This window comes from Pinus tabuliformis, chromosome 3_2 (assembly GCF_031772625.1).
Source record: "Pinus tabuliformis cultivar Carrire ecotype Pingquan chromosome 3_2, CPIR1, whole genome shotgun sequence".
NCBI classification, from domain to species: domain Eukaryota; kingdom Viridiplantae; phylum Streptophyta; class Pinopsida; order Pinales; family Pinaceae; genus Pinus; species Pinus tabuliformis.
The window spans coordinates 714,656,612-714,728,700 of NC_142302.1; the positions used below are offsets into that span (position 1 = coordinate 714,656,612).

The following is a 72,089-nucleotide window of genomic DNA, read 5'->3' on the forward strand; positions in this document are numbered from 1 at the left end:
AGGCAAATTATGGCGCAAGTTCTATTTTTTATCAAAGTGTGGGTGACCACAGTGTGGGTGACCACAGTGTGGGTGACCACAGTGTGAGTGATCACAGTATGAGTGATCAAAGTCTATTTTTAGACTGGCTGTCAAAAATAGAAAAGTCAAATATTATTAGCTCATAATAATATTTAGACTATAAACTTTGTCTTATTCTCTTGGAGCACTTCAAGATGAGTTACGGATGTGGTACATGCAGATCCCAGAAGGAAATACGTGGTTACCTATGGGATGACTAATATTTGCATGCAAGACTTCAGTTAGAACTCAAGTGACTTGAGTTTAGTGGACTAGAGGTCCAGTTGATAGAGTTGTGTTAAGTTTAGCTTTGTTAAACTAGTTGTATTTAGTCTAACTGATCAATAGACTAGAGATGAGTTGGGTGAATTAGTTATTAATTAATTCACAAGTTATTAACTCATAATGCAACTATAGAATACATCAGTTAACTCAGTTGCATGTCAGTGCATGTTCAGTTCAGAAGGGACAGGTGTTAGAGGATCAGATTGCTATCAGTTGTGACTATAGCTGTGCATGATGATTTGCACAATCAGAGGGATTGAGTATGCCAATGAATTGGCCAATATCAAGAATTGTAGCTTGTGCTCACGTCCAACAGAGTGTGAGTGATTATTTGCAAGTCAAATACTAGTTTTGTAAGCCATTCTCATCAATTCTTGAGCAGGTATTGAGCTGGAGAGGCAGGCAAGCAGTGGAATAGATTTGGAGATCAGATCTGAGCTGTATTGTGTGTAACAAGTGGAGATACTTGTGAGAAGTATTATGCTGTGTATTGTGACATGATTCAATCAATATAATATGCAAACAGTGTGGGGTTTTTAGCGAGATGCTTTCCCCAGGATACATACTGTGTTAATGAGTTTGATTGATGCTTCTATGTGTACCTGTGAATGTTTCTGCTTCTATAAATTGATGATCAACATAGAGGAGATTATGTATTGTACATGTTCCGCTTATAATTGTATGATCAGGATAATCTCTGTGAATATGTGTTAAATTATTCAAAATTTCTACAAAGACAACATATGGATAGAGATAAATGAAGCCATCACTGAGATATGGCCTTCAATTGAGATCATCTTTGAACAAGATGAATTAGTGCAGAGAGCCAAAGGAGTAATAGTATATGTAAAGAAGGAATTGGGTTTAAAACCAGGAAAAGAAAATACATTGATAAGGGTTTTGAATTCCAAAACCAGAGATGAGCTAGAAGAATTTAACATAGAGGACAAGACAAAGACTATATTGGAAGTGAGAAAGATTCTCACTAAGAAAAACTTGATGCTGCAATTGGAAAACAAGTGCCATAACCTCGAATCCAGTATCCAGAGGTTTCACAAAAAATTCTTTGTACTACATTAGAAAGGACTACCTGGATTACAGGGAATGGGAGACACATTGATTGATCTAGAACAATATCAAAGAAAATTATATTCAATTACCAAAGATAAATCCATATTTTCTAAGATTAAAGGTACAATCATAGGCAAGGCTTTTATGGAAGGCCTAAGTTATGATTTATTCATCAAACATGAGATAAATCATTTATTTTTGGTTAAACCAACTTTCCAAAAATATACTGATGTAGATGAAACATTCAGAAAATTGGTTAAATGCACAATTCCAGATGAAGAAAGGTGGGAAGAGTTGTGTAAGTTATTGGGGTAAATGAGTCATGGGTCATCAACAATTATCAGCAGCAAAGTAGCAGGTTAATCAGTTCACATCAGCACCAGAATCCTTGAAAATAGTGACAGCAACAAGAAATAGTTTTATTTCTCTATCTTTTTGCACTATTATTGTAAAAACAGTTTTTAGATATTTTGGAACAAATTTGTATAAATACTTCCAAAATCGAATTATGAAGGGTTGAACCCTTGGGATTTTCTTTACTAGAATTGCATGTATCTGAAGTTTTTTTATATAATAAAAGGATTTTGGATTTGCTTCAACAAATTGTCATCTTTGTGAGTTCTTCTTAAGTTATTCATTACATATTGTTGTTTTTGCGTGTATTTATTTTCACTTAAGAAATTTGGGTAAGATAGGACTGAGTTTCAACCTATCTTAAATCCCTATTAAGTTATAATATATTATAGAGATTAATTTATTTGACTAATTCTCCAAATTAAACTCCTCTACATTAATTAATTGTCACTTATTCATAAACTTAAATACATTTTGTTGGGCAGTGAACATGGTTTACTAACATCTTTCTTTATGATAACTTTGAAATATTCAGTTTGAATGATTCAAGTTCATAACTTCTTATCATTATTCCTTCTAAATTTATTGAAATGTAAATAACTGTTTACAGTTAAAGAATCAACCCTTTTATTGTATTCAAATAATTTAGGATGCAGTACATGTTTACATAAGCTTAAAACATTGGTCATCCATAAATTCAAAACAACAAAATATTTTAGATGCTTTGGCATAATTACCTAACCTAGAATTATTTCAGAGGACAATATGTCCTATGAGATCCCATATTCATGCTTGGAATATGGCACGAGGGTGAATGGATGAAGAGATATTTGGCTCATCCATTCTATGATCAGGTGGAACGTGGTAGTCCCATCTCCAGTTGGTTCATTGCATTCATTAATGAGAAATCCATTCCCTTTATTTTCCTGTGTAAAGGTACTAATGTGTTTATGGATTTGATGTCTGATATGCTTATTATATTTCTATTCCTATTATGTTGGTTATATTAACATTTTATGACAACAGATATGTATGTCTCTTAGCATGTCTTTACTTGTATGTGAATGGATAATGTGCCTATAACCTAATAGATGATAATGTAGAAAATGGCATGAGGAAACAATGGTTCATAGAGATTCTCAGATAAGTATGATATCCCTATGCTTAACTATGTTATTTACACATGTATATTACATGTCGATGATATGTTTGACGAAATTCATGTCATGGCTAGTAGATATCCAGTCAAGGTCTTGAACAAGTATTTGCTTTAGTACTTTAATTTCCATGTTACTTTACTGATTTGAAGAGATAGATCAGTTTTGGGCAGTGACCTAGGCTCTGGGCCTAAAAAAGCAGCTCAAATCTCGGAGTCCATGGCACAACATTGAAAATTTTGGTCCACAACCACTGGCAGGTACACCTATGAGAGCTACTTTAGGTTGTTGTTCACTCCCTTGCCCATAACATGAGAGAGACTATGGCCCAAGAGACCTAAAACAACAATGGGACTTAGGGACAAGTTGTCTGAGTGGCTAACTTGTCTTCTAAGGGTTCTGTTAATGATGTCGGATGTATGTATGGTGTGTTTTCGTTGGTTCTACTTCCTTAAGGTGACCTAGGAGGTTGAATCATATCATAGTGGCCTCTCATCACATGTTTACCCTGGCTGGCCAGTTGCTTGGGTAGATGTGGGAGGAGGGTGTTACAGAGTGGTATCAGAGCATGGTTCACCACTTGGACTGGATGGGCTATGTGTTGGTCATGCATGCATGTCAATTTCATGTGTGTCTCTTACACTTATATACTTATTGCAATTGATTGATGTCAGATTAGGTTTGTAATATGGTTGTCATAGAGAATTTGTTATCAATTTCATGAAATGTATTTGAAATGAGTATGTGATTGATTATGTATGGATTATATGTCACTTACATGTTGATGTCATGGTACCTAGTTACATCCTTGTATGTTAGGTTTCTTTTTTTAATATCTTGATTACATGCATCAGCCTTTTAGGTTGATTACAAGAATTGATTGATTATGTTCGACTACATGCAGTTATGTGTATTTGTAGTTAGTTTGGCATTTCTTATGCATTTTGTTGGTTGCATGTGGAAATGTGTACAATGGAGTGATGGTTGTTGTCATGCATGAGGTCATAACATGAATTACTGATATGGCCTTGCATTAATGACTGGATCCTAGTTAGAGTAATGTTTATGAGTTAATACATTTACTTGCGTATGTCTATATGTTGTTATGATTATGTTATACATGTATCACGCCAATTTGGTGGTCTTGTAGACAAGGTATCCTCCCCGACCTATACTAAGGTACATTGGTTTATTGTGATTTGGTTAATCTGACATTATGCAGTGCATGAAGAAATATCAAATGGCTAGCAAGATGGTTGACTATAAAGACTGTCCCTATGAATCCGAAGAGGAGTATGGTGTTGGGAACCTCTCTGACTGGGTAGTTACAATGAGAAGTTTAATGGAGGAGATAAGGAGTTGTAAGGAAAATAATGACAGAATCATGCAGTCACAAGAAATGTTAGCAGAGGTGAATGCAGTAATACTTTAAAGCTTGTCGGATTTGCAGCAACAAGGACCACTATAGACCAGTCATGAGAAAGAAGATAAAAATAATGGAGCATACGGTAGTAGATCGTATGGTGGTCGTTGAGATAGAGATGATACAATGAGAGATGGCATATTGCTCGACACTCTGGAGAGGAGAAGGGACAGACACGGGTATGATTCTAGTTTTGATTTAGGTATGCACTATGATCGTCATCGGTATCATCCTTATAGGAGGAATGATAGGGGATACTTTACGGATGAATTTAAGAATGAAAACACACCTACTTTTGATGCAGAGATAAAGAGATCATAGGATGTAGAAGCATGGCTGCTTGGTATGAAGAAATTCTTCAAGTTGCATGAGTACTCGAAGAACATGAAAGCTGTAGTGGCTACTTTTAGTATTAAAGGTAAAGAAGACATCTGGTGGGAAGACGTGAAGACTGTTAGGGACATAAATGAAGAAAATCTGACTTGGAGTGAATTTGAGCGGTTATTCAAGAAGAAGTATATGTCGGAGATATACTTTGATGACAAGGAAAAATATTTTTATGAACTAAAGATGGGATCCATGACAGATGATGAGTACACCAGTAAGTTCTTGGAACTTTTGAGTTATGTGCCTTACCTCAAGGAGGAGAAGGCTAAGATTCAGAGATTTTTTAGTGGGTTACAAGTTGCATTCAAAGATAGGATTGAGTTTGATGAGCTTAGATCATTGGAGGAGGCTATTAGAAAACTAAAGCATTGTTATGAACAATTGAAGCGTTGAACTAAGACGAAGCTAGATTGGAGGGGTAAAAAAAAGAACAAAGGAAAATGGGACAAGAAGCGAGTAAGACCACAAGATTCGACTAACAAGGAGAATGTTGCATCATATATAGGATAGGGATATAGATCTAAGGATCAAAATAAGGAGCATGTGCAATGTTGGACTTGTGGAGGAGATCATCGCAGGAATGATTGTCCACAGTACATGAATGGTAGACCTCAGATATACAGTGTGCAAGAGGCACGGACTATTGGAGATGTTGGTCAGAGTATTCCATGTATCTATGTAGCCTTGGATAAAAAACAAGTAGAGCTTCAAGCATATATCATTGAGATGGAAGGTAAGATTTGTGATCAAATTATTTCTATTTTGATTGACCCTAGATCTAATTATAGCTATGTTAGTCCTGACTTAATGGATAAGTGTGTTTTAATTAAGGAATTGCATGCAAAATCTTGGTTAGTTCAGTTAGCTACAGGTACAAAGAAGCGAGTGCATCATTGGGTAAGAGCTTTCACATTTGACTTAAATGGTATGCCTACAGTAGCACATCTAAATGTACTACCGTTGGGTTCATACAATATGCTATTGGGAATGGATTGGTTATATTTACATAGAACTAAGGTTGACTGCTATGACAAAGCTATTGAATGTATTGATGACAATAGAGACTTGCAAGGTAAGAAGAAATCCACATCAATTAGGATGTTGAGAACAATGCAAGCAAAGCGTAGCTATGGGAAAGGGTGCAAGCTATTTGCAGTACATATTTATAGTGATAAGGGTAAGGAGGTTGAGGATGTAGATGTGTTGAATAAGTACCCGGTTTTACAATAGTTCAGGGATGTATTTCTTGAGGAAATTACAAAGTTTCCACCTCATAGGGAGGTATACATTTCTACTGAGTTAGTGCCAGGGGAAACTCCAACATCGAAATCACCTTATAGGATGAGCATACCTGAGTTGGTAAAATTACAGTTGAAGGAGATGTTGGACAAGGGATACATTAGGCCAAGTGTATCACCTTGGCTGGTCTTGTTTGTGAGGAAGAAATATGGCACCCTCATATTATGCATTGATTACATGCAATTGAACAAAGCGACTATCAAGAACAGGTACCCTTTGCTAAGGATTGATGACTTGTTTGATCAGTTGAAGGGAGAAGAAGTGTTCTTGAAGATTGACTTGAGATCCAGATACCATCAGGTATGCATCAAAGAGTACGACATATACAAGACTGTGTTCAAGATCAGTTATGGTCATTATGAGTTTGTTGTGGTTCCATTTGGCTTAACTAATGCTCCATCTACGTTCATTTGTTTGATGAATAGTGTGTTGCATCCATATTTGGATAAGTTTGCTATTGTGTTCATTGATTATATACTGGTATATTCTAAGAAAGAGGAAGAGCATGCTGAACATTTAGCAGCAGCATTGAGGTTGTTGAGAGAGCATCAATTGTATGCTAAGCTTAGTAAGTGTAGTTTCTTTCAGACTAAGGTGCACTACTTGGGACGTGTTGTCTCCAAGGAAATAATTGCAGTAGATCTAGAGAAGATAAGGATCATCATGGAGTGGGTAGCTCCTAAGAGTATGGATGAGGTGAGATCTTTCATGGGTCTAGAAAGCTACTATAGGATGTTCATCAGGAACTTCTCGCAGATTGGTCATCCTATCACATCATTGCAGAGGAAAGGTAAGAAGTTTGAATGGACTGAGGAGTGTGAGGCTAGCTTTAGCTTAAGTAGTTGTTGACACATGCACCAGTACTATAGATTGTAGATCCAGACAAAGAGTTTGTAGTATGTATAGATGCTTGCAAGAGAGGGCTTGGTGGAGTCCTTATGCAGGATGGACAGGTGGTATGTTATGGGTCCCAGAAACTAAACAAGCGCAAGAAGAAACATCCCATGCATGATCTCGAGTTGGCAGTGATTATACATGCATCGAAGATGTGGAGACACTATCTTCTTGGCAGGTGGTTTTTTCTTATGAGTGATCACATTGGATTGAAGTATTTGTTTGACCAGCTGAATCTAAAAGTTAGGCAAGCTCGATTGTTGGCTATGATCAATGAGTTTGACTTCAAGATCAGATACATCATAGGCAAGGAGAACTGAGTGGTATATGCTCTTAGCATCCAGGTACAGTTGAATCACTTGGCAGCTATGAGCTCTTATGGGCAAGACAACACAATGTTACATATATGGAGATTGTGCACAAGTTGCAACAGAGTATAGGTATAGGTGCAGGTGATGGTACAGGTATAGGTGATGGTATAGGTACAAGTACATGTACATGTATAGGTAGTGGTACAGGTACAGGTGCAGGTGCACAAGACTTGGACTATTGTCTTGCAGCAGATGGATTGGTCAAGTTCTAAGACAGGATATATGTGTCGGATGGCAGTGATCTCAAGAAGGTGATATTGAGGGAGTTTCATGTGAAACCATATTCAGGTCACCCAAGTTACTAGAAGACACTGACATTCGTGAAGAGATATTACTATTGGTCGAATCTAAAGAGGGATGTAGCAGAGTTTGTGGCTATATGATTTGGTTGTCAGTGAGTGAAGATAGTGTGTAAACATCTAGGTGGACTGCTACAACCGATTGCGATTCTAGAATGGAAATGGGAGGTCATTTCCATGGATTTCATAATAGGGTTTCCAAAGACAATGAAGCAGAATGATTCCATCATGGTCATTGTGGATAGGTTAACAAAGGTTGCAAACTTTGTGTCGATAAAGTCTACATTCTCAGCTAGTGATGTGGCACAAGTATTCATCAGAGATGTAGTTAGACTACATGGTGTCCCAAAGAATATTGTGTCAGACAGGGATGCGAAGTTCACTTCCAAGTTTTGGAAGGAGTTATTTGTAGGTTTGGGCATAGAGTTGATCTTCAACACAGCTTATCACCCGCAGACAAATGGACAAACAGAGAGGGTCAACAGGATATTAGAGGAAATGTTGAGGATGTATGCGATGCATTAGCAGTGCAAGTGGGAAGATTATCTCCCTTTGGTAGAGTTTGCATACAACAACAATAATCAGGATTCACCAAGGATTAGTCCTTTTGATCTATTTTATGGGTGAAGTTGTAACACTTCCACTAGTTGAAGTGATCCAGTTAGCAGAGTATTGATTGGACAAGATATGTTGGCAGACATGGAACAAGAGATGTAGGTGATCAAGAAGAATCTCAAGGAAGCACAGGATAGGCAGAATATTTATGAAGACAGGAATAGGTTGTTTAAGGAGTTCCAGGTTGGGGAACATGTGTACTTGCACATCAAATAGAAGAAGATCTCCTTGTAGATTGGCTCATGTGCCAAGTTGGCACCATGGTTTTGTGGACCCTTCAATATTATTGAGCGGATTGGGCCAGTAGCCTATTGACTTGCACTACCTCTAACAATGAAATTCCATGATGTTTTCCATGTCTCATTTCTTAAGAAGTATGTTAAAGATATTGATCATGTGATTGACTAGTCTGTATTGCAGGTGGAACTAGATGGAGAATTCCAGTCGGAGCCTCATTATATATTATAGAAAAAGGTGCTCATGCTCCAGAACTGAGCAATATAGCAATTTAAAGTGCAATGGAAGCACTTTAGGCTCGATGAAGCTACATGGGAGATGGCGGATCAGATGCGGGTCATGTATTCTTCCTTGTTTTCCAGTTGAGGCAAAGTTGATTTGATATGGCAGTTTGGTGATTGCTTATGGTGGTTGGTAGTTGCTTTATGGTGGTTTAGTATTTTCTTATGATGGATTAGTATATGCTTCATGGTGGTTTAGTATTTATGTCGGTTTAGTATATGCTTTATGGTGATCGATATATGATTTATGATGGTTGATATATGTTATATGATGTTTTGATATATATGCTTAGATATGATGTTATTATATGTTTGATATATGTTTTGATAGATCATTTGGCATATGTTTTGGAATATATATTTTGATGATGTTGTTATATGTACACTCGTGTATGGATGTAAATACTGTAATGAGCTGTGTTATAAAGCTCCACTATGCGGTATGTTGTTATGTTGTCATGATGGTATGCCTTGAGAAGATATTTCATTGTAAATACCACATCGAGCTGTGTTATAAAGATCCATAAGAAGTATGTCTTCTTTTAGCAGGTTTCTAAGGTATATGTGTGATTGAACAGCAAGCATGGTGTCCCCAAAGGTTGAGGATTCTGTAACAACCCTGGTGAGAATTCCATGTAATAAATGTTAAAAACAATAACCACAGATGACTGGGACACTTATTCCAAGCTGAATGTTGGGCAAGACATCCTAGGGTGTGTTCATTTGATTGTTTATGGCTAAGGAAATTAGCAAAGGAAATGGCTAAGGCATTAAAAGTCATTTTGGCACATTTATTTATGAAAATAATGGAAATTAGGATAAAAAGGAGGTGAAAGGTCACATGTTTCATCTGAGGAGGAAAATGGAGGAAAATAATGGAAAATGAAGAAAATAGAGGTCTCATTCATAAAAAGGCTTATGAGGATCAGTTGGTAACCTTTTGTTAGTTTAGTGTTGGAACTCTCTCAAATTTTTCTTCTAGTCTCATACTCTTGGACACTTAGATTTTTCTTGGAGCACTCTTGGAGAGTGTTGTATACTTGGATTCTTGGAGAAAGAAGGCAAAGGAAAGAGTAGGAAAGTGTAACAAGGCATCGACATCAGAAACTACATCAAATTTGTTTGTAGGTACTAAGTTGCATGTATGGTTTCTTCACTAGTTTTGGCATGCATGGCATATGCATCTGGTTTGTTGGTTGTGATCTATCATTAGGCATTGACGATGGTTGGGATTGACAGTGGATTGCCTAGCATTGTCATTTCCTAGATAGCTATGTGATTGTGGGTTTATTTCCTTGTTGTGTTTTTGATTGGTTCTCATGTTTCATTAGCTTGGGTTGAGTTACTAGTCCCGTAGCCTTGGTTGGACAAATTCTCTGGAGCCCTATAAAAAGTTAGGTTGAGTTACTAGTCCCATAGCCTAGGTTGGAAAAATGCTCTAGATCCCTTGGTGGGTTGAGTAACTAGTCCCATAGCCTTGGTTGGACAAACACTCTGGAGCTCGGTAAAATTTGTGGGTTGAGTTACTAGTCCCGTAGCCGGGTTGGAAAAACACTCTGAAGCCCTGGATGGTTGGGATAGAGACCAATCTGATGATGGTTTTGGTGATGTCCAACCGTGAGGTGGAATCACTATTTGATGGGTTGAGGTGGATGGCCTCTGGAAGCCCTGGATGAGTTTTGATTGATGTGTTCTATGAGATCCAACATTCATGCTTGGAATATGGCACGGGGGTGAATGGATTAAGAGAGATTTGGCTTAGCCATTCTAAGGTTGGATGGAACACGTTAGTCTCATCTTCGGTTGGTTCATTGCATTCATTAATGAGAAATCCATTCCCCTAATTTTCATGTGTAAAGGTATTGATGCATTTATGGATTTGATGGTTGATATGCTTATTGTATTTATGTTCCTGTTATGCTAGTTATATGCACATTTTATGGCAACATTTATGTATGGCTCTCAGCATGGTTTTACCTATATGTGGATGGATAATGTGCCTATGACTTAATAGATGATAATGCAGCAAATGGGATGAGGAAACAATGATTCATAGAGATTTTCAGATAAGTATGAGATCCCTACGCTTAACTATGTTATTTACACCTATAGATTACATGTCGATGATATGTTTGATGAAATGTCTGTCATGGCTAGTAGGGATCTAGTCAAGGTCTTGAAAAAGTATTTGCTTTAGTACTTTCATTTCCATGTTAATTTACTGATTTGAAGAGATGAATTAATTCTGGGCAATGACCTAGGCTTTGGGCTTGAAAAAGGGGTTGAAATCCTAGAGTCATTGCACAACACTAACAATTTTGGTCCACAGTCACTGGTAGGCAGGCCTGTGAGAGTGACTTTAGGTTGTTGATCACTCTATTTCCTATAGCATGAGAGCAAATATGGCCCAAGAGACCTAAAACAACATTCGGACCCATGGACAGGTTGTCTAAGTGGGTTAATTATCTTCTAAGAAGTTTTTTGATGATGTTGGATGTATGTATGGTGTGTTTCTATTGGTTCCACTTCCTTAAGGTGACTTAGGAGGTTGAACCATATCATAGTGGCCTCTCGTCGCATGTTTAGCTGGGTTGGTCAGTTTATTGGGTAGATGTGGGAGGAGGGTGTTACACCCCAAGTATTTAAGGTCATCTTCAAACTCCATATGTCTATATGTAAAATGATGATGAGCATATAATCTTTCGTTTTGAGAGTAGAATGGAATTGAAATGGTTGATTTGGTGTGATTGGTTTCCATTCCCATAGCCTTGCAGAAAATTTGCAGTAAACATGAGGATTCCTTAATGGAGCCATCAAGGAAAAAGGAAACTTCATCTACAAAGAGAAGGTGAGTGAGTGTGTTAGCGTCAGTCAATTTAACCCCATGGATATCCCTAGAAGCTCTAGCACTCAATATAAGTCTACTCAAACCTTCCATGATTAGAAGAAAAAGTAAAGGTGAGAGAGGGAATCCTTATATGAGGCCTCTCTTAGAGTGAAAGAAATTGGATTCTACACCATTCATAATTATACTGTAAGAGACTGAAGATATACAACACATCACCAGTTGATAAAGTGGTGAGGCAAGCCAATCTAGGTAAGAATGAGGCGGAGATAGTCTAATTGACTCTATCAAATTATTTGGATAGGTCTATCTTGAGGATGATACTTTTTAGTTTATGTATTTTAATAGAGTGTAATCCTTTCGGGATCATGCCAATGGCTTCATGAATTTGTTGATGATTCAGAAATGCAAATTGTTTCGTCGAGATGTGCTAGGATAGGATGGGCTTAATGTGGTTTGCAAAGATTTTGGAGATGATCTTATATATATAGTTGCACAGATATATGGGCTTATAATCATCAAAGGTATAGGGATTATTGTTGGCATTATGATACAGTTTTTGTCCTTGATGGCAACTCACTCAGATGACAGTTCACAGCGCAACAGGTTAACTTACAGATTAGACTCCAGAGATTGAAGAAAGAGAGTGGTTTAAAAAGTATACGTTGGTTCATTTTGTCCAAGCAACACATACACGTGGGTTAATAGAAAAAAAGGGGCATATACGTATACATGCACTCCCACAGGAGGAAAAGCACATACATGTTGGAAAACCAAGTTTTTGGTCTGAGGTATTTGATCCAAGGTATTTGGTCTGAGGTATTGACACTAGGTATTTGGTCCAAGGTATTGGTCCTAAGTGGTTTTGGTCCAAGGTATTGGGAAAGGCCTAAAATTGTATAAGGAGGAGAAGATCACTAGGCCAAGGTGTGAAAGTATTGAATATCTTATGAAGTGTTAGATCAAATATGCAGGTTATGGGTTTCTAATGCTTTGCTTGATCTGAATTAAGGATGCACCTATGTGGTTGATAATGGATGATGGATCGAGATCTTAAGGACTTAAATGAATTATCATTATGTGGTTTGATCATGGATAGTCTATATCTGAATACTAACACATGTTTTATTCTGTGAACGTTATGATCTAGGTATGACTGAAGTCTGGAATATTAGAGAAGTTTTTTAAGATAGTATTTGCATATCTATACGCTGGTTCACTTTGGTAAAAGCGCATATACACACTGGTCAGTCACATCCAAGTAGCATATACATTATGAAATATGAAATTTGAAGTTGCAGTTGGATCTGGTTGTTGATGCAGAGTTTTGGGTTTTTCTTTGTGTTCTGGTGACTGTATTTTGGTGACAGTGTTCTAAATGTTCAGATTGATTGATTGTGATTTGCTTTAGTGATGATGGATTTTCAGTGATTGGTTCAGTTGTGGTTGATTCAGAGATTGATGATTGAGTTTTAGTGATTGGTTAATGAAGATGTATTTGATGTTTGTATTGTAGGGGTGATTGATTCTGAGCTTCAATGTTACTGATGGGTCCAATATGAAAATTGGATGAAATGAAGCCTTCAAATTGTGGTGTTGTGTTCTAGGAGTATCCAGTCTGAAAATTTATGAAACGTGGTCCCTGGAGGAAGAGAGAAGGTCGTAGCCTTCTGTAGGCTAGTTCCTACGTACTAGTAAACATATCAATGATTACAAGAGCCAGGTGGTTGGATCTCTTTTGCAGTAGAAACTGGAAAATGAGTGAAGGTTGGAGCCTTCTGTAGGTTGGCGCCTACGTACTAGTAAACAGATCGGCTAGTACAAGAGATAAGGGGTTGTAGCTCCCTTCCAGTAGAATTTGGTGAACGAGAGAAGGTTGTAGCTTCTGCAGGTGGGTGCCTACGTACTGGTATGAATCTGCACTAGTACAAGATTGTAAATAGGTTTTTCTTATATTAAAATAAGACAGCAGTAGGTGGTTTTTGTCCCGCATTGGGTTTCCACCTTAAATCTTGGTGTTCATGTGTGTTTCTTATGAGTGATGGTTTGTTCTATTATTACTACACATGGTTACTATTTATATGGTTAATGAAGTACTTATGCATTGATTGAAGATCAACATATGATGAATTAATTGAATCATAAGTTTGTTGGATATACGTTGGTTGCCTTAAATACAGTTGCATGTGCACACGAGTTACCTTCATTGAAGTAGCGCATATAAATCAGAGTATCAAAACAAAAAGTTATTAATTTGAATAATATTGATTCACCCCTCCCCCCAGTATTATTTCCAACAATTATCAGATTTGGGAATCAGAGCGATGAAAGTTGCATTGAAGGCATCAAACATTCTGCCATTGACCCTGCAATCTTTAATGGTAAGAAAGAGGTCCTATCAAATAAGATAAAAAAGGGAAAATAAAATTCAACAGACCATCCATCCAGGCCTGGACTCTTGTCCTTCTTAAACCACTTCAATACTTCTTCTAAATCTCCTAAGGTGACAAAACTGTTTAGATTCTCAATCTCCTCTTCATCCACAAACTGAGGGAATTTTTCGGCCACTCTGAAAATCTAAGCAATAGATGCTTCTTGAGGGGCAATGAAGAGTCTACTAAAATGTATGATTCTCATGTCTACCAGATGAATGAAATATCGTTCCACTCTTCCCTCGTCATATTTTAAGGACTAGATGGCATTTGCGGGTTTCCTCCCTCTGGGACATTGCTAGAAAAATTTGGTGTTATCATCTCCTAATTAGAGCCATATGGCTCTACTCTTGAGTCTCTGTCCTCTTCCTTTTGACGTAATAGTTTGATCCTTTCACCCTCAAGTCGTGTTAGCTGCATCTTCGCTTCTGGGGAAATGAAACCATTATTGTCAAAGTCCACCAAGTTGGCTAGATCAACCTCAATTTTTCGGAGATTTGCTTCATCCCTATTCTGCTTCTACTTAGCCCATACAATTGTTCTAGGGTTGTGTCAATGGCTTCATGAATTTGTTGATGATTCAGAAATGAAAATTATTCCATCAAGATGTGGTGGGATAGGATGGGCTTAATGTGGTTGACAAAGATTTTGGAGATGATATTATATATATAGTTGCATAGAGAGATGGGCCTATAATCATCAAAGGTAGAGGGATTATCAGATTTGGGAATCAAAGCGATGAAAGTTGCATTGAAGGCATCAAACATTCTGCTATTCACCCTGCAATCTTTAATGGCAAGAAGGAGGCCTTTTCCAATAAGATAAAAAGGAGAAAATAAAATTCAACGAGTCATCCATTTGGGCCTGGACTCTTGTCCTTCTTAAACCACTTCAATATTGCTTCTAAATCTCCTAAGGTGACAAGACTATTTAGATTCTCAATCTCCTCTTCATCCACAAACTGAGGGAATTTTTCGGCCACTCTGAAAATATAAGCAATAGATGCTTCTTGAGGGGCAGTGAAGAGTCTACTAAAATGTCTGATTCCCATGTCTACCAGATGGTTGGAATATCATTCCTCTCTTCCCTCATCATATTTTAAGGATAGATGGTATTTGTGGCTTTCCTCCCTCTAGGACATTGCTGGAAAAATTTGGTGTTATCGTCTTGTGATTGGAGCCATATGGCTCTACTCTTGAGACTTCAATCCTCTTCCTTTTGATGTAATAGTTTGAGTCTTTCACCCTCAAGTTGTGTTAGCTACATCTTGGCTTCTGGGGAAATGAAACCATTATTATCAAAGTCCACCAAGCTGGCTATATCAGCCTCAATTTTTTAGAGATTTGCTTCATCCCTATTCTTCTTCTCCTTAGCCCATACAATTGTTCTATGCTTGAGTCTGGTCAGGTTGTCGACAATGACCTTCGTAGGGATTTTGTCACCATCTTGTGAGTAACGATTTGGTGAAATTCCTCATATTTTAACCAGGATGAATTAAATTTGAAGGGTGTCTTTGGTTTGGGGGCAATCCCCACAATTTCCAGGAGAATTGGAGAATGATCAGAAATGTCTCCAGAGCCAACCCATTGCCTAAACCTATCAAAATAGTCCACAAATGGTGCCTTTATGAGAAAAAGATCCAACCTTCTAGAAATCATAGCCTCACCAATCCTATGATTCCACCAGGGAGGTTGAATTCATGTCACTTAAATATTGAGATAGTCGTAATGGTCCAAGAGTTGCTCAAAGAAATCAGAGAGGGGGTTGATCTAGGCATGGCTTCCCCATGATTCTACATGTCCTAATGAGAATTTTATATCTCCACCGGTGATGATATTACCATTGGCCATCAAAGGCACCCGCATTAAGCTTTCCCAATAATCCACCCAATTCTAAAAAAGACCGTAAATGTTAACCAGTATCAGGGTGTGTTCGAGGTCTACCAAGAACATATCTGTTATCAATAACCCAACCCTTCCCCAGACGTTTTCAAACTTCATGGATCTGTTATTGATGCCCATGGCACAACCACCAGACCTCCCTCGTGCATCTAGGGTGTGAAAGGTCCATCCAGGGAGGAGGGATTTCAACATATTAATAATGGTCTCACCATCACCAAGGGTCTCTTGTAAGAAAATAATGTCTAGTTTGTCCAATTCAATCATCTTCTTAAGGGCCATTTGTTTGTCGGGGCTGGCTAGTCCCCTGCAATTGAAGGAGAGGCACTTCATCTGGGAACCTCTATAGGGTTTCCTTTTTCTCTAAGAACTTTATCAATAAAAGTTTGTTTTTCTGCCACCTCCATCCCAGCTTTGCGAATGGCTTTAGATATATTGGAATGTCTTCCTATCGACTAGTTGGGTCCCTTAATGGGAGAGGCGACACCAATTCCACATCCATCCTATTGGGGTGACTTGAAATTTTCATGGGATCGAAGTTTATATCTATAGCAGGTGTTATTCTCCTAGGAGGTATCTCCACTGATAGGGGCCGGGATAGGTAGGTCTTCAGGGATGGATGGGGAAGGGTCGGCCAATGGGCAGGGGCTGATGTCATAGGGTAGGAGATAGGATTCAGGTTGCAAAATGAAATAGAAGCCCTAGACATAGGAATAGATGCAGAATATAGTTCAGAAATAAAATGACAAGATTTATCTAGGGAGGAGGGAGAGAGTAGAGAACCTGAAATCAGACTAGATCTAGAAGAGTGTGAAAGAGTGACCCTTGCAGACAATGGCCAAGTTGTTGGCTATTGAGTGCCTATGGTAGTGTCCTCCTGTGGTAACTGTGACTTGGTTTGTTCCTTCTGTGGAGATTCCTCTGATCCACCATTCTTTGTTTGTGCCCCTGCCTTCTCAGGTACAGGCCTTGTGGGTATACTTCCTTTAGATATCAATGGGAAATCCTTGTAGAGATGGCTAACTTCATGGAATATTTTTCATTTAAAGGGAACCCCTTCATAGTCCAAATTTTGCATCCTGGTGATTCCACAAAAATGGAGTCTCATGCTTTCCAACAAACCATCCCTGGTGTCCAAATGCATAAGAATGCAGGTGACAGACATCTTTCATGTATCTATAAACGATTTTCATGGTCCAGATAGATGCCCAGATCATTGCTGGTGCACTAGAATACATCTTCTGACCATAAATGAAGAGTAAGACCTAGAATTCACACCCAAATAGGACCTGCACCCAAATGCTCCTTATCCAGATCAAAAAGCGGCATCCACCATTTCAGAAGAATTGGTGCCATCTCAATGTGCCAGAATTTTGACATTACCCAATTAGCATGATCGGGAAGAGTGAAGTTTAGGGAAAACCATCCCCTTTTCATGGTCATAATAGAAGGCAGCAGATCAATAGTATGGCCACAAACCACAAATACCCTTCGCTTAATACTTGACGTGGAATAGTTTCGTCCACGAACTCTTCCAACCAACACTGTGCTTGCAATGTCTAAGACCTGCGCCATTTTGATTCCTTCCCTAAAGACAAACATATGCCCTCACTCCCTAACTTTGGTGCATTTTGATTTTTTTCCAGATTCCCTCTATGATCCCTCCTCCGAGAGTCCTATTCCATGGTTTAGAGAGTCCTTTGCTCCTGAAACCCTAGTGTTCGGCTCATAGGTTCCTCTCTATTCTAAATCTTTGGAATAGATAGCATCTGCCTCTTCCCTATAGGCCCCATCCTATGCTACAGAGGCTTCCCCGAGGCCTCTCCCAAGAGAGGAGAGTTGTTTTTGCTCCCATAAAAAAATATTTTATGGTGATGAGATGGAGAAAATAGTTCATGGATGAGAAAATGCCAAATACAACACTAAAGGTTCATTTGTTGCAGCTAATCCTGGAATTGTCTCAAAGGGTTCAAGCCCTAATGCAGATAATGATACCTCCCTCTCACCCACAACAGAGATATAGGCATAAACTTGTTCATTTGATTCCCCTACAGCTACTAGTGAGACCACAACAACATGCTGGTGTGGGTCCTTAGTCCAAATCCCCGTAGCTTCCATGGGATCAGTTGAATAATCCAATAAATATTCTTCCATCTCATCACAAGACTAAGATAAGGATCAAACTTTGAAAAGAACCTTCATGTTGGCTTGAGGGGCGTTGACCCAGGTTCAACGTTAATTAGCCAAACAAATCCCTAACTAGCCCTTTCAGCATCAGTCCGCAGAGTGCAGACCAAAGTCTCACCTGAAGAAATACGGGGGGATGTTGGAACCATGTTTCTGCACCTTGAGATGGTCGTGATGTCATTTTATTCCCTTTATTCTTGCTTTCACGCAGGTCACTTCACTCTAGGGTTTGGTAGACAAGCCTTCTCTTCCATCCTTCAATACCTCCGCGAAAAAGTTCGTTTTTCCTTTGTGCAACCCTAACCCTTGATCTATACCCTTTCGCATTGCCAAGGAAGCGTACCATGTAGATTCCTAGATTAGTCCAATTGTATTTCTTATCTTATTAGTTTCTCACAATTAGCACCACGTAAACAGATATCCTTATACGCGTTCAATTATCAAATATAATCATACACATTCACGCATCAGATAAGCATTATAAAGGAAATTCATACATAAAATGATAAGATGCATTAATCGGAACAAAGACATAGAAACTGCAAAATACTTCTCTTTATTAATCTCTTCCAAGTGATTATAGACTCTATTCATCCTACGCATACAGCTACAGGGGTCCGTGCACTTAACTGCGGACTTCCACCATAGGCCTCTGTGCACTCATCTGCAGAGCCTCTACCTATGCTACAACCCAAAAACTTAGACTTCGTACCTTAGATCTATGACTCTCTTACATTGCATGTATCTCAAACTACTTAGAGCTTAGTTGTTTTTATATAATTCCATGGTCCGCAGACCATGGGTAGATCTCTTACAACCGACTTTACTTTAAAAAACTAAGGGAGGACAACCCTTTATGACTTATAACACCTACGTACTCCGCGACCAGAAAATGCAGAGTCTTTACAAGTTTCTTACAAAATTTGACCAAAATATGGGCTTGTAGCCCCAAAACTTCCCTTTGGGGAATCCTGTTTCCAACATGCCCCCAACACAAACATCATGACTCGCCCCTGAGTCACTTGGTAGGCACGGAGATCTTTGTGCAAAGTCCTTCCATCTCAACCCGTATGACCACAACTTTGGTCGTGCACTGAGTTGCCACCTGCTTCGTGTCTTCCACTATCTTCTAGGTCACTGCTCTTTCGTTGTTAGCCTGAAGCTTTTGTTGTGTTTCCTATAGAGTTACAAGCTTGCCTTCGATATTCCCTATTACTGCATAAGCCTCATCCAATCAGGGCTTTAGTCTCACCTTAAGCACTACTTCCTTGTGCAACACTGCATCCACCTATTCCTTCAGCTGCTTGGCCTCCTGCAGCTTGGCTAGTCTTTGTGTCAGCGCGACGGTCTGCGTTTTTCCCTTAACCTCATTGTAGCATTGTTGTAGATCGCGTGCTTCCATATCTAGCCTCTATACATTGGGGTCCTCTTGCAAGCTAGTCAGGACCTCAAATGACTACTCAAATAGCTATGTGCAGTCTGCTACTGCACTATCCACCACCACTACTACTTCCATGATAGTGGTCACCCATTGTTCCTTGACTTCTGGCGGGGTTGAAGGTTGGGCCTTCAACTACAACTCTGTTATTTGCAGGTTCAACTCCAACTGAACTCATTCCATCTCGGTCTGAGTGTCACGCACCCCTGTGGCCAACTTGTGGATGCGTACCTCGACTGGCTCCTCCTCCAGAATAGCCAACTCTAGGACCACTCAGTAGGCCTCTTTAATGACCTGAATTATCTGCTTGCTTTGATTGGTCTCCTCGGTCTCAGTGGTGATGGAAACATTTCTTTGTAGGGCCATCTGCTCGTTATTGATCTATTGTTCGTTGATCACCTAGAGGGTGCAGTTCTCTCGGGCCCTCAGTTCTGCAATTACTCCATCCTATAGTAGGTGGAGTGCTTTGCGTAGGAGCACTGCTAGGTTTAGCCCTACTCCCTTCAGGGTACTGACAGTGGACTTGTCAGCCTCCTTCTCTATGGTCAGTGCTCCATCTGACAGCACTATCACACTGGTAGTCTTCCTGCACAGCATATAGGCAGCCTCTGAAGTGTCAATAGCTAGGCTGGTAGACACTGTGCTAGCCTGCGATGCACAGGTCTACAACTCCTACAACCTTGTTTGGATGGCCCCTAAGATGATCTATTGCTGTTGTTCAAACTGTTGCAGGGCCTTCATGGTGACATCCCTTACTGTGTCATCGATATAATGTAAATCGCCCTCTATTAGTGTGATGGGGTCAAGCGAGGTCTTGGTTGCCTTGGATTTCTTCCTGGGCCCTCCTTTCTCCAACTCTCTTAGGCACTTGATGCTGGTGGACATCTCATGAGGGTCCGCGCTGTGCTTTTCATCTATTTCCTCCTTGGTCTTAGGTGAAGGTGACCTTGCGCCTTTGTTAGAGCCCCACTCTATCCCACCTGTCTGCTTCACGGCCTCACGCTCATCCTGAGCCTTATCAACAACCTCCTTTTTCCTCTTCTCAACCAACTGTGTCATCTTAAGCTTGGCCTCCTCCTTTTTCTTCTGTGCAGCGGACCTGCTTCCACCCACTACCAAATCTATTGTAGAGTGCCATTCTGTTGACCATTGATTAAGCGTTGCATCAATGGCATCATCCGTTCCCAAATACAGTAAGTCGTGCCATTTCTGCGTAGGGTCCTTCCGTACCCTGATGGATACTCGATGGAATTCAGCCTTAAATTCAACGTAGCCCTGTAGGTTGGCATACACCGTAGGTGAAAATCACGGCTTGCGATTGATGGCCATCCGAATATTCATTTCCATCAAGATCCAAAAGATCTTGTTGTCCCTGACTCATTGCGCATCCTTGGTCACCCATAGCAAAGCGTACTTTGTTCGTTCAGGGAGGTCTGGTGCGACTGAAGGGAACTAGCTATCCTCTAGCAACTCCCATGCTACCAGCACAATTGACAACAAGAGCCACGCGTAGTGGAACATCTTGCTGAGCTCTTGTGCTTCACAGTAGTTCGTTAGGAACTCTCCGTGAAGGTAGTCCGACCAGTTGAAATGGACTCCTTCATCGCACTATGTTGAGAGTGCGATGACAGGTGTCGGCACCTCATCGACGCGACACTTCCTCATTACCTTCCCTACTAAGATCTGCATTGTTACCTTCACGGTGGGGTACAAGTACTGGATATAGCGTATTCGCATGGCTTCTTCACCAATTTAAATTTTTCCTTCATTGACTACGCGAGAGCCTGTTCACCACCTTTTTCACCGAAGATCATGGTCGGATTCTCTCATGTATATGGAAGTCATGTTATTCGATGAATCAACCTATCTATGATGGGTATTAGCTCCTCCAGCCACAAACACCCATCATGCACCAAGCACAACAGCTGCTTAATGACCAAAACTATTACCGGGGTGCGATTGTAGTGCAGCACCCAAAGCAGGTTGAGCAACCCTGCCTTCTCTACTCCCTTGAGCCACCTCCGTGGCTCCAAAGCGGTCATTCCCAAATTCGTGTCAATGATGTGGCGCATCAGCTGCTCGGTCACCAGATGTGGGTGTTGGCTGATAAAAGGTTCCTTTTAAAACTCCTAATTATCCCACATTAATTATCAACTCGGGAAAGTCCTCTTATTTCAAGAGTATACACAGTATGTGGCTGCTATTAATTCAGAGAGTAATGTTTCCTAAATTGCAGTATAGATCTTTAAGTACAAGAGTAAACGGATGCATCTAATAAGCTCCAATTGCAATCATTAAAGGAAATATAACATCTAAACTTCAAGACTCGATCTTCTATCGAAATTGTAATCAATCCTTACTCAAGCAATTCAACTAGCAATGGCATCAGCTGAGAGTACAGTAGCAATAACTCATCTCTTCTTAACTGATTTAATCGAAATCAAATGCAATCTCTAGTAAACAATCCAAATAGCAATGATATCAATATGAGAGTCCAATAACAATAATCAAACTCTTTACAGTTGATTACATCAATGCGATTCACTATCTAGACAATATTCTCTGTAATAAACATAACTGGAATCAATTGACAGCGTTGTAACTTATAAACAGAGCATACACTACTTCATTCCATGAAATTAATGAACAACAAATAAAGTAAACTCTAAAAACAGGAAATTATCAAACCAGCCAAACTTTAGAAGAATCAAAATATAACACAAGAAAGCAGTTAAATCCACCAGAGGTCGGGCCCTTAGCCACCAGCAAACACTGTTAAGTTACTTCAGATAATGCAAGGGAACAACAACTTCAATTATGTATTAATCATTGAATGTAAGTAGCATTACAATATAACCATGTTCTCTCAACAACAAGAGTCTGTAATTAAAATTACAATTCCAATAATAACAGAGATTCCCCCCTTTCTTCTTACAATCATCTCCTTTTATAATCAGAAAGGGTAAAAGATAAATGGTAAATGTGATCCCTCAGGATCTCCTGATCCTGAGGGATTTGCAACCAATTTATAACTTCAGACATCCTTTCCTTTCTCACGCTGATCCTCCTAATTCACCTTTAGCCTTGTCTGCAACCATTGTGTTCCTTCCTTTGCTTATTGGTTTTTGTTGTTCCTTCATTAGGGAACATCAATTGTCCCTTTTGTTTTTTTCCTGCATAAAGAAGGGTAAAAGTTAGCTAAATTGTAACTGCAAATAATTCCTTCATTTCTTACCATAATTCCTTGATATATTAACACATTAAGATATAGAAAAGATAAGAATAAAGGAAAAGGATGATGATATTAATAGTAAATACATACCCATTTCGTGACTCAACAGTGGGAACTTTTCATGGTCCACCAAGTCCCATTCTTCAAGTTTCAGTAGCGGCACTCATGCCAAGCGTGGACTATAAAAAACAATGTAGTCTGGCAACAAAGGGGTTTGCAGGGGAGTCTTATTCTCATCAGTGTCCTTCGGCACCTCAGACTTAAGCTTGTGCAGAGGGACATACTCCGACAACTGAGTAATAGGGTCTGCACCCTAGGTCTCAACTTCCTCTACTTCGACTCCCACATCCTCGTCATCCATCAGGATGTCTTCAACGTCTTCCTCCTCTGGTTCCAAATTTCTCCTGCACGATGGGTTTTTGTGGGTTTCTCCTTGGCGATGCATGCAGTGGTATAGAAGGTTTCTTTCCCTTCTTATCTTTCATGGTTTCTTTGGTTGGGGTCAGCTTTGGTCTCAGCGTCCTTAACGATTTAGGGACCTCCACCAATACTTCGGCCACTTTCAGAGCAGCTACTTCTGCCTCTATTTCCATTTCATGTGCTGCCTCCTCTACTACTTGTTCGGTATTTATAATCTCTACGAGTGTTGACATAATGCTTTCTAATAGTGCATTTGTCGTCTCTAGTAAGTTTGAAAATTCAGGAGTCTCCTTGAAAGTCTCGAAGAATTCTCGGTTCATGGGTGCCTGAGAGCTTAACAACTCAATTCTCAAAATTCCAAGTGTTTTTCGCTAGACAACGACTTGTAATTTATAGAGCATTTTGAATTCAACTATGACCATTCCCCCCAAATTCAGTCGATTAATGCTAGATTGGCGACAGATTTTCAAGGATCTAAGCCATAAATTTCATCTTAAATGTCGGCCGCCTGCTCCATTTGGCCGCATTTCAACTGTCAAATCATGAACAGTGATTTTAACGATCACTTTTGACCGACCTATGTGATTTATCCCTGGGTAGCGTAGCTCCCTCCGCGTTGCTGCAGACCCTGTGACAAATCCTTTCTTCACACAATCCTCCAATCATGCAGCTCCCCAACCCAGTTAGTATATTTTATAGTCCTGTGACTCCTTTCAGCTGCCTGGAGCGTTAAGATTATGCTATCTTCATCTAGTCACATGGTCAGACCGTCGATGTATGGCTTCAATCGACTTCCATTCACCTTTCATGGGAAGGGATCTCCATTCAATTTGACCAGTTGTACCGCTTCTCTATCGACAATCTCCTTAATGACATAAGGTCCTAACCAGTGCATCCTGAACTTTCATGGAAATTTATCAAACTTACTATAATATAACAAAACTAGGGCATTTAACTTAAATGTATGCAGCCTAATATGTCGATCATGCCATGCCTTTTCAACGGCTTTTGTACCTGTTGGTGAAATCCAACTAGAAATCTCTCTTCCTCAAGCTCATCCAGTTGTGCAAGCCTCTCCTCTAGGGCTCTGCGATCTATCATACCTATGAGTGGCACGATGCATAGACTAAGCACAATATATTCCATAGGCATTATAGCTTCAACACCATATACAAGCCTAAAAGGGGTTTGACCAGTCAACTTCTTGCATGTCGTTTGATAATCCCATAGTACTGTAGGTATGCGTAGGTCCCAATCACTTCGCTAAGCATTGCAAACCTTGGTCAGCACATTCTCCAGCACTTTATTGAATGCTTCCACCGTCCCATTAGCCTGTGGGTGATAAGGTATGCTCTTCTTGTGATATACCTGAAATTCCTCTGTTAGCGCGCTGATCGTCTCATTCAGAAAGTGTGTATCGTGATCACTCATCAAGATATTTGGATAGCCAAATTGTGTTAGTACATGCTCAAAGAGGAACTTAGTAGCAATCACACCTATGCAATCCTTCACAGGCTATGCCTCCGCCCAACAAGTCAATTACTTCGTTGTGGTGATAATGTACCTCACTCCCATCTTTCCTTGGGCCTGAATGGGTCCCATAAAATCTATTTGCCATTTTTCAAAGGGTTGCAAAGTCATTTGATGATTCAAAGGCATCTCATCCCTTCGCGATGGCCTTCCAGTCCTTTGACACACATCACTCGCTCTGCAATATGCTTTTGAGTCCTGATGGAGGGCTGGCCACCACAACCCTGCACGTAGAATCTTCTACGCAGTTGATCTCCCTACATAATGTCCTCCCATGACTCCCCCATGAGCATTCGCAAGGATGCTGCTTCTTTCAAACTCAGGTAAATATCATAGCAATATCTCATCAGACCCCATTTTGTATAGATTCCTAGCTATGACAGAGAAATCTGCTGCGTGCACCACTGGTTCCTTCTTATATTGGACAATGTATTCTTCTAGGGTAGTTCTTGTCATTAGGAAGTGTATTATCTTCAAAATGACCATCCCTGATGCGCACTGCAAATATTTGCACGTCAGGCAATCCTTCCTCCAAATTAGTGGGTTCTTCCCCTCTTTTGATGTGCGACAGATGGTCTGGTCCCACATTCAGTTATCCAGGCTTCACAGTAACTTCAAAATCATACTCCTGGAACAATAACAATCATCTCCAGATTATCCCCCCCAACATAGGCTTATTGACCAGTTACTTCAGTGTGGAATGATCTGTGTACATCTTAAAATGGCCTCCCAGCAAGTAATGCCTAAACTTCTAGAGCACATATACCATAGCTAACCCTTCACGCTCAGTAGTGGAATAGTTCTTCTCTGCTTTAGATAACCTTTTGCTTGCAAACACGATAGGGTGGTCCAGGTCTTCTCCACCAACCTGTGTCATTACTGCTCCTAACACTACACATGATGCATCGACATGTACGTGAAACTCCTTCTTCCAATCCAGGAAGACTAGGATCAGCGCAATGACCATCTTTTCTTTCAATACATCCAGGCTTTTCTTACAATCTTCATTCTAGCAGAATGTGACATCCTTCTTCAACAAATTTTCCACAGACTCGGTGATTTGGGCATAGCCTTTGATAAAAATTTTGTAATAGCCCATATGTACCAGGATACCGCGCAGCTGTTTCACACTTCTCAACGCTTCCAAGTTCAGTATCACTGCGATCTTCATGGGGTCTACCATCAGTCCCTGTCTGCAAACCACATGACCCAACAGGGTCCCAAAAGGAACACAAAACAAGCACTTCTTCAGATTGAACATGATTTGGTATCTTCGACAGGTATCCAACATTAGGCATAGACTTGCTACATGGAATTTCACCAGTCCAATCATCACAGTATACTTCCAAGAACTTATGAATAAACTCCTTAAATGTAGCAATGAATACACGCAAGAAAATCGCAGGCGTATTCTTCAATCCAAACGGCATTACAGTGTACTGAAAACAACCCCACTTAGTTGCGAAGGTTGTCTTGCTCCTATCCTCTGCTATGATTTTGATCTGGTGGTACCCTGAGAACCCGTCAATAAAGGAATATGCTTCTTGGCCACCTACATTGTCCAACACTTCATTAGTGAACAGAATCGGCAAAGGATCATGTAGGCAAGCATCATTCAACTTTATGAGATCCACACATATCCTCATTTCATCCTTCTGCTTCTTTTCCTGTACCACCATAGGGCTTACCCAGTCAGATTCTTCCACAGGCTCAAATAATGCCTATTGTGAGCATCTTGTCTAGCTCTAAGCAGACCTTTTCCTTATATTTCAGATTGAGATGGTAAGGCCTTTCCTTAACCGGCTTCGTGTCAGGCTTTAACATGATCTTCATCATACCTAGGTCCTCGATTATCCCCTTCATATCCGTGAACTTGGTAGGGAATAAATCCTGGTATTCACAAAGAAATTCAATGACCTTATCCACCGTCACGTCGTCCTATTAATCTCCAATCTTCATAAATTTGGGTTCTACCTCTGTACCAATGTGCACTTGCTTCATTTTCAGTGACGCGGTTATATCAAGATTCTCAACCTACTGTCCTTCAACCTTGCGGTGACCTTCTATCTCAGGGATGTTAATTTTTCCAGATCCTCATCTTCTTCTTCAGCAGTTACATTATAGCATTCCAACGCGTGACTCAGCTTAGTAGCCCATTCAGGCTACATCAAGTCTAAAGGATCCTACAGTATCCTAAAGATTGCTTCTTTCACCTCTTGTAGTGCTTCATCAATACTGTCAAACCCATCTTCAAAATTGAATGTCATCATGAATCCTTCACACAGGATATCCCATTCACCTATCCCATGGCAGAGCTCTGCTTCTACATACCAATTCATCAGGACAATATCCAGTGTATGATAGAACAAGTGCACCCATTCAGGTTGGGGCTTCTCCCCATAAGCCTGAGCCCACTTGGCCAAGTGCACACGCCGATCATCTTACCCATCATACTTGTCTTTCATCCACATCTTTGGCTTCCCAAAGCGAGTTCTCATCATTCTCCTACATTCGCACCAATCATCAAAGCTTCCAGTGTGTGTACCCCACCACCTTGTGGGCATAGCGTGCAGTGCCCAATCCAACACCTGCAAGTGTTGCCTTTCTAGTACCTCCCTCTCAAATGCATCTAGAAAAAAATCTACATTATTCAGGCCATCATAAGTAGGCAGATTTCTTACCTCTGACGACACATAGCGTAGTGACTCCGTCATCATGTTACAGCTCAACATAGTTACTTCATGCAACTTATTCTACCAATGCTCTAGTTCTTCATCAGAGTTTGAAGTGCATAAACTCTCGTGATCTTGTAATTCGTCCATTCGCTATTGGATTCACCCAATCTCGGTCTCTTGCTGTTATCTTATATATACAGTCCAGATCACCATCACTCTCATAATCATGGACTAGTTCAGTATAACGCAATCCCTAAGCAAAGTCTAGGGGTACTATTACGTGGAGCAACTTCTTCTCAAATATCATCTTTCACTTCTTTAGGTTGATTACCCCGTTCATACCAATAGCCCAATCAATCTCAAGGAGCACAGGATATGGGTTGTTGTCATCCATAATTTCTATTACTTCAAAATCAGCTAGCGCGTTTGTACCTTCAATATCCACAGTCACCCCCTGTAGCCCACCCATGGGGATGATATTCTACTGATTCGCCATCCTTAGCTGAATAGGAGACCACTGTAATGTGAGTCTCCCAATCCGTTTCCAAGTCTGTTTAAGTAGGACGTTCACGTCCGACCCCACATCCAAGATGACCTAATCCATCTCATGCTCTCCTATCTGCACAATCAATCTCATCTCTCATCCCATCCTTGTTTTATGCTTACCTATCTTTTGCACTACGTGCGGCTCAGTCAGAGTGTTTCCGGTGCATCTATTTATGAGCTCATGGAGCCCCTTCATAGCCTTTCTATCACGCGGTAGCTTCATGCAGGTCTCTAGGAAAGTTGTAAGCATAGAAGGATCTAGCTCCTGATCAGGCTTATCCTTCCTTCCTGAGGTGGAGGCCTCAGCAAAGCTCTTCTTTGCCTCCATGAAATTTTCACGTGTGTGCTCCAAATCAAACTCAGTTTCCTTTGCTGGAGCTTTGCAGACCCATGTACCATCTTTTGGTTGTTTCCCCTTGTCATTCCCTATTTTGATTCCACTTCAAAGCACTATATTCACGTTTGGATCCTCTTCACATGGCTCACCTCATCAGCTGTAGGTTTTGAGTCAGCTGAGGTGGTAGCGCCCCTTTGTCACATATCCTAGATATCAACGTAGGACATTCTTCCTTTTCATGATCAAACAGAGTGCAATACATGCATAGCAGACGTGTTGGGTTAGTGCAATCACAGGCATAGTGTCTTGGCCCTCCGCAATTGTAGCATATCAACTGTCCCCAACCTCTGTCAGGTCCTCCTCCTCCTCGACCTCTTCTGCACCCCTAAAATCTTGTCCACACCATCCCTGCACTCTGGTCAAGGGGCTGCGTTTCAGCCTGAACCCTATAGGTGGGAGTTCTATTCATCATCAATTCATAACTTCTGCAATGATGCTCATCATGCTCTACCGACCTACAAAATTTGCAGAACAGTTGCTGCGATGTCTGTACAAACTTTTGCAACAGATGACAGTTATCTGTGGCATGTTTTCCTGCTACTTGATAGATAGCACACCATAATGTAGGCCCCACGCTTGGTCCTAATTGAACTTATAGCCTCAAAGGCATTGGTCCTCCTCCTGTAAGGTAGTTCGCAAAGACCGGACAATGGTCTTTGTCATGCCCCTGAGTCTTGCATTTCAGACACCATACCTCTCCGTGCACCTCTCATTGAACTGTCCTGTCCTGCTTCAAGCTCTGCATCTCAAGGCAAAGATTTCTCAACTACGCATGGATCTATGGAACCCCAAAATTAGGATCGTGCATCGGGGTCTCATGTAGTCTCATTGAAATCTTCAAGGCCTCTGTCTTAGTTTTTATCTTCTGTTGCAACAACGCAACCCTTAAGTGTGGCAGGAGCAAAGCCACAAACCACTCGTGATGTTGTCCATCTGTTAGGTTCATGTTAGCTTCGTGGATTGTACACTTCAACCTCTGATCAAGTTCCCAAGGTGTCTCACCTGGTTACATCACAATTTACTTAAACCCTACAATAGACAGTGCTTTAGATTTAGACCTACTGAATTATCTATTCGATGTTGTCTGGATGTCTGCCACTCTAGCATTCAGGTTATCATTAGCATACTTGATATACCAGGTTAGCGCGCGATCCTGCAGAGCACTAACCAATGTTTCCTTCTTCATGTTATCATCTGTAATGCCCGGAGCTTCCCATACAACTTTCACAACGAACCAGAATTGGTCTCGATCCTCATTCCCCAAGCTTTTGAACAAAGGCAACTTAGCTGAATTTTCCATATTGAACTATGGTGGAGGTGGAGGTGGTAGAGCGAAGTCACAGGTGATGGTGGTGAAGTTGGAGGTGATGTGGGTGAGGTGGTATTTGTGGGAATCTTGCCTTAGTAATTGAATAGCACTTTGTGGAGAAACCTGCACTATTCCCTCTTCGTCACCTCACCGGGGTGAAATCAATGGACTATATTCAAGACCTTTTTTTCCTTCGTTTCTGTAATTTTTTCCACTTCACGTAGCCCCAAACATCAAGGTAGCTGCATAACCCATTTTTTGCATAATAGCATTTTAATCCAGGTATTCAAAGATTTCACGTACTTACCTCGCAGTCATTTGAAAATGCATCGCTCCACCTCGTTGTAGCTAACTGAGGTGTCAACCACATATTCAGTTACAAATCCTCCTATGGCGTGATCAAGCCAGTGATCGACAGTGTGGGTGATCTTATCCTCCGATGCTTCCAACCTTTGTACTAGCTCTAGGGTCCACACAATAGGACCGTTAATTTTCCACCTTCCTTGGCTATCTGTTAGCTTCACGATCCACTCGTATAACTCAATTGGAAAGGAGATGAAAAGGATCTCATGGATCTCTATATATAGGTACCTGTCCAACCACTATTCCTTTGTCAGTCATGGGTTTCTATTCTCTTGCATCGCAAATTCGTGGATCTTCCTATCCAACCAGTCTCCAATATCTTTCTTAGTCGAATTCTAGTGATATGACATCACACATCTCTTATGCATATTCTAGTCCTGGAAATGGAACCATTTTTTGGCTTGAGGGGACCTGACCCAGGTTCAGTGTTAATTAGCCAAACAAATCCCTACACTACTGGCCCTTTCGGCATTAGTCCACGGAGCGCAGACTGAACTCTCACCCGAAGCAGTATGGGGGGATGTTGGAACCAAGTTTCTGCACCCTGAGATGTTCATGATGTTATTTTATTCCCTTTATTCCTGCCTTCGTGTAGGTCACTTCGCTCTATGGTTTGGCATACAAGCCTTCTCTTCCTTCCTTCAATACCTCCACAAAAGGGTTCTGTTCTCCTTCGTGCAGCCCTAATCCTTGATCTATACCCTTTCGCGTTTCCAAGGTAGTGAACCGTGTAGATTCCTAGATTAGTCCAATTGTCTTTCTTATCTTATTAGTTACTCACAGTTAGCACCACGTAAATAGATATCCTTATATGCATTTAGTTATCCAATATAATCATACACATTCACGCATCACATAAGCATTATAAAGGAAATTCATACATAAAGTGATAAGATGCATTAATCGGAACAAAGATACAGAAACAGCTAAATACTTCTCTTTATTAATCTCTTCCAATTGACTACAGACTCTATTCACCCTACGCACACAGCTGCAGGGGTCCATGCAGTCAGCTACGGACTTCCACCCTAGGGCTCTACGCACTTAGCTACAAAGCCTCTACCTACGCTACGACCCGAAAACTTAGAATTCTTACCTTAGAGCTATGACTCTCTTACATTGTGTGTCTCTCAAACTACTTAGAGCTTAGCTCTTTTTATACAATCCCATGGTTCGCGGACCATGCGTAGATCTCTTACAGCCAGCTTTACTATACAAAAATAAGGGTGGACAACCCTTTATGACTTATAACACCTACGCACTCTGTGACCACAAAATGCGGAGTCTTTACAAGTTTCTTACAAAATTTGACCAAACTATGGGCTTTTAGCCCCAAAACTACCCTTTGGGGGATCTCGTTCCCAACACTTCACCAGATAGGAACCCCCTCCTCCCAGTTGTTATGAACATGGGTTCATGCTTTGTATTCAAACACCACTGACAATGAATGCTATAGATGCAATGATTCACTTGTTGGTTCTATGCGTTCCATTGGTTTGAGTCTGTGTTCTGTTGTTGTGTGGAGGTTACACCTAAAATTTTCCTATTGTCAGTAGCTTGTTATAGGGCATACAAAGGTTCAGGTCATCGCCATTTTCATCCTCTTGCATAGCTCCCATGGTGGTTCAGCAAGCAACCGTGTTATACCAGTCAATATAGCTCCTACAACTATTTCCCTACTGGTAGTAATTTAAAAAATATATATATTTCTCCTTAGTAGCAAATGAATTGAATTTTTCCTAATTTATCCTCGTCTATCCTCTCCTAGTTATATGGTAATAGAATCAATTCTGTAATATCCCTTTATGACACATGGATAATAGAATGAAATCTATTTTTATCTCTTATAATTATGTTAATAGAATCATAGGATATGCCATACACATGTTTATAAACTCTGGAAAATGGTGATTCATAGGGATGATTGATTATACCAAACCAGTGTACCATTTAGGAAAATCATCTACACTTTTAGTAAACTAGGAAAAAGCCTTTTTTCTATTATGTAACCAACTCACAAAATAGAAGAAAAGATAGATCAACGACTTAAAAATTAGCCTCTTTGAGGGGGAAACTTCTTTTACACTACATAAATGAACAATTCTTGGATGATTTAAATGACAATACCTCCTCTCTATATATATAATTCTAAGGGGTCACAATATAATCATAGCCTACACAACAATAATAATGTAAGGGCACAACAATAATAATGTAAGGGCACAACAATAACGACAGTGGGCTTCTTTTTTTTCCAAAGAAAAATCAATAACTTACTATTAATAAAAATGAAAAGTTACATTAAGTAGATTCATAAAGAATTCAAGAGTTGTCCCATGGGACCAGTGTGCATGACACACACAAAGTAGCAAAGCTATCAAAAAATAGAAAATAAAATAAAAATTACAAATTTCCAGATAAACTGGGCTTTTCTTTTTTGCCTTTTTTCTTTTGGACTTTTTTTCAGACCCCAAGTGAAGGAGCAAAAGTGACAATTGCCAGCTCATTATTTCTTGTAAGGTTTGGGACATCTTTTTCTAAGTCGCAACTTTTATATACATGAGATCATTTGGTTCCACTTGTGCATACATTTTTTTTATTCCCCTCCACTTGGATTTCAAGCGTCGGAATACTTATTGAGTTGTTTGGATGCTCTAATTGTTTGTTTTGTTCTTTCTCCTTTTCTTCTCCCATCTCTTGTGAGCCTTGTTGTTTCTCTGTTTCCTGATGTTGCTGGGTTTCATCCATTTCTTCATCCTCATCATCTAATGAAGGAGATTATGGGAATTTCCATCCTTTTTTCGTTTGCATTCTCTTCTTTGTTCTTTTCTTTTCCTATTTTCATGTGTTTTGCAAATGCCTTGTTTGATGGAAAACCCTGCATTGAAAAGAAGTATTTTCAAAATCTAACCACTATATCCACTTGAATTCTTTGTGTGTTAGGTTATTACAATCTAGGATACCTTTACTTAAATGCACCTCCACACAAATATGAGCAAAATTAAAGATCCTTTTGTCCATTCTTTCTCAATCCATCTTTAGGAACCCTCCCAAATAATTTCCTATGCCTTCTAAGACCTGATGGTGCCAAAAAGGAAGTGGAAGGTTATGTAGTCTTACCCATACTGAAATTTTTGTAACCACCATTGATTTTGTGTCAAAACCAAGAAACCATGGGGTTACGAAGAGACACGCCCTTACCTAGAACCATGGTCCATAATTTATGCCATAATTGTAATCTTTTTGGGTATCAAACTGTACCTCAAAAAATGTTTTGCACACAAATAAATCTCACAATCTCTAGTCCAATTGAGGTAGATCCACTCACTTAAATCTTCATATTTTGGCCAGTAACCATTAAATCAACAAATGATGACTTTTGCTTGTAAATTGTTGAAAATATCACTTACTTCTAGTAATTCGATGGACAGATCTTGAGCTTTTTCCATCTTTTCTACAATTGACGAACATGGGATTGTCAGATTTGGGATTTGTTTGTCTTGTTTGGAAGATTTCCTTCTTAATGCATCTTTGAAAGAATCCTGACCCTTTTCTGTCAATGATGATCTACTTGTGTGCTTTCTCCCGGGGCACCGCCTTGTAATATTAAATTCTAGATAATGGTAGTATTTCTTTGAATCCCATAGTCTTTCAACTAGATCTCATCCTACAACTAGAAAAAACAAACTTTGTGAAGAAGTAGAAATATCTGTAGCATTTTGGGTTTTTTCTTTAGATCTATCACAAGATCCATACCCCATACGCATATGATTATCGATTTCCCTGAAATGTTTTTGATGAAAATCTGATATAATTCCTCCGGATCTAAGATCGATTCTCTGCCCTCTGCGCTTGTTGGTTGGGACCATAACCATAAACTATATAAAACATTGTTGTTAGTAATAAAATCCTATTGATAATTCTTTAGTAATGCCTCTACTTCCTCAGGAATTCTTTTCTCGCCAAACGAGATCGTGCTTGCCCCACCTGCAAGTTGGTGCATACATATGGTTGGTTGACCGACAATAGGCTCATTTGTGTTTTTCCTCAAATGCATTGGTTTCTGTGCTTTAGGAAGGCCTCGTGGGGATATGAACCTAGGCGTTGTCGAAAGGCCCCTCTGAACAGCTAAAGGAATCAAATGTTGACGGCCTACCAAGAGGCATGTTCCCTCTCCTGTTGTTCCCCCTCGCAACCATTGGGCTACTGCTGTTTTTTTTCTATAGACATATTCACCATCAAAACCCTATGAGTCAGCCCTTCCACAATAGTGGGATTCTATGGGGCATAATAATAAAAATATGGGGGCTAATTTAACAATAATAATAAGGGGACTACACTATTATTATCGGGACCTAACATGACCCTCTCCTTCAAAAAAAGTGTTGTCCTTAACACTTGAGTAGTTTTAGATACATCTGTATAAAGTTTTCATCGTCTCATGTGGATTCTTCAAGGTGTAAGTTCTTCAACTTAATGAGATACTTTGAAAATGATTGACTTCATAGTTTTCGAGTTCTTATTTCCATGACCGCTTTAGGCTTCAATATGGTTTTTCCTTCTTTGTCAAGTTCTAGCAATATTGTTTGAACTGGAAGCTTGTCACCAATAACCTTCCTTAAGCATGAGACATGGAAAACTGGGTGTACATGAGAAGATGTAGGCAGCTCCAATTTGTATTCCATAGTACCAATATTTTGCAACACCTTGTAAACATGGAAAACTGGGTGTACACGAGAAGATGTAGGCAGCTCCAATTTGTATTCCATAGTACCAATATTTTGCAACACCTTGTAAGGACCATATTACTTGGGTGATAATTTATTATCCTTCTTAGCTTTCTTGAGGGACATTTTTTTTATGGTTGTAGTTGTAAAAATACAGTCACCTATGTCAAAACTTATTTCACTGTGATGTTTATCTTTTTGTTGTTTCATTCAATTCTGTGCCATAGTGAGGTTATCCTTTAAGATTTTGAGAACTTGTTATTTGTTCTTGATCTAATCTTCCACTGCTTAAACCTTAGAATTTTCTCTTAAAGATGATATGATGGACGATGGGTGATATCCATAAAGTGCCATAAATGGGGTCATTTTTTCTACAATATGGAAGGAACTGTTATATCACCATTCAGCCAGAGGTAACCACTTGACCCATTGTGTTTGTTCATTAGATATAAAGCAACAAAGATATCCTTCAAAACATTTCTTCACTATCTTAGTTTTCCCGACAGATTGAGGATGATAAGATGACCTATGAGCTAATTGAGTACCAAGACAAGAAAATAATTCCGTCCAAAAATTTCCAGTGAAAATGGAATACTTGTCACTTACAATAATCTATGGGTTTCCATGTAACTTTTGACTTGTTTCCATAAATTCAATAGAAACTGCACTAGATTTAAAAGGATAAGTAATGCACAAAAGTGTGCATACTTGGTAAGTCTATCAACTACCACCATGATGATGCTCTTTCCTTCAGAATTGGGTAAACCTGTGATAAAATCCATTGATACTTCCTTCCAATGCTAACTTAGAATGGCCAAGGTTGTAACAGAACCAGGATCTTAATTGTCTCAACTTTATTTTGTTGGAAAACCAAACATTCTGCCAAAAAATTCTGAATATCCTATTTAAGGCCCTCCCAAAAAATTCCTTCTTGATCATGTGATAAGTTTTCAAAAATATTGAGTGCCCTCCTATGGGGGAGGTGTGAAATTCTAAAAGAATCTTTTGTTTGAGTTGGGAATTATTACAAATATATAAGCGACCTTTATATCATAATGAATCATTTTCCAACTAAATGTATCAGATGTACTAGGGTCTTGCTGCAAACTTTGAATGAGTGTCCACACCTCTTCATCATTCTTCGATTCATCCCTTGCTTCGGTTATCCAATCAGGTTGGATAATAGACATTGCACAAATCAATTCTTCCACATCCTCATCCTTTCTTAAAAGTGCATATGCAACAACATTTTGCTTCTCGTTTTTGTAGATGATTTCAAAGTCATAACCCAACATCTTTGTGACCATTTTTTGTTGCTCTTTTGATGATAATATTTGTTCCAAAATGTATTTAAGACTATCATGATATGTTTTTACCTTGAAATGTCTTTCGATTAGGTAAGGTTGCTATTGCTTTAGTGCATGTAGTATTGCCAAAATTTCCTTCTCATAAAAAGCTTTGTGTAAATAATTTCCTTTGATTGGATGACTTTCAATAGCAATGGGCCTTCCTTCTTGCATTAAAACAACACCAATTCCACTTCTCGAGGCATCAAATTCTACAATAAAGGTTTTTTTTAAGTCTGGCATAGCTAAGATCAGTGATTAGTGCATTACCTCTTTAAGAAGTTCAAATGCATTAGTTGCTTAGAGGTGCTACTATTCTCCCATAATTCTCAACAAACTTGCAATAATATCCTGTCAACCCGATAAATCCTTGAAGATGCTTTATTGTTGTGGGGATTTTCCATTCCTTAATGGCTTTAATTTTGTTAGGGTCTACCTTAACACCCTCATGAGATACAATACCAAATATTCCACCTCTTATACTCCAAAGAAACATTTGGAGGTTTTTGCATATAATTATTTTTCCTCCAATAGTTTGAACACCCTGTCAACATGTTGAACATGATCCTTCCAAGACTTGCTATAGATTAGTATATCATCAAAAAATAACAATGCAAATATTCTAAGGAAGGGTTTGAAAATGTAATTCATCAAATCTTGAAATGTGGAAGGTGCATTAGTAAGGCTAAAAGGCATGACCAAAAATTCATAATGACCCTCATGAGTTCTGAATGTTGTTTTTCAAATGTATTCAGTCTTCATTCTAATTTGAAGATATCTTGAATGGATATCAAGCTTCGTGAAGTAAATTTCTCGATGTAATTCATACAAAAATTCATCAATGTAAGCAATGGGAAATTTATCTTTAATAGTGAGATTGTTGAGCTCCCTATAATCTGGACACATACGCCATGATCCATCCTTCTTGTGCACCAATACTACTGGAGCAAACAAAGAACTTTGACTAGGATGAATTATACCGACCTCTAGCATTTCTACAACCATACGCTCAATTTCACTCTTTTGGGCATAGGGATATCTACAAGGCCTGATTTCTGGAGGAACACTTCCTCAAATCAAATGAATAGAATGATCATGATCACGAATAGGTGGGAGGCCTTTAGGAGTCTCAAATACCTTGGAATGATTGTCCACAACATTTTGGAGATCTTTAGAAATAGATGATTTCAATGTTTGAATCTCTAGTGAGAAGAATTGTGCAATTATGCCCCATTATTATTTATTTAGAAGTTTTTTAATTCCATTAGAGGTAATTATATTTCCTAGTTTCCCTGCGATACCCCTTAATTCAACTTCCTCTCCTTCCCCAAAAAATTTCAAGAAAAGTTCTTGAAAATTAAAAGCTATTGTCCTCAAAGATTGTAACTATTGGACTCGTAGGACAACATCAGCAACACCCATTGGAATGGAAAGCATTATACTATTCAATACATATTCCCCTAGGTTTAGCTTGATATTATGTCACTTCCCAAAGCAATTTATATTTCCTCCATTTGCAACCATCACTTGACACTCTGGTGTTGGATATAGGAAGAAATTCAATTCCTTAGCCATCTTACAATGAATAAAATTATGGGTACTACCCAAATAAATCAACACTATTACATTTTTCTTCTTGATATATCCTTCTACCTTGAGATTTTGAGGAGTGTTAATTCCTACCAATGCATTACAAGATATGGTTGGATTCATTTCTTCTTTCTCTGGGGTTGGTTCCTGGTGTATATCCTCCTCTTTTGATGTTTCATGTTCCTTTTCTTACTCCTCTTCAAAATATATGTAAAATAATTTCTTCTCAACACACTTATGACCTTTAGTGTATTTTCTATCACAACTATAACATTCTCTTTTTTATTCCAATTATTGTGGTGTCAACCTTGTAGGTTTGGGATCGCTAGGAGCAACAACACTTCCATATTTATAGTAGTGAGTGGTAGACTTCCTTGTTGCCATAATTTTTCTTTCAACATTTCTTGCCACCTTGAATGCCTTCTCCAATGAATCAGGTTCCCAAAGGCAAACCTCATGTTGGATTTTATCATTTAAAGTCTCTATGAATACATCAATCCTATGCTCCTCTGGAATATCAGTTACCCTGATATTCAATTTTTGGAATTCCTCAATGTGCTCCGCCATTGAACCCTTTTGTTTGAGATTTATCAATTGGATAAACAAGGTGTTGATCTTTGTATCCTCATAATGTGCTATCATTTCCTATGTAAAAATTGACCAAGTGACAAGTGGTTTAAGAGAACAAAGCCATCGATACCATACAAACTGATTTTGTTCTAAATATAAAGATGTACTATGTACCTTTTGTGTGTGTTTCACATCATGGAGATCAAAATATTGATCCATATGTAGTATCCATGTTACCAGATCCTTTCCATCAAACTTCCTCATATCAATCTTTGGAATGTGGTGGGTCTTGAACCCAACATTGGAGTCTCTAAAATCATAATTCATATTCATTTAGTCCTCTTCATGATTTTCATGGATTACCTTGTCACCACTGGGAAGCCTTTCTTGCAAAAACTTTGTCAACCCTTCCATATTTGATTTTAAACCATTCATGTTGCCTTTTAATTATTCCTTTAAACCATCCATCTCCCCTTTAATTTCATCTTTGGTTGTTCTTTGTGAGAGAAAAAAATTTTGCACTTGGTCCCGTAATTTTGATATATCATGTTGCAATTCTTCCTCTTCCCGCGTCATATTAGAGCTTTCTGAGGGACTAATGGGTGTAGAATTATTTTGTTTTGGATAAATTTTATAACCCAATACTAATATTTATGCTTCAATATACCCTTTGAATCACTTCAAACTTATTTTTCAAACAAAATTTATGTAATTTTTAAAAAAAATACACACCTTTTTCTTGCTTTTAGGAGCTCGATCTTGAAACAAGTGTAACTCTGTAATTTCGGCTATCCAAGTTCTGAAATTTTGTCCTGTGGTAGCCCTATGGGTATTATTTCCAACTCCACAAGTCAAACCAAAATTGGATTCTTCAAGATAAAGTTATGACAATCTCCCACGATGACCTGATTATCAACTGTTTCAGTAGAGCGAACTTTTACGAAGTGTCATGTGTCACTATTTCAAACTTCGGCCCTGAAAATGATACAAGAAAAACTAAAGTCTGTGAAATTTCATCCACATTTTATGAAATTCAAATCTGATGCTCGAAGTGATATTTATGATGATTTTCCCTAGGTCACTTGTTTGAGATTGAATTATGGAGCCTGCAAAAACATAAACATACTCAAATCATATCTCCGAAAATATTGTGAAACAGGATTTGAAATTCGCACACGAAGTTCATCAATATTTTAGGTCCACATAGTTGCAATTTTAGCTTCTGAAACCTTGTAAGAAAAGAGTTGTAGCGAAAAATCCAAGATGGCATGTTTGAAGAAGCAAAACCCTAGAATCCAAAGCTCTAATACCAAATGTTATGTAACCAGTTCACAAAATAGAAGAAAAGCTAGATCAATGACTTAAAAATAGCCTCTTCAAGGTGGAAACCTCCTTTACGTTACATAAATGAATAATTATTCGATGATTTAAATGACAAGGCCTCCTTTCAATATATAGGAGTCTAAGGGGTCGCAATATAATGAAAGCCTACATAACAATAATAATGTAAGGGCACAACAATAACAATATGGGGGCTACTTTAAAAATAACAATAATAATGTAAGGGCGCAACAATAACAATATGGGGGCTACTTTAAAAATAACAATAAGGGGACTACACTATTATTATAGGGACCTAACAATTTCTCATTTCTTTAGATGAACCCATTGATCAGCTCATTTCAAATATATCACAATTTTTATTAGTCAAGGATTTAGCATTAAGATTTTCTACATTATCGGGCTTTTGACTTGTTGTCTTCCTTTTTCAAGGGTATTTTTATTTTTTATTACTATTTTAGAGACTATTAAAACTAAATTCAATGAACCATTTTCTCTTCTAAAATTTTTCAAACAAAACTCTTATCAGAAGATTAAAAAGCTTATAATGTTTGGAAAGTTCAATTGGAAACCTGCTCTTTGACTAAAGGGAGACTATGTACAACCATCTATTTGTATTTGATAGGTAAGCTAGAGTGTTAAGATCTTGGAAATTTTACGTTGGTTTTTGGAAAAATTAATGAAATGATGTGGGGGAATGGGAAATATGATTTTATGTGTAAGAAAAAGAAGCATAAGGTCAAATATTTAGTGGTATTGAAATGTAATATTTTGACCCACTATTAATCAAAATTTGACATGTGGAAAACCATGGTATGGGCCAAAACCATTGTATTAGACCCTTTTTCTATTTTATCAATCACACTATTAAAGTTGTCATCATGATTATGACCCATTGGATCAAATATATGGGTCGTTAGATTCAATATGTTCAAATTACAATCACACATTATCATATAAATCTTGATTGTGGACATAAGCATTGGTAGTCTTATATTAATCCCCTCATGGATTTTTTAAGAGTTTTAATGATTACATTTAGTTTTCTTTGATGTTTTCTTATGAAGTGTTATTGTATAATTCTCCTCCTTTATCATTAATTTGTTTAAATAAATTTATTTTAAAAGGAAGGAGTGAAATAATTACAACACAATACAAACTCATATATGTTTATACTTCTCACAATTCAAATCCATTTGTTAATGTGTTAGTGTGTATAGTTACATAAAAAATCCTATGTAGTTTACCTAATATGTTAAGCTTATGGAATATTTGGAAAATAAATTGCTTGAAAACACAATTCAAGGTAATGTGACCATGTGTTATAGATCCATTTGGGAACATCACTCCCATCATCTAGATCAGTGTTTTAGGGATCATCAAACCCTAATTTCAGTTGCTACATGCCCTAAACCAGTCACCCTTTTGAATGCCTCCTTCCCAGACAGTTTCATGACTTGAGGACATCCTGAAATGACCTCTAAAGGGCCAGTGCAGGTAGGCCCATGTAAGGGTGCACTACAAAGTAGTTGAGTCCATGCTAGGGTACTCTGCAGAGACTTAGGCCCTCTTTCACCTGCGTTAGGCAAGACTGAGTGAAATTCACATAGGGTTTGGGGAATATTCTTATCTCTTGGAGTCATCTAGAAGTTTCCCTCACTTATCAACTCCTATGAGCTCGAAAATGGATGAGGAATGAGTTAAGATGCATCCTATCCTCTCATCCCTTTCTCCATGGAACTAATTCTAAGTATGGAAGGCCATTCAATACCCCTATTTATGACATAACCTCCTTCATCTTCCTATAAATTGAACATTCATCTAACTGACCAAAGGGCTGGACTATGTTGAATTGTAAGGAGATAATGTTGCTATGAGAATTGACTTTGAGACAAGTATTGTTATGCTACAAGTTTGTCATGATTTTGATGTGATGTGGATGGGATCCAAGCTGGAGGAGTGACTTCGAATCAGACTTGATGGTTGTAATTCCTTCTTCTATTCAATAAAGTATTTGAACCTTTTTCCCATATGCTTATCCTGTTATATGATGCTTATATATGTGAATGTATCTAATTCCATTTACTTGTATTCGATAGATCTTTTTCTTTGATCAGTTCTTTGTCTTTTGTTGATGTTTACAGGTACTTCTCAAGTGTGTTATGTAGAAATTTTGAATAATTTAACACATATTCAATGGAGATTATCCTGATCATGTACTATTGCAGAAAACATACACAATACATAAGCTCCTCTACGTTGATCATCAATATAGCAGCATCAATAACAATAAAACATCAAGAGCATTCACACATTAACACAGTATGTATCCCGGGGAAAGCATCTCGCTAAAAACCCAAACTATCTATATATTAATGATTGAGTCATGTAACATTACACAGCATAATACTTCTCACAAGTATCTCCACCTCTGTTACACACAATACAGCTCAGATCTGATCTCCAAATCTCTTCCACTGCTTGCCTGCCTCCACTGCTCGATACTTGCTCAAGAACTGATGAGAATGGCTTACCAAACTCGTTTTTCACCTGAAAAATAGTCACTCACACTTTGTTGGACGTGAGCACAAGCTATAATGTGGGAAAATACGTGAGCAAACTCATTGGCATACTCAATCCCTTTATTGTGCAAGATCTGGTGCACAACTATAGTCACAACTGATAGCAATCTGATTCTCTACCACCTGTCCCTGTTGAACTGAACATGCACTGACATGCAACTGAGTTAACTGATGTATTCATTAGTTGTATTATGAGTTAATAACTTGTGAATTAATTAATAACTAATTCACCCAACTCATCTCTAGTCTATTTGCCAGTTAGACTAAATACAACCAGTTTAACAAAGCTAAATTGAACACAACTCCATCAACTCCACCAAACTCAACTGATTGAGTTCTAACTGAATTCATGCATGCAACAACTCAACTGACTCATAAGAAAAGCGTATTTCCTTCTGACAGCTGCATGTGCCACCTCTGTAGCTCAAACTGAAGTGCTCCAAGAGAATAAGATTAAGTTTATAGTCCAAATATTATTGTGAGACAATAATATTTGACTTTTCTATTTTTGACAGCCAGTCTAAAAATAGACTTTGATCACTCACACTGTGATCACTCACACTTTCATCAAAAATAGAAGTCCATCTATTTTTTCCCAACTTGATCAATCATCCATAAACAGCAACCTGCAATCCATAGACATGATCCATATGTCTAAAAATAGACATAGTCTAAAAAATAGACTTGCGCCAAAAAATAGCCTGCGGGCCCACTTAGTGAAGGCGACTCTTTTCACTAACCTCCATCATCTTGTTGCAATCTCAACACTCCCTCTCGACAAGATATGGATTATCAGCAACCCCTATCCTGCCTCAGTGGTACTCGAATTTGCTCCTGGTGAGAGCCTTCGTCAGAATATCCGCATCCTGATCCTCCGTTGGAATGTACGAAAGTAACATGATCCTCCGCTGCACCCAATCTCTGGTATGATGGTACCTGATGTCAATATGTTTAGATCTATCATGAAATACAGGATTAGTCGAGAGTTTAATGCAACTCTGGTTATCACAGTAAATCACAGTAGGATCCAAATGAGAACCGAACAAACCAACTAGGATCTTCCTCATCCATATAGCCTCGCATGCAGCCAAACTTGCTGCCATATACTCGGCCTCCGCTGAACTGAGTGCCACGGATCTCTGTTTCCTACTGTACCAAGAAACTGTTGTCGATCCAATACTGAAGACCCCTCCTGATGTGCTCTTTCTGTCTATTGGGCTCCCTGCCCAATCTGCATCCGTGAAGCCACATAGCTTCACCTCATCCTCCTGTCTGTACCACAAACCATATCCCAATGTGCCTCTCAAGTAGCGCAATACATGCTTGCCCGCCTTCCAAAAGAGCTTGGTAGGCTTAACCATAGCTTGTGAAAGCTGGTTAACTACATAGCATATATCAAGTCGTGTATTGACCAAATACATTAGCGATCCCACCAACTGTCGATAAACAGTGGCATCCACTTCTTCTCCCGAAGTGGCATCCTCCTTCCTCCAACCTCCAGGAAGAGGAGTATCAACAGGCTTGCAGCCATGCACGTTGAACTTCTCCAGTATGTCCCGAGCATACTTGCCCTGAGAAACAAACAGTCCACCACTGCGCTGCCATATTTCCAATCCCAGGAAATAGTGAAGGAGGCCCAAATCCTTCATCTCAAACTCTGTAGCAAGATCCTTCTTGCATGACAGTATCAATAGCTCATCACCCGTTAGAATCAAATCATCAACATACAGTACAATGATAAGAAACTTACCCTCCACCACAATCTGGTATAGGTTTGGATCTGCCTCGCTCTTGGAGAATCCAAGTCCTGTGAAATAGCTGTCTATCCGTGTGTACCAAGCACGTGGTGCTTGCTTCAACCCATACAACTCTCTCTTGAGCCTGCACACATGTGACTCGATGCTGAAGACTTCAAAGCCTTCGGGTTGCTCAATGTACACCTCCTCCTCAATGACTCCATTGAGGAATGCAGTCTTCACATCCATCTGATGAATGTGCCATCCCATCTGCGCTGAGAGAGCAAGAATCGTCTGTATGGAAGAATACCTTGCGACAGGTGCAAAGGTCTCCTCATAATCGATCCCCTCAATCTGTGAAAAGCCTCGGGCAACAAATCTTGCCTTGTACTTCTCCACACTCCCATCAGCTACCTTCTTAACTTTGTAGATCCATCTCGAACCCACCACTGATTTCCCTTCCGGTCTAGGAACAATCTCCCATGCACTGTTTCTGACAATAGAATCATACTCTTCCACCATGGTGTCTATCCATGCGGGATCCTCCACAGCTTCCTCGAAAGAGGATGGCTCAGTCACAACACACTTGCTCATAAGAGCCATGTATCCAGTGTACCGATCAGGTGACTGTCTCTGCCTGCGTTGGGCTGTAGGTGGTCCTACAACTTTCTCTGCATCTTGAGCCAGTCACTCAGCTTCTGTCAAGCGCTTTCGCCCTCTGATGGTTGGCGCTGCATGAGTGGTCTCTTCCACTCCATGAACCTCGTCCTGTGGCTGATCCATGTCCTGAAGCTCATCCTTAGGAACTAATAGCTCCTCATCTGCATGCAAGTGTAGCTCTCTCTCAAGCGAACACTTCATGGCTTTCTCCTCCTGAAATTTTATATCCCGTCGCACAACAGTTTTACCACTGTCTGGCAAATACACACGATAGTTGTGGGGCGTATCAGTGTACCCCACAAATATCCCAACCTCTGCGGTCGGCTCCAACTTCTTCCTGGCATCCTTCGTCACGTGCATGTAAACGTTAGCACCAAAAATCCTCAAATGAGAAAGATCAGGCTTCTTACCAGAATAAGCCTCCTCGGGTGTACTCATGCCAAGTATCCTATGAGGACAACAGTTCTACACATAAACTGTTGTATTGCATGCTTCCGCCCACAAGTGAAGGGGTAGGCCCTGATCATGCAACATTGCCCGTGCAGCACCCACAATCGTTTTGTTCTTCCGCTCAGCTACCCCGTTCTGCTATGGGTTATGGGGAGCTATGAGCTCTCTACGAATCCCTTCTGCCTTGCAGAAATCCTTGAACTCGTCCGAGATGTATTCACCACCATTATCGCTCCTAAGAGCCTTCACCTTCTTTCCCGACTCCTTCTCGACCAGTGCTTTGAATTCACAGAACTTTGAATATGTCTCGCTCTTCTTCTGAATGAAGAAGATCCAGCACTTACAAGAGAAATCATCAACAAAAATCACATAATACCTGTGTTTTGTTGTCGAAGCAACTGAGAAAGGTCCACACACATCTGTGTGAATTCTCTCAAGGATCGTCGTGGCATGACTATCCTTCTCGTGAAAGGTGGCTTTCACAAACTTCCCCAAAGTACACCCTTTGCATTGATCTGACTGCGCAAGTGTGCCTTTAGGAAGCCCTGTAGTGATCTGCTGCAGTATCTTCAAGGCTCCATGGTGAAGGTGACCCAATCTCCTGTGCCACAACTCGCCATCATCCCAGCTCACCAATCCTTCTGCCTTGCCTGCCATTGCTGTGCATCCATCTACATGCAACTGATAAAGGTTCCTCACTCGAACCCCTATCTTCCGGGTCTCACCAGTTGTCTTGCTGCGCAGGAAGGCCTTTCCCTCGCTGAAAACAACATCATACCCCTTGTCTTCTAACATCGCCACTGAGATAAGATTCTTCTTCAATCCTGGAACATGCATGACTTCCTTCAATACAAAGGGTTTACCAGACTCCCTCTCAAAGGAAATGGTACCGATACCGGTCGCACTGTATCTACCATCATTGCCCATCTTGATGTGCACTCCAAGATCCTTGTCCTCCAGATCAGAGAACAAATCTTTATCTCCCATCATGTGAAAAGACGCACCACTGTCCAAGAACCACACTGATCCCATCACACTTGAAACCAAGCATGCGATCAATGAAAAATCAAGCTCAAACTGAGAAGCTAAGGCCTCTCCCCCTGCAGATCCAACAGCTTGCTTGTTCTTCTTCTTCTGCGGACAATTTGTGGCATAGTGTCCGTGCTGGTGACAGTGAAAACACTTCACCTTGGACATATCCTGCTTCTTGCCCTTTGCACCAGACTGAGAAGCTTTCTTGCTCTTCCCTTTCTTTTCTTTGGCAGCCAAAGCACAATTCTCTTCATCAGCTCCCTTTGACGAAGATCCGTCCCTGGTACTCCGCCTGATCTCCTCCTACACAAGATCTGACCATAGTCTTTCCCATCCTGGCAACTTCTCCCGACCATTGACAGAGTCCTGATAGGAATGCCAACTCTTCGGAAGACCAAGGAGAGCCAAGCTCACCAAGTCCTCATCATCGACAGTAACCCCCACACTTCCCAGCTCATCTCGACACTGAGTGAACTTCGTGAGATACTTGGGAATACTGTCACCCTTCTCGCATTTGATGTTTCTGAGTTTATCTTTGAGCGCCAGCTTCCTCTGATCGCTCTTGCTTTGGAATAATTCTGTTAATGATTTCCACATCAAATATGGAGTAGCCTTTCCATGGAGGCTGGACACAATGTGATCCTTCACGCCCTCCAATAGAATCCTTCGACATTTTGCGGTCTTCTTTTGCCAAACTTCCGCCTCAGCAGCATCAGTAGGCTTTGGGATATCCGTATCTATGAACTCCTTCAGCCCGTTATCATCCAATATTGCCTCCATCCTGTCCTTCCATGCAATATAGTTTGAGCTGCCCTCAAGAGCATACTCCAATCACAATCCGTTGAAAGACATTGCTGCGTTGTCACCAAGAAAACACTACTGCAAATTCGAATTCCACCAGAAACCAACTCAACCGCCTCGGATCTAAGATTCATGAGAACACAATATTTCTCGTACAGAGATTGACTGTATGGGCATACACCGGATATCTCACCTTCCAAAGGAAGGATGAATCCAGAGGCTACCTGGCCCGATTACAGACTCTACCTGAAGAAATAGAATGTAAACACTTCCTGAATAGTAGATCTGATGATCAACAGCTCTGATACCATGTAGAAATTTTGAATAATTTAACACATATTCAATGGAGATTATCCTGATCATGTACTATTGCAGAAAACATACACAATACATAAGCTCCTCTACGTTGATCATCAATATAGCAGCATCAATAACAATAAAACATCAAGAGCATTCACACATTAACACAGTATGTATCCCGGGGAAAGCATCTCGTTAAAAACCCCAACTATATGTATATTAATGATTGAGTCATGTAACATTACACAGCATAATACTTCTCACAAGTATCTCCACCTCTGTTACACACAATACAGCTTAGATCTGATCTCCAAATCTCTTCCACTGCTTGCCTGCCTCCACTGCTCAATACCTGCTCAAGAACTGATGAGAATGGCTTACCAAACTCGTTTTTCACCTGCAAAATAGTCACTCACACTTTGTTGGACGTGAGCACAAGCTATAATGTGGGCAAATACGTGAGCAAACTCATTGGCATACTCAATCCCTTTATTGTGCAAGATCTGGTGCACAACTATAGTCACAACTGATAGCAATCTGATTCTCTACCACCTGTCCCTGTTGAACTGAACATGCACTGACATGCAACTGAGTTAACTGATGTATTCATTAATTGTATTATGAGTTAATAAATTGTGAATTAATTAATAACTAATTCACCCAACTCATCTCTAGTCTATTTGCCAGTTAGACTAAATACAACCAGTTTAACAAAGCTAAACTGAACACAACTCCATCAACTCCACAATCAACTCCACCAAACTCAACTGATTGAGTTCTAACTGAAGTCATGCATGCAACAACTCAACTGAATCATAAGAAAAGCGTATTTCCTTCTGACAGCTGCATGTGCCACCTCTGTAGCTCAAACTGAAGTGCTCCAAGAGAATAAGATTAAGTTTATAGTCCAAATATTATTGTGAGATAATAATATTTGACTTTTCTATTTTTGAAGCCAGTCTAAAAATAGACTTTGATCACTCACACTGTGATCACTCACACTTTCATCAAAAATAGAAGTCCATCTATTTTTTCCCAACTTGATCAATCATCCATAAACAGCAACCTGCAATCCATAGACATGATCCATATGTCTAAAAATAGACATAGTCTAAAAAATAGACTTGCGCCAAAAAATAGCTTGCGGGCCCACTTAGTGAAGGCGACTCTTTTCACTAACCTCCATCATCTTGTTGCAATCTCAACATGTTAAGTATGGGAAGGAGTGACATGATCGATACAAAGGAGACAAGAGGAAAGCGGAACTACAAGTAGGTCTTCTCATCTTCTTTGTCTTATCTATTTCTTATAGGAAAAGGCTAAAGTGATTTAAACTGTTGTTCTAGATATGGTTACTTATCTATGGAATTAGTATTTATCCGTAGATACAAAATTCTCCAAAACACCATGTCTTGTTTTATTTTTTATTTGTTAATCCTTAGTGAAAATGATTGAAAGATGTTTCACAACCCTTAATCCATGTTACAACTTACAAGCATTGTAACAAGGTTACCATATAGCTAAGGATGTCTCAAAAAAAATTCATAGTTGGATTCACATTTGTTATAATCCATGCCATACCAACATTGTCATCTCATAATGGATTACCATTCATACTCAATCTTCTTCCCATAAAGGCCATTCATATGGCTAAGGAAGAATTTATTAGTGTTTATTCCATTATATGTTTGCACATAATGTCAAGGGTGTGCATTCATCCATATAAAAATGTGAACATTCTTCCTTAACATGTACAAAAATCTTTCCATGAATTTAGCTTGCATTTTCAAATGAGGGCGTGCTTTTTTCCCTAACTGGGCATGCATTTTCCTCAATTCCTTGTTTTAATGAAATTCCATAAGGATAGTGTGCATAACGTGCATATTTAATTTAATGAAATGAATTTTGGCTATCATTATGATCTCATGAGGTTCATCCAAATCCTAACACAACGCTTGCATTTTTTATTCTAGGGTGCATTTTATAGCATGCCTTGTTTTCATGCAAAAAACACATAATTTCCTTTTTGAGTGTGCATTTTTTCTTAAGGAACATATATCCCATCTTAAGTATTGCATTAATCAATATCCTTTATATCCATAATTTCATCATACACAATTCACCACTAGGAATGCATCTCCTTTAAGTTGGAATGCATTTTAAGGATGAAAATTTAAACATTTTTCCCTCTTTTTCTTACAACACAATTATTGGTCTTTTTGCATAACAAAGAGTTTTAACATTTCGATTACACAAACAAAGGTATAGGGATATGTACAACATTTCTACAACATTATAACCTGTAATATTTCCTAAAAAATAAATCAATCTTGTAGATTTACAAAGAAGTTTTTTCTTAGATCCAAACATTCAACCTCAACTTTTTGCATGCTTCTACATGTAAGAAATATACATGCAACTCACTGAGTTTCCCAAGTACACCAACCATGAAAACATCATACCATGATCTTTCATAATCCAACATATAGATAATATATATATATTTGTAATAGTCAATAAATCTAGTAAATGTGTAACTATTGGAGATATTGCATGACACATACACATTCAAAGCCCCCTCAAACATAGATATAATATTTAAATTTAGTATACAAGCATACCTACATAAATACTCTTCATGTTGTACCTGCACAACAATTGCATCCCATTGCAATTGTAATTCCCTTGCATCAGTGGAAATTGCATTTCCATGTGCAAACTGAACCCCCAATGCACACATTGGGCACCTTAGTAGGAATAATGAGCCCTGATAGGAATATTTAGTCCCTGTAATGTGCATAATTAAGACCCTAGGAGATAAATGCACCCATGACATGATAAATTTCTTGATGCTCCATGACCAGTCACCACGTGTCCCTAGTGGTTTGGTAGATGCATTTATTGCAAATTTTTGAAGGGGCATCACAAGTATGACAATAATCACCCATAGTTGACCATGTAATGCATGTGTGGGAATGGTCGATTTTATATTTATTGTCGAAACTCCCCATTAAACATAGAAAACATATGTAGTAATGAAGAATTAGTGAGGTAAAAGGAGCTTTTATTCCATCCAATCACACTCCCTCTTAACCTCCCAATGACATATATAAAATAGAAGTACTATTTACTTAACAATTTAAAGATTTTATGAGTGATCCTCTCCTCATCTTCTCTTGCAATAAAATATTAAGCACTCCATTTATGGCTAGTGTCCTTGATGGGTTGGCCAAATCTCTACACTTGTAGCTTAGAAAAATCAGTTAGAGCCCTCAATTAATACGTGTACTCTAAGATACCTAATTAAGGATGATTGTTTCCACACTTGATTTTAGGGGGTGCCTATTTTTGGGCCATAGAAATGAAATATTTCCTTCCATTTTGATTCAATTTGTGTACTTTCTCTTCAAAATCCCCAAGTCCCTTGCCACCTTTCCTAGGAAATTGAAAATTCCTTTGCTTCTAGGTCTTAAATTATACTTAATCAATTCCATGGGATTAGGGTCCTAGGTACCCTTTCCATGTAGAGTATAGTCCATAGTAAGGCTTGGAAGAGTACCTTCTAGTGATTTTCCAATGCTCAAACCCTCTATTATGTAAAGGATAGGTAAGAGGGTTAATGTGAAAGGATTTTCTATACAAGGTAAATTATATAGAAAATCACTTGGGGATTTTAATTATTTGGACTCAAAATCGTTTCCTTATTTCCAAAAAAAAATCCTAAGAAGAACTTGTATTCATAAAGTGACATTGATGGGTATTAGTTGAAATTTCCTTGTTATCCTTATTATTATTGACCACATCTAGGTTATTTTCTTTGACCTATCTAGTGCTTGGGTTCAGATTATTTGCTACCATAAATCATACTTGAAGACCATCCAAATTTTATTGAATTCCCACTTTCTTCCCTGTAATATGGATTCTTTTTATTTTTAATGTTTTTGGCTTCTTTGAAGTCCTTGAAGCCTAATTCTTCTACATATTTGGGTAATTACATTCTATAATAAGGTTTGCACAATAATGGAAACATACACACCTAAATGGAATCCCCTTATAGTTTGGATTTGTTGAAGAATGTAGCTATCGCTAGTCTTCATAATCCTTGATGTATTTATAATACCATGTAAAAACACAAAATAACATTAAACGTTAAATTAGAAGAAATAAAATGAACAAAAACACCTAAAACTAAAACCCTTGAAAATAGCTCATACTCACGTAAATAACATATTTACCATTGGTTACTACCAACCATAATTTAAGCAACTATTTGCATAAAATATGAAATAGGAACAAGATGTAAATAAATATACTTACCAAGAGTTATTTCCCACCATTATTTACATGATCTTCAACACTTTAACAAATATGAGTAAAAATGTAAATGTGTAGATTGACTAGAATTTAATTTATGAAGAGATATCATTTGACTTAAGATACATGTCTCTTGGGTATCTTAGGCATAAAATACACTTGAAAATTTTCATTTTATCTCTCACATATTTATCTCTCACACACATTGTGATATCTACTTTCTTTTCATGGTTATTAGTTGAATTGTTGAAGTGTGATTGCTTGATGAAGATAAAAGAACTATAATATGTATTCACAAGTAATTTCCATAGTTCATAGATGTTGGCTTGTTGGGGCCTGACCCAGGTTCGGAGTTATAGCCAAACAAATCCCTATACTACTGGCCCTTTCAGCAACAATCCATGTAGCACGGACTGAGGTCTCACCCGAAGTAGTATGCAGGGGGGGTGTGTTGGAACCAGGCTTCTGCACCCTTGAGATGTCTGAGGGGTTGATTCGGTCCAATTGTTAGTCCCTGTGTGCAAGTTTCTTTACGCACTTCCCTAGCCTTCATGTCCTGATATATTCATCTTCGCACAACCCTAACCAGGGGTTGTGGGGCTCTCGCACTACTGGAGTAGTGCTCTGCGCTATGTCCCTAAGTCACACCCGAGATCTTACTTATCTTCTTACACCAGTTAGTTATCTTCACGTAAATGAATGCCTTATGTTATATTTATTTATACAGCACATTCAGATGAGTTCGCGCAGCAAATAAACAGTAAACTTGCAATTCATACCCAATAATATATAAAACAGGAAAATATACATAGAAATATGATAAAACTTCTCTTTATTAATGCTTCCAATGGTTATAGACTCGACCTGTCCTACACACTCAGCTGCGGACTACTAGGCCTCTTCGCACTCATCTGCAGAGCCTTCTCCTACTCTATGACCCAAAGACATGATTTACACTTGACTCACTGCTTCATCAATCCCTTAGACTCATCATCCTTCTATTCGATTAAATTTCTTCTATACTTAGAGCTTTTCTCTATTTATACAATCCCATGGTCTGTGGCCATGGGTAGATCTTTCAAACCGACATTACATTGCAAAAGCAAGGGTGGACAACCCTGTGACTCTATTATGACTTCACCCTCCGCACCCACAAATCGCGGAGTCTTTACAATGTACTTGGTCAAAACTTGGGCTTTAAGCCCCAAAACATGCCTTGGGGGGATTCCATGCCCAATAGGCCCCCAACACAAACATCGCGACTCACCCTTGAGTCACTCATTCAATGCGGAGATCTTCGCGTGAAGTCCCTCCAACTCTGCTCAAACCGCTACAAGGTCGACAACGCACTGAGTGGTTTCCTACTGAATCTCCTGTACCCATTGTTCTAATACCGAGTGTCAAACTGCTTCCTTGCATCTGATCCTGCGTCCCCTACATTTGTGTGAGCTTTCCTTCAATTGTTGTTGTAATGACAAAGGCCTCATCGATGCAAGGTTGAATGTGTGCCTTCAAGACTATTTCTTTGTGTCGTGCTGCATCCACCTACTCTTTCAGCTCTTTGGCTTGTTGCATTCATGCAAGCCTCTGAGTGAGGGCCATCATCTGCGGTCCCTTTGACGTTGTCATACTACTACTGGAGCTCACATGCCTCTGTCTCTAAGCACTGGATGTTAGGGTCCTCCTATAGAATGGTGAGGACCTCGAAGGATTCTTCCAACATCCTGGTGCAGTCCCTTACTGCACTGCTAATCTCTTCCATCCCCGATGTAATAGCGTTGGCACTCTATTCTCTAACTTCCGAAGAGATGGACAGTTGCGCCTTCAACCGCAGCTCTGCTATCTGAAGGTTCAGCTCTTGTTGAACCTTGGTCATTTCTTCTCGCGCCTCGCGCACTCCTTCTGCTAGTCTGTGGATGCACACCTCTGCTAGTGCTTCTATTGGGTTGGCCAGCTCAGGGACCATCTAACAGTCTTCTTCTAATACATGTACCATCTGCCTATTCTGTGACACCACTTTGTCATGTTGTAAGCTCAACTGCTCCATGTTGATCTTTTGCTCACTCAGCACTTGCAACACGTGGCTCTCCTTAGCCCGCAGTTTTGCAGTAATCCCATCCTGCAGCACATAGAGCATCTCCCACGGGAGTGCAGCCATGTTGATCCCTATCCCTTTTAGTGTACTAACTATAGGCCTTTCAGCCTCATTTGTTGTAACCAATGCCCCCTCTGGCAACACTATGGTGTTGGTCATCTGAGCGCGTAGAATTTTTTCAGCTACAGCTATCCCTACTGCGAGGCTGGTCAAAAGGGTACTAGCCTGAGGAGTGCACACCTGCAACTCCTGAATTTACACTCTGAGGGCCCCCAACAAAATCTAATTCTCCTCCGCAAAATTCTGGAGGGCCTCTAGGGTGACATTGCGCACTATTTCACCTATGTCGTGCAGATCACCCTCAGTAAGGGTGATCAGGTTGATCGATAGCTTGAAGGCTTTCACCTTCTTGCGCAGCCCTGTCCACTCGTTTGGGCGTTCGTGCTTCAGCAGTGTTGACGTTATTTTTGGGTCCACGCCACCTTCTTCTTCCTCTGTTTCCATCTCTTTCTGTTGCCCATGCGAAGGAAACTTTTGGCCTGTTATCACTGACAAAATTTCAATGCCAAATGTCTTACATTTGTTTGATGGTAAAGCACATAAATCCTTTTCAGCAGTTTCGCAGCGCAACATGCTTTAAGTGATTTCGTAGCGCATAATTCATATTTTGCACTGGCTGCGCTACGAAATTGGGGATTTGTTCGAATCCACAGCCTCTCGCAATCCATATTCTCTAGAAACCTTTTGAGGTCCTCTGGATTTGTTAAGCAGCTCATAGTTCTCCTCAAAAATGGATCTTCTGCAATTCAAGAGTTGGCAGCCTCGGCCATCTGTAATCTATCACAGACAGATGAAATAAAGAGAGCATTAGGGGAGGCAGGGTACGTTGGTCTGCTTGCACAGATGTTGGATGGCAAGCCTAGCTTCTCTCAACCACTTGCTGTAAGGGCACTCTCTAGTCTATTTGTTGTCGATACAAACAGAAAAGAATTCATTAAATTGATGACCATGTATCTTGTCTGGTGCGGTTATTAGATCCTCAAAATGAAACAGTGACAAAGACATTCCCCATTTCTGCGTTGTTGGCCCTCTCCTACAGCAATTGTTGACCGCCTTCTTCAGTTTCTGGGGATGGAAGGAATACGGCTTCTTGAGTTACATGGTTCTGATGCAGAATAAATTTTAAACACACTGATCTTTAATACATTTGTCTTCTGCCAGGTGTTCAACGAAATAAGCTCTAGAGATATAGAAAAGATAAATGTATTGCGTGGCACATTCAACAACTTGATCTTCATTGGAGTATTCTTATCAGCGTTTTTATAGTTGTGTTTGTGACTGCAGTCAGTGATTACCGGCAATCATTGCAGTTCAGAGATTTAGATAAGGAGAAGAGGGTTTGCCATTGGCGGTGACATTAAGCCTTGCTTTTGCTATGAAGAAGATGATGAATGATAAAGCACTTGTGCGGCATTTTTCAGCATGTGAGACAATGGGATCAGCAACATGTAGTTGTAATGATAAGACAGGGACCCTAACAACAAATCGTATGATAGTTGTAAAGTGCATATTCCAGAATACAGGGGGTGAGGTGATGATTAGTGAAGAGGTAAAACTTGAAATTCTAGAGACAAACCATTCCTACAAATGGTTATACATGTATATGCATTGTTGGCATCAAGGATCCCGTGCGTCCTGGTATCAAAGAAGCGATTGAACTCTGTAGAACTACAGGCATTGGAGTGAGGATGGTCACTGGTGACAATATTAACACAGCAAAAGACGAAAAGAGAGCAAAGGGGCAGAGTGAAGACCAGAAGTGTGAACGTAAGGCAAATGTGGATAATTTAGTGCTTCGTTCAGGTGTCAAGACAATATAAAGCGGTGTGTGTCCTTGTGGGGTGGAATCAAGATGCGCCACCTGATAACGCAAAGTCATATCAGTCGTTGTGTTTGATTGAAGCAAGAGCTAAACAAGAAGACCTTATTTTATGGCCCCCATTAATTATTGTAAATATTCAGACGTAGAAACCTCTAGGTGATATGTGTCAATACACGGGTTTATACATTTAGGGAGCACCGCTTGGTTTGGGCCCTAGACCCAAACTCTCTGTGAAATAGGCACCTGATGTTCAAGAACCTCAGATCAGTTCTGTTTGTTACACTGTTAAAAATCATCGGTGGCACCAATCAAAAAAGAAGGATCGCAAGCACAGGCACAAAGGGAAATCAAGTCATACAAGTGGAAGAAATAAAAATGACAAGAAACATCATTCCAAGCGAAGCTACAATAGCGATAGTGATCGTTCAAGATTGTGGTCTTCATCATATGAGAATAGAATGTTGGTAGATGTTTGAGCTTCAAGGAACTCTATGTTAGTGCTTGATAAAACTATTGGTTGGGAAGCTCCTATGTTCAATATGAGGATGGAAGAGGATGATGTTCTGCTCAATATGCCTGCCAAGCATTCCTGTGGGAAAGGGCACAGTGATTTTTTAATGAGAGGGTCGTCAGATGCAGAATTTCCATCTCAAGGTTTCAAATGTGCCGGTATCTTTGGGCACGCTCTCCAGAATAAACACATTACATATGCTGAAGCTGTATGAAAAGCATTCGGGTGGATCTTTGTCCTTCCGAAAGATATTCTGATCACAGGCTGTTTAGGTTATTTTATTATTTTGAAGATGAATCTCTTTTGCTCGATGTGGTCTGAAATGTCAATGAAAGATGCTTTATTTTAGATCTTAGCTATGTATAGAACGTCAATGGACTATGTTGCTGTCAACAGATCCGTGATTTCTTAATTCACATAATGCTGTTTATAAGTCTTGTTTCGGGATCATGTGTGTTATGTGGTCATTGGATTATTTTCACTCATCTTTGGAAAAGAAATGTCAAGGGAGTTAAGTTGATGGATAATCTTACCACAGCCTCTACTCGAGAAACTCATTCACCGAGGGTCACTGCAGATAAGGATGCAGAGAGAATTTCTGAGAATTTTATTCAAGTGGAACAAAAGGACTTGTCAGTCAATGGTGAAAGTAGACCAGAAGTCCATGCATTTAAGGATGAGAATGATGATGTAGCTAGTGAGGTAGACAATTATATGGATGCTCTTACTACCATGGAATCAGAAATGGAAACAGATTCGGATGGCAGAGCCAAACATGAGTTTGATTCAGATTTCAATTCAGCACATAAGGAAGCAGGTATTGAAACAACAGGACAGTTACATGAGAAGGATGGTCAGTGTTCGGACCTTGCTGATGCTGAAGCTACACACTGGAAATCATTTAGCTATGAAAGGAAGACTGTGTTTTTTAAATTAAACAGCAGTTTCGTAGCGCGCTGCGAAACTGCTGTAGGTGTTGTTTTTTAACGCAGACAAACAGTTTGATAAGATGATCGGAAATTTTCAAAGGAAACACCTAAGGGACATATAAGAGACCAAATGAAGCTATCACAGCCATTCAGATTAAGACAGGTGTGCCTTCAAAAAGGTGAAATGTTTAACTCAGGTTTAAAAAATTTTCGGTTATAAAGCCACTTTATTACCGGTCATAGGGTATTGAATGAATTGCATACATGGAATTTTGGCTTGCACACTTGGCTATCGATGGAGCATCCGATTCATCTGGAAACATGGCGGTGTTCTATATTTTTGGGTTATTAAAGGGACTAAAAAGACATGCTGCTGCATATTCGAAGTGATGGGGGACCAGAACCGGAAAGCAAGGGATATTCCCTAACATCGCTGAGCAGTTAAAGCCTTCAGTATCCAAAGCCAGCATGGAACATTGAATACTCATCTCAGCCAAACTAAAAGGAGACAGGTGTCAAAGAACAAGAAGGAATCATTCTACGAGGAAGATAGAGTTAGAGTTATAGTTAAATCAGGACTCTTTAAACTCCAGTTTAGCACTTATTGTATTTAATGAGTCAGTTCAATAGGAAATAGGTGTCATTAGTGGCAGTCATCGGGCTCCCCTCATGCTGGAGGAGAAAGCTCGAAGTAGTTAGAATAATGTTTCTATATATAGCTGAAACATCTATGTAATGAGGGTTGGATATTTGAGAAAACAGAGTATTATTTTTGGCTTGTGTAAAAACTCAGTTTCAGTAATACAATTTGCTGCTTTTCTTCTCAAGATTCATACAGTGTTTCAATGCTCAAGATATGTGGTTTTGCTTTATCCTTAATGTTTTTACAGTTGTATAAATACACAATCACTCAGAATTCACTTATGCTGCTCTGATTTCCTGTGTGTATTTGTAAACTGAGGTTTTCTATGAGATGTTGTTTTGAGTATTTAAACATCACATGCTCTGACTTCTATGCATGAGCAGTGTTATAGTTTAATGAAGTATGATTGACTCCATAAGCCCAATGGAAACCTATGTAATGTTTGTCCAGCCTTCATATTTGTTAAATTTACTTTACAAGAGTTAGCCATCTTACTCATAGTCAAAATCATTAACCTTTTGAGAGAGCCCTCTCAGGCTAAGGAGGCTAAGCCTTAGTCAAAAGATTGGTCTGAAATAGTTACTTGAAGTCTTCCTGGGTTGCAGCCTTCCAGGGCCTGATTTTGAGATAACATGGCCCTCACGCACCTTCTCAGTTGCCTCCTATGTTGCTGGTACTGCAGCCTTTTTCTGTTTTGCTATTATCTGCACAGTGTCTCATGCCTCCTGTGCTTTTGTTGTCATGCCTTCCTATCTTCTCTTCTCTGCCAACTGTGTCATGTGCAGTTTGGCCTCCTCTTTCTTCTTTTGTGCAACATACTTCACTACCGCCACGACGTCTGGGGTGTGCCACTCTGGTGGCCATGTCTCCAATACATCAAAAATTACATCATCTATAGCTATGAAGGGTAGCTCGCTCCATTTCTTGGCCGAGTCCTTGCGCGCTCTGATATATATGTTGTGGAAGTCCACTTTGAATTCTGCAAAACTTTGCAGGCTGTTGTAGACAGTGGGTGATAACCGCAGTTTGCGATTAATCCCCATTCTAATGTTCATATCCATGAACACCGAGAATATATTGTTGTCACAAATCCAGTTTGTGTCTTTTGTGGCCCACAGCAAAGCATACTTCACAGCCTCTGGCAGATCCCTATCAATTATGGGGAACTAGCCGTCCTCTGACAATTCCCCTACCATCAGCACTATGGACAGCAGAAGCCATGCATAGTGGAACGTTTTTCCTTGTTCCTAGGCCTCGTGGTAATTTTCTAGGAAATCCTTTCGTAGGAACTTGAACCAATTAAACTCGACCCCCTCCACTGCTCAGCAAGTGCCACCACCGGTGCGGTTACCTCATTTGTGCAGCACTTGTGCATAAATTTACTCGCCAATATCTGGGTCGCCACTTTAACTGCTTTGTTGTTGATGTTGGATATGGCGTAGCCCCTTTTCTTCTTCTCCAGCTTGTATTTCTTCTTCATGGCCTCTGCGATGGCCAAGTCACTGCTCTTGCCCTCTGAGATGTCTGCGGGGTCCTCTCCTTTACATGGGAGCCGGGTAATGCGGTGGATTAAGTGGTCCATGATGGGGATGGGATCCTCCAACCACAAACACCCACCATGCACTAGGTAGAGTAGCTGCTTGATTACGAAGATTGTTACTAGGGCATGGTGGAAATGCATCACCCAGAGGAGTTTAATAACCCTACATTTTCCACTCTTCATAACCACTTTCATGGCTCCAATTCAATAACCCCTGCTGCGGTGTTCTACTTGGGCTTCGTAAGCTGCGCGATCTCTAGATGAGGGAATTTCTCATGGTTAATGAGATCCCAATCTTCAAATTTCAAGCTTGGCACCCACCCTAGGTACATGCCCTCATAGATGGTGTCATTTGGGAGGAGCAGAGTCTGGAGAGAGCTCTTTCTCTCATTGAGGTCCTTGGGCACTTTTTCCTTCCCCCTCTGTGGAGGGATATACGTGGGAAACTTTTTTGGAGGGTGTGCAGGCTTGGTTTCTTCCTCCATGCCCTCGTCTTCATCTTCTTCAATTATGAGGTCCTCCAGATCTTCCTCTTCCTTATCATTTTCCAAGTTAACTGCTTTCCCTTTCTCCTCCATCATTAATCTAGAGTGCAATGGGTTTTGCGAGGACACACGTACCAGAATCATCGATTTTTTTTCCTTCTTCGGCCTCAGCATGCATAGTGATTTATGGATTTCTGCCGCAATCATGGTGCCTTTAGGGGCATCTTCCACAGTCAGGGCCTGCGTGGCCTCTTCGGCGGTCATCTCTGCAATTTCCCTAGCTTCCTCAGATGTTGCCATCTTGCTTGACCAGAAAGCTCTTAATCGCTCAATCAAGGGCTCAATTAATGCTCTGCACAGGGAAAACAGGTCTTGACTTAGAATACGCGGGGCATATGACAACTCAATTCACAAATGACCAAGTTTTGTTTGTTGGGCAGTCCTTTTTAATTTATAGCATCTTTCGAATTTGAATTCGACTGTTCCGCCCAAATCTAGTTCATTAATGCTCCCTTGGCAGTAGATTTTCCAAAATATTGCCCATAAAGCATGTCTTAAATGTCTACTGCCCACTCCATTTGGTCTCAAGTCGAGCACCACATCATGAATAGTGACTCCAATGGTCACTTTCCAGCCAACCAGCGTGGCAGCATAGCCCCCCTTGCGCAGTCACAGACCTTGTGACACTTTGCTCTTGTGCACAACTCCAACATCGCGCAGCTCTCAGCCAGAGTAGTTTATAGTCCTGCGCCTCCTTTCAACTGCCTGGAGTGCTAAGACTATACTTCCCATGGCTAGTCAGGTGGTCGCGCCACCTGTATAGGGTTTCATCCAGTCATCCATCACTTTTCCTGGAAAATACCCACCTTTTATTGTTACTGGCTACATTACGCACTTTATCATCTACAACGCGCCACCATGGTTGATCTGTTTAGTAATATGTGGTCCGATCCAAGGCATCAGGCTGATCAACTCTCAGCGGTAGTCCCCAAATTCATCAAGGGAATCATGCGCACCCTATTTTATCACCCTGGTCTTCTTATCGAGAAAATCTGCCTTTATCTCATCCTCAAGCTTCTTGACTTCTACTTCTACTAGAGTGCTTTTCTCCCTTAATCACACCATTTCTTTCATAAGTTCTTAGAGCCTAAGGTCACCTTGTCGGATTTCTTCGTCAGGTCCCAAGTGTTCTGCTTCATTCAGCTGTGTAACCCCTTCTTCCAAGGTTCCACGAACTGTCGTATTAACTAGTGCTGCTATGCGCGGACTAGGCATTTTATACTCTATGGGGATTACAGTGTTCGCTCCATACTCCAACCTCGAATGCGCCTGTGTCATCAGTTTCTTGTACATGGTCCTATAAGCTCATAGAACCGGTGGTACCCACAAGTCCCAATCATTCTGTTGCACATTATGTACCTTGTTCAGTGTTTCACATACTTCGTTAAAGGCTTCTGCGTGGATAACCTTCTATGCACTTGGTCTTTCCATACTTCATGGTTCCAACCAGAGGGGTCGTTTGTGCCATTGCCTTGCCCACATCTGCTTACTGACCATGTCTCCTAACGCGAAGGTTGTGTGCATCCACACAAGTTTCGTACCATATGCATGTATCCATCTAGACAGGTGGGCACACGGACTGTTTCGTCCGGTAATATTGTCTGTTAATCGCATCTGAGGCTTCCCAAAATGTATGCGCATCATCCTCCTACATTCACACCAGTCCCAAAAGCTTTCTTGGTGTGCGCCCCACCACCTCACAGGCATAATACGCAATACCCATTTCAAAGCCTCGAAGCATTGTTGTTCTAGCACCTCCCTTTCAAATGTGTTCAAGAAGTCATCTACCTCGCTTAACCCATCATATGTAAGCAGATCCCTCACCTCTGTTGATACGCAGTGCAACGATCCCGTCATCATGTTACAGTTCAGTGTGGTTACCTTGTGTAACTGGTTCTGCCATCGTTCTATCTCCTCATAAGAATATGATGTGCAGGATCTTTTGCACTCCCATGAGATTCATCCATCCGGGGTTGGATTTATCCATTCTTGCTCTCACGCGATTATCTTGTAGATGCAGTCCAAGTCGTCATCGCTTTCATAGTCATGCACTGGCTCTGTGTAGCGTGATCCTTCTGCAGGGTCCAATGGTACAACTATGCATAGAGACTTTTTCTCAAAAATCATCATACGCTTCTTCAGATTTATCACCCCATTCATGTTAGTGGCCCAATCTATTCCTAATAACGGGGGGAGGGATTGTTGTCATCAACAATCTCTATCACTTCAAAATCTGCCAGCATGCTCGCTCCTTCAATATCAACTGTGATCCCCTGCAATCTTCCCATAGGTAGGATCTTTTGATAGTTTTCCATTCGCAGCTGGATAGGGGACCATTGCAGTGTAGGCCTTCACATGTGTTCCCATGTCTGCTTCGACAGAATGTTCATGTCTGATCGTAGGTCTAGAATCACTTGGTCCATCTCATATTCCCCAATCTTTGCGGTACATCTCATCTCCCTTCCTGTCTTTGTTGCGTGATTTATGATCTTCCGGACTATGCACGGTTCTCCTGGCGTGGTCCTAGTGTATCTATTTATGGGTTCTTGTAGCCCCTTTTCAGCCTTGTTGTCGTGCAGCAGCTTCATACATGTTTCCAGGAATGTCGTGAGCATCGATGGGTCCATGTCTGGCTCTGGTCTATTTTTTCTTCTTGAAGTGGAGGCATCAGCGAAGCTCTTCCTAGCTTCCATGAAGGTTTCCTTAGCACACTCCAAATAAAACTCTGGGTCTTTCGTTGGAGCCTTGCAAACCCAAGTACTATCTTCAGGTTGCTTGCCTTTATCATCCCCTATTGTAATTCCACTTTGGAGCACAATATTCACATTAGGGTCTTCCTCGCATGGCTCATACCTCATCATTGCAGGCTCTGAGTTGGGGGAGGTTGGAGCACTCCCTGGTCACGCAACCTTGCTATCAGTGTAGGACAATCCTCTGTTCATGATCAAACAATGTACAATATAGGCATGATGGATGCGTCAGATTCATACAATCACAGGCATAATGTCCTGGCCCTCTGCAATTGTAACATTTCAGTTGTTTACAACCTCTTCCAAGTCCTCCTCCACCTCGACCTCATCCGCGCCCCTAAAATCTAGTCTGTGCAATCCCTGTGTTCTAGTCAAGGGGTCGCATTTCAGCCTGAACTCTATAGGTGGGAGTCCTATCCATCATCAACTCATAACTTCTACAGATGCGCTCATCATGTCCCACTGATCTACAGAAATTACAGAACAACTGTTGTGAATTATGCGTGTACTTTTGCAACAGATGGCAATTATCCATAGCATACTTTCCTCTTATTTGACAAATCGCGCACCACAATGCAGGCGGTGCGCTAGGTCCTACTTGTTCCTTTGGTCTCAATGGCATTGGGCCTCCTCCTACGAGATAATTCACAAACACAGGGCAGTGATCCTTGTCATGTCCCTGTCCCTTGCACTTTACGCACCATACCTCGTCATGCACTTCTGGGCAAGTTGTCCTGTCTTGTTTCAGACTCTGCATCTCAAGGCACAAGTTTTCAACTGCGCATGAATCTGCTAAACTCCTAGGTTGGGATCCTATATCGAGGTCTCGTGCAGTCTCATCGTGATCTCCAAGGCCTCGGCTTGAGTTGTTAGCCTCTGTTGTGATAGCGTGTTCCTTAGATGCAGCGCTAACGATGTCACAAACCATTCGTGGTGTTGTCCATCCATCAAAGTCATGTTAGCTTCATGAATTGTGCACTTCAGTCTCTAATCCAACTCCCAAGGGGTCTCGCCTAGTAGCATCGTGATCTCCTTGAACCCAATGATCGACTGCGCCTCTGACTTCGCGCCTACTAAATTCTCTGTTTAGCGTAGTTTAGATGTATGCGATCCCTACATTCAGATTGTCATTGGAATGCTTAATGTACCAGGTTAGCGCGTGATCCTGTAGAGTGTTGACCAATGTTGCTTTCTTTATATTGTCATCCATAACTCCCTGCGCTTCCCATACAACTTTTATCATGAACCAAAACTGGTCTAGATCTTCATTTCCTACAACCTTGAACACTGGCAACTTTATCACGCTTGCCATATTGACTCGCGGTGGTGGCGGAGGTGGTATGGGCGAAGATGGGGATGAATATGGTGAGACTGGCGGTGGTGAAGGTGGGGGTGGTATGCACGGAATCCTCTACCTTATCAAATTGATTGCACTTCTTGGTGAGACCTTCGCAAGCTCTTCCTCGTCTCCTCATGGAGGTGAAATCAAGGGGCTAAATTCTAGTTCTGCACTACCTTCATTTCTGTAAATTCTCCCACTTTGCGTAGCCCCAAACATCAATTTTTTCGCATAACCCACTTTTCACACAGTAGCATTTTAATCCAAGTGTTCAAAGACTTAACGTACTTACCTCACAGGCCTTTGAGGAAGTGTTGCTTTACCTCGCTATAGCTGACTGAAGCATCTATCGTGAACTCAGTGATGAATCCTCCTATAATTCGAGTGAGCTAGTGATCAACGGCGCATGTGATCTTATCCTCTGATGCTTCCAATATGTGCACCAATTCTGTGGTCCACATAATAGGTTTTTCGAGCTTGCACCTTCCTTGGCTATCTGCTAGCTTCTCGATCCACTCGTATAGCTCAGTAGTGAAAGATGCGAAGAAACTTTAGTGGATCTCTGCGTATAAGTAGCAATCTAACCAATCTTCTTTTGATAGTCTTGGATTCCTATTCTCCTATGTCGTGAACTCGTGGATCTTCCTATCCAACCAATCCTCAATTCCTTTCTTAGTTGGATTCCAGTGATACGACATCAGACATCTCTATGCAGATCCCGGTCCCAGCAACGGAACCATTTGTTGGCTTGTTGGGGCCTGACCTAGGTTCAGAGTTAATTAGCCAAACAAATCCCTGTACTATTGGCCCTTTCGGCAACAATCCGCAGAGTGCGGACTGAGGTCTCACCCGAAGTAGTATGGGGGGGTGCTGGAACCAAGTTTCTGCACCCTTGAGATGTCTGAGGGGTTGATTCGGTCCAACTGTTAGTCCCTTCATGCAGGTTGCTTCGCACACTTCCCTGGCCTTTGTGTCCTGATATATTCACCTTCGCATAGCCCTAACTAGGGTCTGTGGGGCTCCCACGCTGTTGGAGCAGCGCTCTGCACTATTCCCCTAAGTCACACCTAATATCTTACTTATCTTCTTACACCATTTAGTTATCTTCATGTAAATGGATGCCTTATGTTATATTTATTTATACATCACATTCAGATGAGTTCGTGTAGAAAATAAATAGTAAACTTTCAATTCATACCTAATAATACATAAAACAGGAAAAGATACATAGAAATATGATAAAACTTCTCTTTATTAATGCTTCCAACAGTTACAGACTCGACCTGCCCTATGCACTCAGTTGCAGGGGTCTGCACACTCAGCTGCAGACTACTAGGCCTTTTTGCACTTAGCTGCATAGCCTTCTCCTACTCTACTAGCCAAAGACATGATTTACACTTGACTCACTGCTTCATCAATCCCTTAGACTCATCATCCTTCTATTCGATTAACTCTCTTCTACACTTAGAGCCTCGCTCTATTTATACAATCCTTTCAAACCAACATTACATTAAAAAAAACAAGGGAGGACAACCTTGTGATTCTATTATGACTTCGCACTCCGCACCCACAAGTCGCAGAGTCTTTACAATGTACTTGGTCAAAACTTGGGCTTTAAGCCCCAAAACATGACTTGGGGGGATTCCACACCCAACAATAGATAAATTACTTGTATCAATTGTATCAAAAATATCAACAAGATTGAGATGGAAGAGGCCAACTTCCCTTCAAATATCCATCGATTCAACCATACCTTTGCTCACTTCCAACCCTACCAAGATTCATGTCATGCCATAGTAATAAAACTCTAAGAGCTATAAATCTTCTTCATCAAATGCACCTAGTGTTACCATTTTTTTTCAAAAACCTCTTTAGACCACAAAAAAAGTGGAAACATTGTAGGTTTTAACCTTATACAGAAATTACCTGCATACGAATTCTAAAAACAGAAAATAAACAATGGTGAGAGCATAAAACATAAAATAGATATACATAGATATTTTCCCTTGGATCACAAAACTGGGACTACCAGATTGATTTTTCATTATATTCCTTTCAATGTTACAATACATATATATACATGCCAAATTATTCATAAACCCCAATCCATTAACCATGAATTAGAACATAACTATAGTTCCCTTGACCAGATCTACAAAATACCATGGGCAGAAAACTATCATGCCCAAAACCATGTGCGAAACCCATGCACAAAACCATAGGTAGGTTCACCCACCTAATATAGGGTCCAAAAAAAATCTTAGGGTTTTGCCTCAGACCTTGTATAGGGGGCCTACCTCCCCCCTGTAAACCCCTCGGTGCAACGAAGGGAGAGCTTCTGCCCCCCCTCTAACCCCTCACTTTTCTCGTGGGGCTAGTCATGGAAATAATATAATGCACACCCAACATTCTCCCACTTGTTGTTTTCTTTCCACACAGGGGGCCATGGGAGAGCTTAGTCATTAGTATAACCCCGAAACACCCATTGTTTATCTACACCAAGAAAACTTCTCAATGCTCTTAGAATTTGTCAATGCATCTACATTATTCTTCAAAGTGTCTACCTTTACCAAAATCACCTTTTTGTCCTCAACCATATCCCTCATAAAGTGATACTGAACATCAATGTGCTTTGTCTTTGAATGATATGCATGGTTCTTTGCCAAGAAAATTTCACTTTGGTTGTAACAGTCTATCCTCATATCTTGTGGTATTAACCCCATAGGTGAACACAATCCCTACAACCAAATTGCTTCCTTTCTTGCATGAGTAGCTACCATGTATTCTATCTCTGTAGTTGAAAGTGCCATTACAAAATATCTCTTGCTCATCCAACTGAATACACCTCCAAATAGGTTAAACACATACCCACTTGTAGATCTTATCTGATCCATATCTATAGCCCATTCTACATCAAAAAATACACGGATGTCCAAAACTCTATCCAATCCTAGTCTTCCTTGATAGCACATACCATAATCACTAGTGCACACAAATACCTGAAAATTCGCTTTATTGTTGTCCAATGCTCCTTCCCAGGTTTTGACATAAACCCACTCAATACTCACACTAGATGTGTAATGTCTAGTCTAGTACATACTATTGCATACATCAAGCTACCAACTACACTTGCATATGGAACATGGGATATGTCCTCTTTCTCTTCTTGTGTCTTGGGACATTGTTCAGCAAACAAATTTACACCTATAGGAATAGGAACCTTCACCGAATTACTATCCAACATATTAAACCTCTGCAGTATTGTCTCGACATACTTCCTCTGGTTTAACTAGAGCTTCCTCTTTGCTCGATCTCATTTAATTTCCATGCCCCAAGTATAATTTGCAACACCAAGATCCTTTATGTCGAATTTGGGGGACAATTGGGTCTTCAAATCTTCGATAATTTTCTTGCTATTTCCAATCAACAACATATCATCCACATACAAGACAAAATAAATAACATGGTCACCAATTAATTTAAAATACACACAGTGATCTTCTTTTCTTGTGGTGAAGCGAAGTCCCCATATATATGTATCAAGTTTCTAATACCACATCTTAGGTGACTATTTTAACCCATACAGAAACTTTTTTAACTTGCATGCCATTTATTTCTTACCCTTCACTGCAAAACCTTCAAGTTTCTTCATGTAGATCTCTTCTTCCAAATCCCTATGAAGAAATGTTGTCTTCACATCCATTTGTTCTAATTCCAAATCAAAAGCAACAACAATAGATAAAAGTAATCTAATAGAAGATACCTTAGCAAGAGGAGAAAAAATATCACCAAAATCAATTCCTGGTAACTGGGAATAAAATTTTGCTACCAACCAAGATTTATATTTCTCCACCTTGTCTTATGCATTCATCTTCTTCTTAAACACCCATTTGCTTCCAACAGGTTTCCTTCCAACTGAAAACTCCACCAAACCTCATTTTTGTCCAAATATGTCATTTCATCAACCATGGCCTCTTTCAAGAGTTTTCCATCCTCTGAATCTACTACCTCCCTCATAGTTTTGGGTTCATCATCGGTAATAGAAAAAATAAAATTTGAACAAAAAACAGTTGGGCTATACCTTTCTAGCTGCCTTGTTTTCTGATCTGATCTTCTCACAGCTAGAGTTTGTGGCTCTTCATCTTTTGATTCCTCTTCTGTTGTAGAGTCTTATTCTTCCTCCTTTATCTCAAACTATATCTTCTCAGGTTCCTTTGATAGGAATTCATGTTTAATAACATCTTTCAGCTCTCTAAACACCACATATCAGTTGTACGTAATCTTCCCTATTTATAGGTTCCAAATCTTATAACCTTTTAGACCATCCTTATACTCAAGAAAGATGCACCTTTTATATTTATTATCCAACTTGGTTCTTTTCTCCTTTGGAACATGTACATATGCATCACATCCAAATACCCTCAGATGTGAAAGAGAGGGCTTCTTACTAGTCCATACCTCATGTGGATACATATCCTCCAACACTGATGAAGGTGATCTATTAACTAGGAAACATGCAGTCTCCAATGCCTCTGCCCAGAATTCTTGTCCTAACCCAGCATCATTGAGCATGCTTCTTTCCTTTTCCATCAACATCTTATTCATTCTTTCTGCTACTCCGTTTTTCTGAGTTTTCTATGGAGTAGTATTTTGTCGCGTTATACCACACTTCTTAAAGAACTCTTCAAATTCCTTCTTGCAAAACTCTCCACCATTATCTGTCCTCAACACCTTTATCTTCTTCTTTGTCTAGTTTTCCACCACAACCTTAAATTATTTAAACATGTAAAAGACTTCATATTTCTTCCTGAGGAAATATATACATGTATTCCTTGATAAGTCATCTATAAATTATACATAGTAGACACACTTACCCATTGATGGAACTGACATAGGTCCAAACACATCATTGTGCACAAGCTCTAATATCCATTTTTCCCTCTTAGCACCAGAGGGGAAACTCACCCAATTTTTCTTCCCATATACAAAATGTTCACAGAAATCGAAATCCATATAGAAATTAGACATACCTTCTACCATACCATTACCATGAAGTATTTGAAGGCCCTTCTCTCCAATATGTCCAAGCCTTTGATGCCATAGCATGGTATTTTCTCCAGAGACCACAAGGTTTTCTGCTCTACTTTCAAGAACCTCAAAACTATTGCATCCATCAATAACAGTGCTACCCAAAATCTTGAACAGATTTCCAATCCAAAATCCCCACATTAATACCAGTGCTCCGTGAACCATCTTGTAGGTATCTTTCTCAAACATTGTTTTTACACCTGCATCATCCAACTTGCTTACATAAATTAGATTTATAGCCAATGCAGAAATATGCAGAACACCTGGAAGTGTTCTAATCCTTCCACTTTGCAACTTCAGCTTGAATTTTCCACGTTCGATGATTCTAAACTTCATGTCATCCCCTAAGAAGACATCACTACCATCATATTTATCATACTCACAGAACCACTCCCTATGGGGAGTGAAGTGAAAGGATGCACCTAAGTCAATCAACCATGCCTCATGATCTACATGTGTACTTGAAGAAGAATCCAAGTACACATCCCCACCTTCCTCTGGGGTGGTTTTTTCCTTTATAGAAGGAGAATCATCAGATCCCTTTCCTTTCTTAGGAGCTTTATATCTACAGTCCCTTTTGGAGTGCACTTCCTTTCTGCATTTCCAGCACACCTTTACAAGTTTTCCTGGAGATTTATATCTCCATCTAGATTTAAATCTCCCACTTGAGGACTTATTGTTTTTGTTATGGGACCATCCTCATACAGACAAGGCATCACCATTCTGTCCCTCCACATTTTTTTGTCTCATCTCCTCCCATAGCAAGGATGAGACTATTTCATCAAAATCCAAGGTAGTTGTATTGCTACCTATTGCAACAACTAGACCATCTCACAAATCTGGTAGAGAACACAAAAAACTGATGCACTTATCTTCATCTGAATTTTTAATATAAATATATAACAACTTCCTTACCACATTATTAAAGGTGTTCAGATGCTTTTTCACCGAGTCTCCATCCTTCATCCTCAAGTTTTACAGCTTTTTATGTAGGAACAGTTTGTTCACCAGAGACTTAGATTGGTACAAAGTCCCTAACTTGTCCCACAAAAAGCCTCTGTCGTAGCTTCCCCTAATACATTTAAAAATACTAAATCTAAGATACACAACCATGGTATGCTCTTTTATTTCCGATCCAACTTCCCCCAGTCTTCATATGACATTGTCATTGGTTTAGTACTCATAACTACCATCATCCAATGATCTTTATCCACCAGTAGATCCTCCATCTTAAGTTTACACAACTCAAAACTATGACCATTAAATTTCTTGATCTCTATCTTTCCACTACTTGTCATCTTCTTTCACTGCAAGAATCAATCCCGTAGATCTCCCACTGAACATGGTCTACCACAAGCCCGAGAAAAGCCCCCCAGTAGCAAAGGCGCCCCCTTGAAGCCAAAACAACTATGATACCACATGTAGGTTTTAACCATGTACATAAACTACCTGCATGAGAATTCTAAAAACAAAAAATAAACATTGGAGATAGCATAAAACATAAAATAGATATACACAGTGATTTTACCCTGGATCCCAAAATTGGGACTACCATATTGATTTTTCATTATATTCCTTTCAATGTTACAATATATACATATACATGTCGAAGCATTCATAAATCCCAATCCATTAACCATGGATTAGAACATAACCATAGTTCCCTTAATTGTATCTAAAAAATACCATGGGAAAAAAACCATCATGCCCAAAATCATGTGTGAAACCCATGCACAAAACCATAGGTAGGTCCGCCCACCTAATATACGGTCCAAAAAAAAATTCCTAGGGTGCTACCCCAAACCTTGTATAGGGGGGCTACCATCCCCCTGTAAACCTCCCAACATGGTGAGTTTTTGCCCCCTTGCTAAGCCCGACGCAACGAAGGGTGGTCATCCGGCCCCCCTCTAACCCCTCACTTCACGCGTGGGGCTAGTCATGGAAAGAATATAACGCACACCTAAACAACATAAGGACATAGAGCCATACTAGGAGAATGTCCACATCAATCGATTTGACATTAAGCTTAACCTACCATTTCTTTAAGAATAGGGATTGAGATCCCCACTTCTAGTGATATTACAAGATAGTTTATTTTTCTTTGATAATCCTAAACACCTAAACAACCAACCTTTTACAAGAATGAGGGTACATAAAGAGGCCCCCACTATTGGTTTAAAAATTTGTTGGGTCTAATTCTTCAATTCCTCTAAACTCATTCTCTTCCCTAGTAAACATTCTACTAGAGCCTGGTCTCCCATGTCCATAATGTCATTACATTTTATTTCTCCACCCAGGTTCATGTTTATGGCCTCTTGTGTCTTCTTGATACATTTATGTATCTTTATCTTTCTAGAGCCCTCCTAAGACTAGTTCCCACAACCTTAAAAAATGAGGATGGGTTGCAACTCAAAACCTTCAAATCCAACACAATGCCAACATAAATAGTAGAATAAAAAAATTTCATTGACTAGTATCCTAGTAGTGAAGGAAACCAATTCATTACAAAAATAATTCAATGTGGTTACTAGTTCATACATTGAGTGTGGAAAACTACTATCCTTGCTTGGCTAAGCATTCAAGGTTGATGGATTTGCAAGATTAAGGTCATTATTCCCATTAGAAAAAAAAATGAAGTTTAAAATGGACCTTAAAAGAAAAATGTACTATAAATACCAACTTTAAGACAACTAACACAATTTATGATGAAGACGTTAACCATACGGGTAAATAATTTTGGAGGACAAAGAATAAACTATTTTTTTACTTGTATTTTCAACTTTTCACCTTATAGATTTACTCAATCTTCAAATTCCATATCCAACGAGTACTTACTATAGATGATTTTGATAACCCATAGTGAGATAAACTATAAATACATGAGAAAAACATGTTTATAACTTTAATCCAATGAGTGCATACATTTAAAATTTGAGTAGAACTATAAGGAAACAAATAAAAATACAATTAAGAAACGTATTTTCTTTATTTCCATTTGAAACTTTTTTCTCCTTTATTTTATTATTTAACTATTATTTTATTATCTATCTTAGGAGGCCCATTTTATACCTCAAATTTCCCCTAATTTTGCATGGGGTGAAAATTTTTTTGTATTTATGGTCCTTTATTTCATTGCTAAAAGGAACCGTCACCGCTTCTTCAAACTATCTTGAGATCTTGACACACAATGTTCACCCATCTCCTATGCTAGCTCACTCATAATATCCATGGCGAACTCCTCTAGTGGTCTACATCCAACATGGAGAATTTTATCGTTATCCCACACAACATCTCATCAACCTAAAATGGGGTT

General features: G+C 39.7%; 1 pseudogene; it reads left to right on the forward strand.

The window, feature by feature from the left end:
- The first annotated feature begins 5,334 nt into the window (after nucleotides 1-5,334).
- LOC149182636 (uncharacterized) lies at nucleotides 5,335-56,413 on the forward strand (annotated as a pseudogene).
- Nucleotides 56,414-72,089: the final 15,676 nt, after the last annotated feature.